Consider the following 72,089-nt stretch of genomic DNA (forward strand, 5'->3'; position numbering starts at 1 on the left):
CAGACTGTCCCGAGTTGCCAGACTGTCCCAGACTGTCCCGAGTTGCCAGACTGTCCCAGACTGTCCCGAGCTGCCAGACTGTCCCGAGCTGCCAGACTGCCCAGACTGTCCCGAGCTGCCAGACTGCCCAGACTGTCCCGAGCTGCCAGACTGCCCAGACTGTCCCGAGCTGCCAGACTGCCCAGACTGTCCCGAGCTGCCAGACTGCCCAGACAGCCTGGAACGGCCTGAGCCGGAGCCACCTCCAAAAAATAGGTGGGTTGGGGAGGGGGGGTGTAGCACAGTGCCGTCGTTGACGGCAGCCACCCTCCCTTCCCTCCCTTTAGAAAAGGGGACTTTTTGTTGGTGTTGCTTGGGGTTATTTTTTGTTAAGGTGCTTCTGGGGTAGCACCTTTAAGGGGGGGGTACTGTCACGTCCTGGCCAGTATATAAGGTTAATTGTTTTGTAGTTTGGTCAGGGCGTGGCAGGGGGTATTTGTTTTATGTGGTTCGGGGTGGTGTGTTTGTGTAAAGGGTGTTTGATTTAGTATTTCCGGGTTTTGGTTTATGTTTAGTTAATTCTATGGTTAGTCTAGTGTGTGTGTTTCTATGTTTGGTTGATTGGGGTTGGGACTCTCAGTTGAAGGCAGGTGTTGTCTATCTGCCTTTGATTGAGAGTCCCATATATTAGGGTGTGTTTGTATGTGTTATTTGTGGGTGATTGTTCTGTGTTGAGCTTTGCTTTGCCAGACTGTTTGTTAGTTGTTCGTTTTTCGTTTTTGTTATTTTGTATGTTCATTTTTGAAGATAATTAAAAATCAAGATGAGCATTCACGTACCTGCTGCGTTTTGGTCCTCATTCACCGACAACAACCGTGACAGTGTGTCCAAACTTTTGACTGGTACTGTATGTAAATCATACTGCAAACCCATAGTGCTGTCTTAAATACAAGAAGTGAAGTGTTACAATTTACTCCATGGTCTGGGTTAGTTGTAACAGTGCAGTCTGGGTTAGTTGTAACAGTTCTTGGGGTGAATTGTAACAGAATGAAAAAGTCCAAAAATCATGACATGCAGCTAATTATTGTACGCCTTTATTGAGATCATGAGAGCCACATTGCCATGTTCAACATTTTGTTTGGCAGAAATAATAATAAATATTAATAATAAAATGTGTATTATGTTCCCCTGCACTAAATTGTATTTTGAAACAAAACAACAACTAGGCTGACTAAACAACTGAATGCATGTAGTTAGTGTGTGTGTGTGTGTGTCTGAATGTTGGACATGTTCACTTAATCAGAGTAACAGTTGTGACAGTGGTATGGCTGTCCTGGGGTACAGGCTTTTTGGGCCCATCATTTGCATTCCCAGCACTGCAGCCAGACATCCTTGGACTTGGAATTGTGAAAACCTGTCAAGGTATAGGGGGCAGTATTTTCGATTTCGGATGAAAAGCGTGCCCAGAGTAAACGGCCTAATACTCGGGCCCAGAGTCAAATATTTGCATATTATTTGTAGATTTGGATAGAACACTCTGAAGTTTCTAAAACTGTTTGAATGGTGTCTGTGAGTATAACAGAACTCATATGGCAGGCAAAAACCTGAGAAAAATCCAACCACGAAGTGTGGAAAGCTGAGAATTGTAGCTCTTCTTTTGAATCCCTATCGAAACTACAGTGTCTGTGGGGTCACATTGCACTTCCTAAGGCTTCCATTGGCTGTCAACAGCCTTCAGAGAGTTTTTCCATCATTCTCCTGTAACCCGGGCAGAGAATAGGAGCTCAGTCAATGAGTGGACTGCCTATGGACAAAGGACTTGGGGATGCGCGAGCCCGACAGCGCGCCCCTCCTTCTTTTTCTTCTTGAATGAATACGGTATTGTCCGGTTGGAATATTATTGACGTTTTATCTTAAAAATACCCTAAGGATTGATTGTAAACAACGTTTGACATCTTTCTACGAACGGTAATAGAACTATTTTACTTTTCGTCTCTGGTACTGCGCTCGCGCGTTATGCCTTTGGATAGTGCTCTGTACGCACGAACAACACGGAGGTATTTGGACATAAATATTAATTATTTCGAACAAAAACAACATTTCTTGTGGAAGTAGCAGTCCTGGGAGTGCATTCTGACGAAGATCAGCAAAGGTAAGAGAATATTTATAATACTAATTCTGAGTTTAGGTGACCCCAGAACTTGGCAGGTGTCTGTATAGCTTGCTTTGATGGCGAGCTATGTACTCAGAATATTGAAAAATGTGCTTTCGCTGAAAAGCTATTTTAAAATCTAACATAGCGGTTTCATAAAGGAGTACTGTATCTATAATTCTTAAAATAATTGTTATGTATTTTGTCAACGTTTATGATGAGTATTTTTGTAAATTGATGTGGTCATTCACCGGCCCTTTTGGTGGGAATACATTTACTGAACATCACGCGCCAATGTAAAATGCTGTTTTTGGATATAAATATGAACTTTATCGAACAAAACATACATGTATTGTGTAACATGATGTCCTAGGAGTGTCATCTGATGAAGATCGTCAAAGGTTAGTGCTTCATTTAGCATTGTTTTGGGTTTTTGTGACATATATCCTTGCTTGGAAAATGGCATTGTGGTCATTTTTGTCTATTTTTGTCTCCTAACATAATCTAATGTTTTGCTTTCGCTGTAAAACCTTTTTGAAATCGGACAACGAGGTTACCAGTGTGGCTCAGTTGGTAGAGCATGGTGTTTGCAACACCAGGGTTGTGGGTTTGATTCCCATGGGGGACCAGTATGGGAAGAAAAAAAAATGTATGAAATGTATGCATTCACTACTGTAAGTCACTCTGCATAAGAGTGTCTGCTAAATGACTAAAATGTAAATGTTACATTAAAGGGTAACCAGTCCATAAACTCTCACATAATAAACCAGTAGGTCCCAATCATAAGAATACAAAAACACAAGCATTAACCATTTCCCAATCTAAATGTACAACTATTACTTCCCATTGCAAAAAAAAAAAACTATTCACGTTTAGCACACAAAGTAACCGGTGACCTAAAGTTTAAAGTGGAACTGACACTAAGTGTCATATTCCTCCTGGGGGTGTAAATTAACATTTTATGTTGCTAAAACGCTGTCAGTTCCACTTTAAATGCAACAATGTTGGCTTTACTCTGGACCATGATCTCTCTTTTACGAACATATCAAAAATATTTCAAGGACAGTCTTTTTCCATCTTCGTAATTCGTAAAATCAGACACTTTTTGTCCAAAAATTATGCAGAAAAACTGACCCATGCTTTTGTCACTTCTAGATTAGATTACTGCAATGCTCTACTCTCCGGCTACCTGGACACAGCTCTAAATAAACTTTAGTTAGTGCTAAACACTACTAATAGAATCTTGACTAGAACCTCAAAAACGTATATTACTCAAGTGCAAGCCTTTCTACACTGGCTTCTTGTTAAGGGTAGGGCTGAATTTAAGATTTTACTGCTGACCTACAAAGCATTCCATGGTCTGTATTTATTTTATTTTATTTAACCTTTATTTAACTAGGCAAGTCAGTTAACCTGTTTAGGATAGGGGGCAGTATTTTCACGGCCGGATAAAAAACGTACCCGATTTAATCTGGTTATTACTCCTGCCCAGAAACTAGAATATTCATATAATTAGTAGATTTGGATAGAAAACACCCTAAAGTTTCTAAAACTGTTTGAATGGTGTCTGTGAGTATAACAGAACCTATATGGCAGGCCAAAACCTGAGAAGATTCTATATGGGAAGTGCCCTGTCTGACCATTTCTTGGCCTTCTGTAGCCTCTTTATCGAAAATAGAGGATCTCTGCTGTAACGTGACATTTTCTAAGGCTCCCATAGGCTCTCAGAAGGTGCCAGAACGTGGGATGATAACTCTGCAGTCCCTGGGCGAAAAACAGTAGGGTTTTTGGAAAGTGGTCGTTCTGAGAACAATGACACTGGTGCGCGCGTGCATGTGAAGACTCCATTTTCTATTTTCAGTGTTTGAACGAAAACAACATCTCCCGGTTGGAATATTATCGCTATTTTATGCGAAAAATCGCATAAAAATTGATTTTAAACAGCGTTTGACATGCTTCGAAGTATGGTAATGGAATATTTCGATTTTTTTTGTCACGATACGTGCCGGCGCGTCACCCTTCGGATAGTGTCTTGAACGCAAGAACAAAACGCAGCTATTTGGATATAACTATGGATTATTTGGAACCAAAACAACATTGGATGTTGAAGTAGAAGTCCTGGGAGTGCATTCTGACAAAGAACAGCAAAGGTAATCCAATTTTTCTTATAGTAAATGTGAGTTTGGTGAGTGCCAAACTTGGTGGGTGTCAAAATAGCTAGCCATGATGGCCGGGCTATCGACTCAGAATATTGCAAAATGTGCTTTAAAAAAATGACAATAACATGGCCTGCTCCTACTTGTCTCTCCAATTTGTTCCTGTCGTACATACCTACACATAAACTACGGTCACAAGACGTAATCCTCCTTATTGTCCCTAGAATTTATAAGCAAACAGCTGGAGGCATGGCTTTCTCCAATAGAGCTCAAATTTTATGAAATGGTTTTCCAATCCATGTGAGAGACGCAGACTCAACCTTTAAGTCTCTACTGAAGATACATCTCTTCAGTTGGTTCTATGATTGAGTGTATTCTGGCTCAGGTGTGCAAAGGTGAACGTCAAGGCACTTTGCCATCTCTGCCTGGCAGACTCCTCTCTCTCCACTGGGTTCTCTGCCTCTGACTCTATTACAGGGGCTGAGTCACTGGATTACTAGTGCTCTTAAAATGCCGTCTCTAGGAGGGGTGCGTCACTTGAATGGGTTGAGTCACTGACAAGTCATCATCCTGTCCGGTTTTGCGCACCCTCGGGCTCTGTCTCAGGATAGTAAATTGGTGGTCTGTTGATATCCCTCTAGTCAAATCAAACCAAATTAGATTTGGCACATGCGTCGAATACAACAGTTGTAGACCTTACAGTGAAATGTTTACTTACAAGCCCTTAACACTTATTTTTCTTAAAACTGCATTGTTTGTTAAGTCAAAAATAGATAAGTAAAAAAATGTAAATATAAGTAACAAATACTTAAACAGTAGCAGTAAAATAACAATAGCAAGGCTATAAACAGGGGGTACCCATTACAGAGTCAATGTACGGGGGGCACCGGTTAGTCGGCGTAATTGAGGTAATATGTAGGTAGAGTTAAAGTGACTATGCATAGATAATAAACAGTGAATAGCAGCAGCGTCAAAAAGAGGGTATTCTGCAAATAGTCTGGGTAGCCATTTGATTAGATGTTCAGGAGTCTTATGGCTTGGGGGTAGAAGCTGTTAAGAAGTCTTTTGGACCTAGACTTGGAGCTCTGGTACCACTTGCTGTGCGGTAGCAGAGAGAACAGTCTATGACTAGGGTGGCTGGAGTCTTTGACAGGTTTTAGGGCCTTCCTCTGACACTGCCTGGTATAGAGGTCCTGGATGGCAGGAAGCTTGGACTGGGCCATACGCACTACCCTCTGTAGTGCATTGCGGTCGTAGGCCAAGCAGTTGCCATACCAGGCAGTGATGCAACCAGTCAGGATGCTCTCGATGGTGCAGCTGTAGAACTTTTTGAAGATCTGAGGACCAAGTCAAAATCATTTCAGTCTCCTGAGGGGGAAAAGGCTTTGTCGTGCCCTCTTCACGGCTGTCTTGGTGTGTTTGGACCATGTTAGTTTGTTGGTGATATGGACACCAAGGAACTTGAAGCTCTCAACCAGCTCCACTACAGTCCCGTCAATGAGAATGGGGGCGTGCTAGCTCTTCCTTTTCCTGTAGTCCACAATCATGTCCTTTGTCTTGATCACTTTGAGGGAGAGGTTGTTGTCCTGACACCAGACGGCCAGGTCTCTGACCTCCTCCCTATTGGCTGTCTCGTAGTTTTGTGGGGTCTGTGATTTGGCAAAGTGGGTGGGGCTATATCCTGCCTGGTTGGCCCTGTCCGGGGGAATCATTGGACGGAACCACAGTGTCCCCAACCCCCCCTGTCTCAGCCTCCAGTATCTATAATGCAATAGTCTATGTGCCAGGGGGCTAGGGTCAGTCTGTTAAAACTGGTGTAATTATCTTGTCTTATCTGGTGTCCTGTGTGAATTTAAGTACAGTGCATTTGGAAAGTATTCAGATCCCTTGACTTTCTACACAATTTGTTACTTTACAGCCTTATTTTAAAATGGATTAAATCGTTTTTTCCCTCATCAATCTACACACAATACCCCATAATGACAAAGCAAAAACAGGTTTTAGATTTTTTTTGCAAATTTAATAAAAATTAAAAACTGAAATATCACATTTACAGAAGTACTCAAACCCTTTACTCAGTACTTTGTTGAAGCACCTTTGGCAGTGATTACAGCCTGAGTCTTCTTGGGTATGACTCTACAAGGTTGGCACACCTATATGTGGGGAGTTCCTGTTCTTCTCTACAGATCCTCTCAAGCTCTTGCAGGTTGGATGGGGAGCATTGCTGCACAGCTATTTTCAGGTCTGAGGTCCTGAGCACTCTGGAGCAGGTTTTCATCAAGGATCTCGCTGTACTTTGCACCATTCATCTTTGCCACAATCCTGACTATTCTCCCAGTCCCTGCCGCTGAAAAACATCCCCACAGCATGATGCTGCCTCCACCATGCTTCACTGTAGGGATGGTGCCAGGTTTCCTCCAGACGTGACACTTGGCATTCAGGCCAAAGAGTTGAATGTTGGTTTCATCAGACCAGTGAATCTTGTTTCTCATGGTCTTTGAGTCCATTAGGTGCCTTTTGGCAAACTCCAAGTGGGCTGTCATGTGCCTTTTTTCTGAGGAGTCACTTCCTTCTGGCCCCTCTACCATAAAGGCCTGATTGGTGGAGGGCTGCAGAGATGGTTGTCCTTCTGGAAAGGTTCTCCCATCTCCACAGAGGATCTCTGGAGCTCTGTCAGAGTGACCATCAGGTTCAGAATGATGGAGGCCACTGTGTGCTTGGGGACCTTCAATGCTGCAGACATTTTTTGGTACCCTTACCCAGATCCGTTCCTCGACACAATGCTGTCTCAGAGGTCTACGGACAATTCCTTCAACCTTATGGCTTGGTTTTTGCTTTCACGTGCACCTTCAACTGTGGGACCTTATATAGACAGGTCATAGGCGGAAATCCCAGGGGGGACATGACCCCCCATCCTGGGAAAAATATGATTTGTCCCCCCCAATATATCACTGTAAACATAACTATGTAATTTCAATAATATTAATAATACGTAATGAAAGCACTTGTGCTGATCATAGACACTTAATAGCATGTTTTTAAGTTTCAAAAGATTGCGACCCCCGCCTTTTGCCTGGTTTGATCCACTGCCTCCCACCCCCCTAGCTCTCATCAGTGGCACGTGATGCAGGTACTGTGCATGTGTGGGAATCTGACGGAGTCTGTTGTTGGTGGCTGACCTCCAGTAAGTAGTTCAAACAAAGGATATGTTAGATATTTCTTTACTTCACCACTCAATACAAGAAAACACATAACCGTCACCAGTCTTCATTTTCGCTGCATTAAATTACAAGTCATTCTCTATGTTAGCTGATGTTTGCTAGCTAGCTAAAGTAACATTAACCAGTGTTTGCAGCTATTTGAATTTGAATCAATGAGAGAAGCTAGCAATGCATTGTAGTGTTCCTTAGCTGGCAAGGAACAGAGGGTTCGTGTTTACCGTCTGAAAGGCACTCAAAGCACGTAACTAATGTGAGGTTAATCCAGTCAATCGCAACGTAGCGATTTTGTTTTATGTTGGCAGGGTTCACACACACAATAGCTGAATTTGCAGAGCTAGCGAGCAAACATTAGCTAGCAAGCTAGCTAGTACCTATTCCATTTATGTGGTGTCGTCAAAGATGGAATCTTTGCTATCGTCAGTTTATTCCAAGATCAGCATGCAGCTGTAGTGCTTCGAAGTCCCTGTGATAAGGTTAGCGATAAACTGAACAGAACTACACTCTCTTCTACCATTGTCTTAAATATAGTGCTCAAAAAAATAAAGGGAACACTTACACAACACATCCTAGATCTGAATGAAAGAAATAATCTTATTAAATACTTTTTTCTTTACATAGTTGAATGTGCTGACAACAAAATCACACAAAATAATCAATGGAAATCCAATTTATCAACCCATGGAGGTCTGGATTTGGAGTCACACTCAAAATTAAAGTGGAAAACCACACTACAGGCTGATCCAACTTTGATGTAATGTCCTTAAAACAAGCCAAAATGAGGCTCAGTAGTGTGTGTGGCCTCCACGTGCCTGTATGACCTCCCTACAACACCTGGGCATGCTCCTGATGAGGTGGCGGATGGTCTCCTGAGGGATCTCCTCCCAGACCTGGACTAAAGCATCTGCCAACTCCTGGACAGTCTGTGGTGCAACGTGGCGTTGGTGGATGGAGCGAGACATTATGTCCCAGATGTGCTCAATTGGATTCAGGTCTGGGGAACAGGCGGGCCAGTCCATAGCATCAATGCCTTCCTCTTGCAGGAACTGCTGACACACTCCAGCCACATGAGGTCTAGCATTGTCTTGCATTAGGAGGAACCCAGGGCCAACCGCACCAGCATATGGTCTCACAAGGGGTCTGAGGATCTCATCTCGGTACCTAATGGCAGTCAGGCTACCTCTGGCGAGCACATGGAGGGCTGTGCGGCCCCCCAAAGAAATGCCACCCCACACCATGACTGACCCACCGCCAAACCGGTCATGCTGGAGGATGTTGCAGGCAACAGAACGTTCTCCACGGCGTCTCCAGACTCTGTCACGTCTGTCACATGTGCTCAGTGTGAATCTGCTTTCATCTGTGAAGAGCACAGGGCGCCAGTGGCGAATTTGCCAATCTTGGTGTTCTCTGGCAAATGACAAACGTCCTGCACGGTGTTGGGCTGTAAGCACAACCCCCACCTGTGGACGTCGGCCCTCATAACACCCTCATGGAGTCTGTTTCTGACCGTTTGAGCAGACACATGCACATTTGTGGCCTGCTGGAGGTCATTTTGCAGGGCTCTGGCAGTGCTCCTCCTGCTCCTCCTTGCACAAAGGCGGAGGTAGCGGTCCTGCTGCTGGGTTGTTGCCCTCCTACGACCTCCTCCACGTCTCCTGATGTACTGGCCTGTCTCCTGGTAGCGCCTCCATGCTCTGGACACTACGCTGACAGACACAGCAAACCTTCTTGCCACAGCTCGTATTGATGTGCCATCCTGGATGAGCTGCACTACCTGAGCCACTTGTGTGGGTTGTAGACTCCGTCTCATGCTACCACTAGAGTGAAAGCACCGCCAGCATTCAAAAGTGACCAAAACATCAGCCAGGAAGCATAGGAACTGAGAAGTGGTCTGTGGTCCCCACCTGCAGAACCACTCCTTTATTGGGGGTGTCTTGCTAATTGCCTATAATTTCCACCTGTTGTCTATTCCATTTGCACAACAGCATGTGAAATTTATTGTCAATCAGTGTTGCTTCCTAAGTGGACAGTTTGATTTCACAGAAGTGTGATTGACTTGGAGTTACATTGTGTTGTTTAAGTGTCCCCTTTATTTTTTTGAGCAGTGTATATTTAATGGTCTCGTTGCAAAAGCTAAATTACCGGTAGGGGACTTTGAAGCACCTGTGTGCCGATCTTGGAGTAAACTGACGACAGCAAAGATTATAGCAAACACCACAGAAACGGAATTGGTGCTCGCTAGCTCTGCAAATTCAGCTATTGTTGGAAGCCAGCCAATATGAAACATAAACTATATTAAAATTACAGAACGTTGCAGCATAAGTTGTGTAAATGGTGAACTCACAGCTGTCAACCCTTGCCACTGCAGCTCCGGCTGAGCCGGAGCTGCACCCCATAGGGGTGGGAGGACCAAGAGACCACAGTTGTTGGGGTGTAGGGTTTGAGCATATCCTGAAGGTATGGAGGGGCAGTTCATCTTGCGGCTCTGTAAGCAAGTAAACATGTTTCTAACCCCCATATCACACACTCACAAACTGTAAATATATGTGTGAACATTGAACTATCAATTGGGGAGAGAGAGACTCAAATATCACATTCATTTGTACATATCCACTGCATGCATAAAAATTGAGCCAAAGTTGCTTCCTGTTTAGTCACGTCTTTGGTCACATTGCAGTCAAATGAAAACACTGGTGAATGGTTGACAAAGAGTGCCTTCCACAATGCAGGTGACAGCTGGTGAGCAAATGCAGAATATTGAAGTGGACTGCAGTCGATGTAAGAATGCTGTTCATTGACTATAGCTCAGCATTCAACACCATAGTACCCTCCAAGCTCGTCATTAAGCTTGAGGCCCTGGGTCTCAACCCCGCTCTGTGCAACTGGGTCCTGGACTTCCTGATGGGCTGCCACCAGGTGGTGAAGGTAGGAAACAACACCTCTACTTCGCTGATCCTCAACACTGGGGCCCCACAAGGGTGCTTCCTACATACAGACTTGAAGTCATTGGCCACTTTAATAAATGGATCACTAGTCACTTTAATACTGTCACTTTAATAATGTTTACATATCTTGCATCACTCATCCCATATCTATATACTGTATTTTATACCATCTATTGCATCTTCACTATGCCGCTCTGTCATTGCTCATCCAAATATGTATGTGTATATATTTTTATTCCATTCCTTTACTTAGATTTATGTGTATTAGGTATTTGTTGTGAAATTGTTAAGTTACATATTAGATATTGCTGCACTATTGGAACTAGAAGCACAATCACTTCGCTACACTCGCAATAACATCTGCTAACCATGTGTATGTGACCAATACGATTTGATTTGGAACTTCATGACCTTCGATCACATGGTTGTTGTAAAGTTCATGCAGTCAAATTTCAGTGATTAAATAGAGCCCCTAGATTCAATCAGATTAAGCATTAACCGGCGATAGCAGACACCCGGGGAGCTGATGTTTTGGCGGTGTTTGAGGTGTAGGCGTAACTGCATTGGAGGTGTGAAATTGGTGAGCAGCTGCTCTTGATCATTGTCATGAAGTCACACTCGCCCCACTCCAGTTAGAAGTTCAGAATGAGAAAGTGTAGGCTATATAGAAATAGTTATGCTCAAATTGAAACTCATTCAACTAAATAATGAGGATTTCTATCAGCCTAATCGAGCTGTGGATTACATCTCACATTCCAGTGTTTGAACTTGTAAACAAGGCTGCATGGGATTTCTCTTAGGGCTCTATTCAATGCATATCACGGAAATTCAGCATTACAGCGTGATTGAAATTTAAAGGCAATGTTACAGAGTTAGCAGAGACTAAATTCACGGTAAACGCTGCATATGTCAGTTCAATCTGAAGTTACCTTTACATTGCTAGAGGGCAATCTGTAAATCTCCAGCGATACAGACTGATTAGAGCCCTTAGGCTGGGATTCATTCAAACCCTCCATAGCAATGTTTAGGCAGTGTCTTTATTTATAATATTAATCCTGTTCCCACACACTACCTAATTCTGAAAAGTGAAAGCATGTGAGGTCACTCTGGTAGAAGCTGTAGGTTTTTATACAGTAACCAAGACCAGTCTGTGAGTTAATTTGACTTTTGGAAAAATAGGTATACTGCTTAAATACTGCAATGCGGGTTGAATTGAATAGAGCCCTAAATATGCAGGCAAAACTCCCTTTACATCAGTGGTGATCAATCCATAACCTGAAGTGTGTGCAGGCTTTTGTAAGGGTTGGGGTTATGGCTTGGGTTAGGGTTGAACCGGGTTGAACTGGGTTGTGGACATGAAGCTAATGCATTACAAACATGTGCACATGCACAAGCATACCCATGCTAATCATACACCACAGAGACAACAACCACACTGGCACATGCGCACACACACACAGACACAGGCACACACTGTTTGTGCAACCTGGTCGACCCTGTCTGAAAAACAAATAAGATAAAGTGACTGACATACATTACGTTTGTGTATGGACTGATCTTATGTTTTTGATCATTCATTATCTATTAGATGAATACCCAAATTTCAGTCCAAATGTCAGTCCAGTTTACAGTAAGTCACTTACACAGTCATATGCACTGTGGGGGAAGAGATGATGATGCTATTGCTGTTTCTCTGTGGTTTCTGTATAGGAAGGGGGCTTTTGCTGTTTAGTGGTTTGGAAATATGTGCAGTTTCATGATGTTAATATCCTGCTTTAGTTCTACAGACAGCTAAAAGAAGGGGGAAGCGTGCAAGCGTCTTTCCAGTCTGTAGGTGATAAAATAAAACCATAAGTATGACCTCATCCTCCTTTTGAAAAGTGTGTCCCCTCTCTCATCAAAATGAGACAGCAGGAACATTGTGTCAATTTGCTCTATCTAAGGTGGGCCGTCTACATCACTCTGCATTACTAAACATAAAACATTAAATGTTCACTCGTATCAAATATTGAAGTGGGAGCTGACAGAAGGCTGCCTACAGTGGAGATAGAAAAAGATCAGGGTTATCTGCAGCTACATCTGCCCACAGCAATCTTGAACACCTTTTCTATCTGGATGGAAAGCCTAACCACATGAGATCTGTGAGATATGACACACATTACACAACAGTCTGTAATGTAGCTCTGATGGAAAGTCTTAAAAGACCTTTTTGTTAAGAACAATGACATTTAATTATTATGAGAAATGTTTACCATCAGCTTCTAATGCCAAATTCCAACACACTTATGGGTGTTAATTAAGTGCCTTTATATCATCATAAAGTGCCTAGGGGGTAGAGCATTTATTTATTTTTGTATATATATTTTTTTACCTTTATTTAACCAGGTAGGCTAGTTGAGAACAAGTTCTCATTTACAACTGCGACCTGGCCAAGATAAAGCACAGCAGTCCAACACATACAACAACACAGAGTTACACATGGAATAAACAAACATACAGTCAATAATACAGTAGAAAATGAAAAATCTATATACAGTGAGTGCAAGTGAGGTAAGATAAGGGAGGTAAGGCCATGGTGGTGAAGTAATTACAATATAGCAATTAAACACTGGAATAGTAGATGTGCAGAAGATTAATGTGCAAGTAGAGATATTAGGGTGCAAAGGAACAAGATAAATAAATAAATACAGTATGTGGGATGAGGTAGTTGGATGGGCTGTTTACAGATGGGCTATGTACAGGTGCAGTGATCTGTGAGCTGCTCTGACAGCTGGTGCTTAAAGCTAGTGAGGGAGATATGGGTCTCCAGCTTCAGTGGTTTTTGCATAAGGGAGTCCCCAACTAGCCTACATTTATAAAGGCAGTGTGTGGCTGGTGGCTAGACTTACCTCACCCTACACAGTGCATGTTGACTCAGTAGAGATGTCTCATCCAACACAGTAACCACTTCTCTAAAGCTAGCTCTGGCGCTGAACTTTGCTCCACAGAGGTGAGGACACACTGACAATTTCTGAAGTACAAATTGTTTCCAATGTCTTAGTTGGTCAAACCAAGGTCCCGATGCTTGCTTACTACAGTTGGGTGTATTGAAGTAGTAAACAGGATACCGAATTGCAATTCGAATTTGAATTAAAGGAAATACTGTAGAATTGAATTCAGTGAAATTCAATGAAATTCAAATGCCTCTTCTATTCTATATTAGGTGTAGTCTGTACAAATGAAGAGTTTGTTTTTCTTCACACTTGTGTTTATTCACCAGAAGTGATTGCTTATGGGTACTTTCATGTGTGTGTAAAATATTACTGTTCTCAGATTTTTTATTCATAGATTTTGCGTGTATATTCAAATTATTATTTTAGCAAAACGCTATATATCCATTGTTTAGCTGGAATGGAATGTTTGGGGAAGAGTGGGGTAAGTTGAGCCAATTTTTTTTTACATTCATCACTCAGTCAAGGGAAATATAGTAATCTTTCTAACAAAGATATTTACATTTTTTTCAGGATGTTGTGTATCCCTGGAAATAATCTGAATATATGTAAACATTACAGTTTTGAAAACATAGCTTTCCCCAAAAAAGTGGTCTATTGGTACAACTTACCCTGGGACAGAGGTGGAAAAAGTACCCAATTGTCATACTTGAGTAAAAGTAAAGATACCTTAAAAGAAAATGACTCAAGTAAAAGAGTAAAAGTCTTAAGTACATTTACAAATATTTGGTTTTAAATGTACTTTAGTATCAAAAGTAAATGTAATCGCTAAAATGTACTTAAGTATCAAAAGTAAAAGAATAAAAAAATTAAAATTCCTTATATTAAGATAACCAGATGGCACGATTTTCTTGATTTTTTTAATTTATGGATAGCCAGGGGCACATTTCAACACTCAGACATCATTTACAAACAAAGCATTTGTGTTCAGTGAGTCTGCCAGATCAGAGACATTAAGGATAACCGGGGATGTTCTCTTGATAAGTGCATGAATTAGACTATTTTCCTGTCCTGCTAAGCATTCAAAATGTAACCACCTGTAACCACCTGCCTCCAATTGAGAGTCCAACCCCCCATCAACCTAAATATAGAAATACAACAAACCAGAAAGAACATAGAAATACAAAACATAGAACATAGACCAAAACCCGGAAATAATAAATCAAACACCCTACTACATACACCACCACCCCGAAACACATAAACAAAATACCCTCTGCCATGTCCTGACCAAACTACAATAGCAAATACTCCCTAAACTGGTCAGGACGTGACAAGTAAAAATACTTTAAAGTACTACTTAAGTACTTTACACCACTGTCCCGGGGTATGGGGTAAGTTGAGCTGCAGGACAGGGTATGTTAAGCAACCTACACATTTCTATATTGAATACATATTACCACTACCTTTTTAAAACCATATCTATCTTTATTTCCCAAATACAGCACAATCACTTTTTTTATATTTTAAGCATTTTAAGCATTTTTTAACACAGGCTTAACACCTAAAACTATGTACTTTTTAAAAACATTTTCAACATAGGCCAGGTCCTGTTATTACCTCATACCCCAGTGAGAATGCCCTGCATTACACCTGGGAAGAAAACACTTAAATTTGCTCAACTTGCCATTGGCTGACCATTGGCTCAACTTACCCCAAGGCAAAAATGTTGACAGTATTAGCCCACACAGCTACAAGGATGCACTTTCATGCTGGATTTAGGACATAATATTGAAGCTTATAGAGACACAAAATGATGTATAGAACAATATTAAAATTACATACTTTGGTTTAGATACCAGAATCTTGTAACCTATAACAAAATAAATGATTTTTTTGGGACCTAACTTGCTTACCACTTTTCCCATGTGGTTTCTTCCTTGATGAAATGATGGCCTCTTCTAAATTTGGGGTCATTATTAATTATTATTAATTTGGTGTATGGTTTCCTAGAAAAAAAGGTGGCTCAATTACCCCTTTCTCCCCTGCTCTATATTTGACTGTGATATGTGATTGTCTCACACAGCTTTCTTAAGATGAATGCACTTACTGTATTTCATTCTGGATAACAGCATCTGCTAAATTACTAAAACATCAAATCAAAGTTTATTTGTCAAATGCGCCGAATACAACCTTACAGTGAAATGCTTAATTACAGGCCCTAAGCAACAGTGCAATTTTTAAGTAAAATATAGGTATTCGGTGAACTATAGATAAGTAAGGAAATAAAAAACAACAGTAAAAAGACAGTGAATAATAACAGTAGCGAGGCTATATACAGGCACCGGTTAGTCGGGCTAATTGAGGTAATATGTACATGTAGGTATGGTTAAAGTGACTATGCATATATGATAAACAGAGAGTAGCAGTAGCGTAAAAGAGCGGTTGGTGGGTGGCGGGACACAATGCAGATAGTCCGGGTAGCCAATGTGCGGTGGCACTGGTTAGTTGGGCTAATTGAGGTAATATGTACATGAATGTATAGTTAAAGTGACTATGCATATGTGGTAAACAGAGAGTAGCAGCAGTGTAAAGAGGGCGTGGGGGGACACAATGCAAATAGTCCGGGTAGCCATTTGATTACCTGTTCAGGAGTGTTATGGCTTGGGGGTAAAAGCTGTTGAGAAGCCTTTTGGTCCTAGACTTGGTGCTCCGGTACAACTTGCCATGCGGAAGTAGAGAGAACAGTCTATGACTGGGGTGGTTGGGGTCTTTGACAATTCAGGGCCTTGTACATTTGCCCACTGACAAAGAAATGGTCAGTCTATAATTTTAATGGTAGGTTTATTTGAACAGTGAGAGACAGAATAACAACAAAAAAATCCTGAAAAACGCATGTCAAAAATGTTATAAATTTATTTGCATTTTAATGAGGGAAATAAGTATTTGACCCCTCTGCAAAACATGACTTAGTACTTGGTGGCAAAACCCTTGTTGGCAATCACAGAGGTCAGACGTTTCTTGTAGTTGGCCACCAGGTTTGCACACATCTCAGGAGGGATTTTGTCCCACTCCTCTTTGCAGATCTTCTCCAAGTCATTAAGGTTTCGAGGCTGACGTTTGGCAACTCGAACCTTCAGCTCCCTCCACAGATTTTCTATGGGATTAAGGTCTGAAGACTGGCTAGGCCACTCCAGGACCTTAATGTGTTTCTTCTTGAGCCACTCCTTTGTTGCCTTGGCCATGTGTTTTGGGTCATTGTCATGCTGGAATACCCATCCACGACCCATTTTCAATGCCCTGGCTGAGGGGAGGTCCTCACCCAAGATTTGACGGTACATGGCCCCGTCCATCGCCCTTTGATGCGGTGAAGTTGTCCTGTCCCCTTAGCAGAAAAACACCCCCAAAGCATAATGTTTCCACCTCCATGTTTGACGGTGGGAATGGTGTTCTTCTGGATTTTTTTTTTGTTATTCTGTCTCTCACTGTTCAAATAAACCTACCATTAAAATTATAGACTGATAATTTCTTTGTCAGTGGGCAAACGTACAAAATCAGCAGGGGATCAAATACTTTTTTCCCTCACTGTAAGTATTCAACCCCCTGAGTCAATACATGTTAGAATCACCTCATGAGTTGAATTGGAGTCAGTTCCAGAATTGAGCCCAACCCTGTTGCTTACATCACCAAGTTATGGGTTTGAATGATGTTAATAATTTACTTCAAAATTGCACATTATCAGCTGGCCATAACTCTCTTACCCAACTTCTCCAATAAGCTTGGTGTTGGTTGACCTCATACATAACCTCCAAAGACATCAGGCATGTTCTAAATTGACTGAACTGAAATGCATTTGACCCTGAAACTACTAAGCAAGCCTTATCCCTTCTCCCAGAGATAGACAAGCTGATGTAATGCTATTTTATCATGTTCAAGCCCATCTCATTTGAATTTCTCTAAACTGTCATGTCACTTCCTGTAAACTATTTACTTCACTTCCCATAGTGTGCTCCAAACTCCTTTTCACCCACGATGACATCCAGACAGGGACATTCCATTTTAGCCTGGAACTGTGGTCACTCTGCTGCTACGAACCCAAACAGGGCCTGAAACTAGCATTGCCCCATCTTTATGGTTAAACTGATCTTTAAATTGTGACAGAACCACTTTTACAAGAAAAACATACTTTTTTAAAGAAAGTAAAAGGGAGAGTGAAAACAAAAGAAAAAAGGTGGAAAAAACGAAAGTGAGAAGGGGGGTGGAATCTCCCCTAAGTAGCTCCAAATCATTAACTATGGTGTGTATACAGTGCCTTCAGAAAGTATTCACACCCCTTGACATTTTCCACATTGTGTTGTGTTCCAAATTGGGATTAAAATGGATTTAATTGTCTTCTTCTTTTTACGATATACACAAAATACTCTGTAATGTCAAAGTGGAAGAAAAATTCTAACATTTTTTAAAGATTAATGAAAAATAAAACACTAATAAACCTTGATTAGATAAGTATTCAACCCCCTGAGTCAGTATATATTTGAATCACCTTTGGCAGCGATTACAGCTGTGAGTCTTTGGATAAGAGCCTTGCACACCTAGACTGTACAATATTTGCCCATTATTTTTTTAAACTCTTCCAGCTCTGTCAAGTTGGTTGTTAATCACAGCCATTTTCATGTCTTGCCATAGATTTTCAAGACGATTTAAGTCAAAACTGTAACTAGGCCTCTCAGGAATATTCAATGTTGTCTCGGTGAGACACTCCAGTGTATATTTGGGCTTGAAATTTAGGTTATTGTCCTGCTGAAAGGTGAAATTGTCTCACAGTGTCTGTTGGAAAGCAGACAGAAACAGGTTTTCCTCTAGGATTTTACATGTGCTTAGCTCTATCCCGTTTATTTTTTATCCCCCAAAGAAACTCCCTTGCCAATGACAAGCATATCCAGGCTTTTTGCAGCCACCACCATGCTTAAAAATATGAAGAGTGGTAGTCCGTGATGTGTTGTGTTGGATTTGCCCCAAACATAATGCTTTGTATTCAGGACAAAAAGTTAATTTTTAGCAAACTTTTTTGGAGTATTACTTTAGTGCCATATTGCAAACAGGATGCGTGTTTAGAATTTTTTCCCCCCTTCTTTTCACTCTGTCATTTAGGTTAGTATTGTGGAGTAACTACAATGTTGTAGATCGAACCTCATCATCCTTGAGATGTTTCTAAAACTTGTAGTAAATTAAATTGATTGGACAATATTTGGAAAGGCACTCACCTGTCTATATAAGGTCCCACAGTCGACAGTGCATGTCAGAGCAAAAACCAAGCCATGAGGTCCAAGGAATTGGCTGTAGAGCTCCGAAACAGGATTATTTTGAAGACCAGACCTGGGGTAGGGTACCAAAACATTTCTGCAGCATTGAAGGTCCCCGAAAACACAGTGGCCTCCATCATTCTTAAATGGAAGAAGTTTGGAACCACCGAGACTCTTTCTAGAGCTTGCCGCCCGGCCAAACTGAGCAATCGGGGGAGAAGGGCCTTGGTCAGGGAGGTGACCAAGAACCCGATGGTCACTATGACAGAGCTCCAGAGTTCCTATGTGGAGATGGGAGAACCTTCCAGAAGGACACCCATCTCTGCAGCACTCCACCAATCAGGCCTTTATGGTAGAGCAGACAGATAGAAGCCACTCCTCAGTAAAAGGCACATGACAGCCCGCTTGGATTTTGCCAAAAGACACCTAAAAGAACTCCCAGACTATGAGAAACAGGATTCTCTGGTCTGATGAAACCAAAATGTAACTCTTTGGCCTGAATGCCAAGTGTCACGTCTGGAGGAAACCTGGCACTATCCCTACGGTGAAGCATGGTGGTGACAGCATCATACTGTGGGGATGTTTTTCAATGGCAGGGACAGGGAGACTAGTCAGGATCGAGGGAAAGATGAACGGAGTAAAGTACAGAGAGATCCTTGATGAAAACCTGCTCCAGAGCACTCAGGACCTCAGACTGGGGCAAAGGTTCACCTTCCAACAGGACAACGACCCTAAGCACACAGCCAAGACAACGCAGGAGTGGCTTGGGGACAAGTCACTTAATGACCTTGAGTGGCCCAGCCAGAGCCTGAGATTTGAACCCGATCAAACATCTCTGGAGAGACCTGAAAATAGCTGTGCAGCGTTACTGCCCATCCAACCTGACAGAGAAACTCCCCAAATTGTCACGTCCTGACCAGTATAGGGGTTATTTGTATTTGTAGGTTGGTCAGGACGTGGTAGAGGGTATTTGTTTTATGTGGTTCGGGGGTTATGTGTATTGTAGAGGGGTGTTTTATTTATGTATTACGGGGTTTTGGTGTATGTTCTGGGTTTTGTATTCTAGGTTGGTTTTCTAGTTTGTTTATTTATGTGTGGTCTGTGTGGCTCCCGATCAGGAACAGCTGTACGTCGTTGTTCCTGATTGGGAGTCATATATTAGTTGCGTGTTTTCACCTGGGGATTTGTGGGTAGTTGTATTTCGCACTGCTAGTGATTATTGTAGCCTGTGAAACTGTCACCTGTCGTTTATTGTTTTGTTTCGTGTTATCGTTATTAATTAAATATAATGATGAACATGCAACCCGCTGCGCCTTGGTCATCTCTACAATACGACAGCCGTTACACAAATACACGTTTGCCAAGCTTGTAGCGTCATACCCAAGAAGACTCAGGGCTGTAATTGCTGCCAAAGGTGCTTCAACAAAATACTGAGTAAAGGGTCTGAATATTTATGTAAATATAATATTTTGTTTTTTTTATACATTTGCAAAAATGTCTAAAAACAGGTTTTTGCTTTGTCATTTTGGGTATTTTGTGTAGCTTGATGATAGAAAAAAAAAAACGTTTTAATCCATTACTGAATACAGCAGTAACGTAAGAAAATGTGGGAAAAGTGAAGGGGTCTGAAGACTTTCTGAATGCACTGTGTTGGGTATATAGATGGGGTAATCATAAAAAAACTCATGTTAACCACAATTATTTCTTAAATAGTGAGTCCATGCTACTTATTGTGTGACTTGTTAAGCAAATGTTTACTCTTGAACTTATTTAGGGTTGCCATAACAAAGGAGTTGAATAGTTATTGACTCAAGACATTTCAGCTTAAATGTTTTGTTAATTTGAGAAAAAAACATTCCACTTTGACATTGTGGGGTATTGGCACAAAATCTGAATTTATTAAATTTTTAAGTCAGCTGTAACACAACCAAATTTGGAAAAAGTCAAGGGGTGTGAATAGTTTCTGAAGGAACTTTAATTAGTCCCAATGAAAGAATATGCAATAAAAAAATGGTAAGCGCACCTCTTCATAAAGTCTCTTTATCGCAATTACAACTGATCAAGCTTACACACATGATGTGAGCTAGATGTATTAAATTATTTAACCTTTATTTAACTAGGCAAGTCAGTTAATTAAGAACAAATTCATATTCACAATGACGGCCTACACCGGCTAACGCTGGGCCAATTGTGCACTGCCCTATGGGACTCCCAATCACAGCCAGTTGTGATACAGTGTCACGTCCTGACCAGTATAGAGGATATTTTGTTATTGTAGTTTGGTCAGGACGTGGCAGAGGGTAGTTTATTTATGTATTACGGGGTTTTTTTGGTCACTGGTCTATGTTTGTTTTTCTATGTGTATGTTCTAGGGTAGTTTTTCTATGTGTAGGTTGGGTGCTGGACTCTCAATTGGAGGCAGGTGTTTCTAGTTGCCTCTGATTGGGAGTCCTATAAATAGGTGTGTGTTTTGTTTGTCACTTGTGGGTAGTTGTTTGAGAGCACTGCTTTTGTTGAGCCTGCTTCTCTGTTCCTGTCGTTAGTTTGTTTATTGTTTTTCCGTGGTGTTTGCATTTTTTATAATAAATATGTTGAGCACGCAACCCGCTGCGCCTTGGTCCCATTCTCTCTTCCATGACAGCTGTGACATACAGCCTGGAATCGAATCAGGGTCTGTGGTGATGCCTCTACCACTGCGCCACTCGAGAGCCCTAGAGACAAAACTCAGTTTGTCAATGACCACATAACTCAACAAATGTACAGTTGGTGGAAAAAATGTGTGACATGTTTTTTGATGGGGAACAGAAAGGTGAGAATTATAAAGCTTCTTACACTGGAAATATTAGAGGAGGTTCATCTGCAGAGATACTACATGTGTTAATGATGTGTGATGAGAGCACTTCGGCAAAGACTCCCTTCGCAATGGAACGGTCTGAAACCCCTTAACACTTACCCTCCACGGTCACATAAAGATGCACGCACACAACAAACACAATATATTTTTAACCCATCTCTGAAACAATTGTTTGATGTATGACATTAAACATACAGCAAATGATGATTGAAAATACATCCCAGTCATAGATAGTTCTGAAATTATATTTCTATCCATTATTTCAGTCCCTAATTCTATTTAGTTACTACTAAACAGATTACATTAACATAACATTGTAATAGGCCTACTGAGCTGAAAAATCATTTTCCACAGAGAATTCGAAATAATAAATAATAATATGATTTAAAGGCATATACATATTTTCCAGAAACTCAGATTAGGGATTTTGTTAATTCCTCTGATCTATAGAAATTGTATTTATGTCACCATTCCTCTGACTAAACAATTTATTTAACTAGAATTTTAAAACAGTGACTCAAAGCCAATTGAATTAATATAAATCTTGAAAAGCCAGATGTATTATAATCCACACTAAAATGTAATAATTAAGTGAGGTTGCAGAGTGAAGAGTGGGTGGAAAAGTGTGGGGGGCATTTTCTTGCGGTTGCTAGTTAGTTTCAGTTTCCATTATAAAGGGAAATTTCTTCTGATCACTGGAAAGATAAAGGCTGTGTATAAAAGGGGCCCCTTCTCTCAACTCCTCACAGTACCTCTCTCTCGTCTCTTCTCATATATCTCTTTACACACTCAAATCTTATCTCCAGTCCTCCATCTCTTCACACCAGACAGACTCATCTCTACCAACAGTTGGACCAGCAGAGAACACCACAGCTTGAACACATGACCATGATCACCAGAATACTCCTGCTCCTTGCTGTCACCATCTGTGTCACAGCCGCCCAGCGTGAGTCTACCTCTTTTTACCATAATTGTTATTACTATGGTATGGAACGTTTATTACATGTGAATATTTTTTGAGCATGGTAATTGTTTTTGTATTGTGATTTAGTAATTCCAAGTAGCTCGACTGTACTCAATTCATTATCCACTGATTCTCTGTATAGGTTCTGTGAGCCAGCGATGTTTGTGTCGGAAGGTGCGGAACAGCTTTGGCGCTCCAAACACTGTTGAGGACATCCAGATCATTCCGCCAACTCCCTCCTGTGACAGGCTGGAGTTCATGTGAGTATATATAATCTCATCAGTTATGATGAGGATGATGTTAATATGATGACATCAATTAAAATTAAAACCATTGCGAAGTAAATTTAACCATTCTATATCTTGATAGTGTTAGCCTTAAGAATGGAGTGCAGTACTGCCTGGACCCCAGTATAAAGAAAGTGCAGAGACTTCTCACTCGCCTGATGTGAGTCATGTAAACCAATTTCTTTTCTGTTTACAACTTGGGAGTGTCATAATTTACTGTACAAAATATTAAATCATTCTTCAAAGAACTAACACTGTTGCATACATTTTTTTAAATTATTTAGTACAACAGTATGTTGAGGACATATGAGTGAAAGGTGCATGGGCTTGTCTCACCATCGTGTCCAATTGCTTAATTCACAGGAAGAAGTCCTCTCCCCCAACTGTCCCCACTCCAATTGAGGCCATCCCTAATGAGAGAAGCACTGACCCTGCTGATATCTGATTCCCTGTCTCAGACTCCCTCTATGACTCCATTTAGCAGGGTTTCCCAAACTCGGTACTGGGGCCCCCACTTGCTGCATGTTTAGATTTTTGCCCTAGCACTACACAGCTGATTCCAATAACCAACTCACAGTCAAGCTTTGATTATTTGAGTAATCTGTGTAGTGCTAGGGCCCCAAAAAAAATTGCACGGGGGGGGGGGGGGTTGTAGGTCCGAGTTTGGGAAACCCTGCCACATTGGACCAGCTTTGACTCACAACAAATATGTTGTTATCCTATAAGTTCTGACATCCCATCACTCTGAATGTTTAAGACCAAGTCAATGTCAAAGCAGTTTAATGCAGAAGCTGCTTGTTGTAATTCCCTTTATACTTCTATTTTGTACTTTTTTTATATTTCAATTTCATATGTCTGTGTTGGGATGTTATGCTTTATTGTGTTTTGCACAGTTGTTGTCTCAAATGATTTAAAATACTTTAATAAATCTATTTTTTCATGATTTCGTACGAGTTTCACTAGATAATTTTGTTATGAAGCAAAATGTATCAAATGAGAAGGAACATTGTTAATTGTTCTGAACCAGGAATCTTGTGAATAGTGCTATTTTGTGGCTGCAAAAGAGCAGAGCACTTCCACGTAAATAGAAATGACTGAGACGGGTCTAGCTTACAGAAGGAAAGCTTGCACTCTCATGCCACATTGCAGGTACACTGTTCACAAAAATGATAGCCTATACTACGGATGTCCTTTCCAGCTTCTAATAAATCTATGTGTTCTCTGGGTCTTGCATAAACGTTCCTCTGCCTGAGGACTATCACATGCCATGGTCCTAGACGCTCCTACTGATGCTCACCGATCGACCATTGCGAGGCTGTGGTTATTTTAGGGTTGATATTAACCATGTTTAGACTATGTTTCCATTCCATGGTGTAGGAGTGTGTCTCTGGTCCCCAGATACAGACCACACACAAATACTGTAATAGTCTCCTCACTTTTTGGTGCAAATCGGTTGCAATCTTAGAGATTAGTTGTCTTGTCTACTCCAAACTAATGAACATGCGTTGCGAAGAAATTCATCCAAAGTAGCTGAAATCTATGAATCTATTGCTACTGTATATACTATGTCGGGTCCAATCCATGTTTTGACAGGTTGTAATGTCATCTGGATTCCTTGTAGTTAACTGAGAAGAGGGTGTACATCTATTTATGATGCCTGAAAATTCCCCAGTCATGTGCATTGGGGAAACTATTGCGTGACTGACTGTGTGTGCTGCCTTTAACAACATTATGCACTAGTAGTAGAGAGGCTAAAGCAACTCAATATCCAGAAGGTGTCCTTCATGTTTGTACACATAGTGTATATTTCAACTGTGATGTTTCATGTACATTCTGAACCTTGCTAATCTACAGATTGTAAATTAATGATAAATATTTTTACTAAGAGTGTTACTATATTGTTGATTGGTTGACAATGGCTTTCCAAATCTCCCAACAGTGCTATTTGTAGGGTTAGTTTCAGGTAAATGTTGTGATTTTACAGACACTCCTGAACCTGTGACCAGAAACAAGCTACATAGAGGCAATACCAGAATAAGTGCTCAAATGATTGAATCTCTTCGCAGAAAAATCTGCAGAGCTGAGATGACTGTACTGAATGCCCAATATACGTAACATTCTGTTGGTGGAATGAATTTTGTATAATTTAAATTTAAAAAAAGTTTTGAATCAAGTGTTGTTTTGTGTATCAGTTCATAAACCATGTGCCATGGAATCGGAACATCAAAAATCTCTTCTCAGCTATTTTGCAACCTGTATGGTGCCGCTGTCAACATTTTGGTCCTCAAATTAAACTGGTATATTGTCTATTTATGCCAAAGTTAGTCTTTAATTAAGGGCAGACAAACAAGCTCCATACCTTCTCCCCATTCCACCTGCCTTCTCCATTTTTGCAGTAATGCTGCAGTCAGTTGACTGTAATTTTGCATAGAGCATACATTTCCATATATTTTAGTTAACTGCAGGTGTGGCATAACGCCACCATTCCTACTCATAATATAATTAACAAAAATACATTTTTTACAGATTTTTTTCTGTAAATATTTTTTTTTTATCAGTATATTTAAGTTTAACCATTGTTCCTATTTTGTTGCCTTACAACCTGGAATTAAAATAGATTTTTGGGGGGTTTGTATCATTTGATTTACACAACATGCCTACCACTTTGAAGATGCAAAATATTTTTTATGGTGAAACAAACAACAAATAAGACAAGAAAAACGGAAAACTTGAGCGTGCATAACAATTCCCCCCCAAAAGTCAATACTTTGTAGAGCCACCGTTGCAGCAATTACAGCTGCAAGTCTCTTGAGGTATGTCTCTATACGCTTGGCACATCTAGCCACTTGGATTTTTGCCCATTCTTCAAGGCAAAACTGCTCCAGCTCCTTCAAGTTGGATGGGTTTGCTGGTGTACAGCAATCTTTAAGTCACACCACCGATTCTCAATTCAATTGAGGTCGGGGCTTTGACTAGGCCATTCCAAGACATTTAAATGTTTCCCCTTAAACCACTCGAGTGTTGCTTTAGCAGTATGCTTAGGGTCATTGCCCTGCTGGGAGGTGAACCTTCGTCCTAGTCTCAAATCTCTGGAAGACTGAAACAGGTTTCCCTCAAGAATTTCCCCGTATTTAGCGCCATCCATCATTCCTTCAATTCTGACCAGTTTCCCAGTCCCTGCTGAGGAAAAACATCCCCGCAGCAGGATGCTGCCACCACCATGCTTCACTGTGGGGATGGTGTTCTCGGGGTGATGAGAGGTGTTGGGTTTGCGCTAGACATAGCATTTTCCTTGATGGCCAAAAAGCTTCATTTTAGTCTCATCTGACCAGAGTACCTTCTTCCATATGTTTGGGAAGTCTCCCACGTGCCTTTTGGCGAACACCAAACGTGCTTGCTTATTTTTTCTTTAAGCAATGGCTTTTTTCTGGCCACTCTTCAGTAAAGCCCAGCTCTGTGGAGTGTACGGCTTAAAGTGGTCCTATGGACAGATACTCCAATCTCCACTGTGGAGCTTCGCAGCTCCATCAGGGTTATCTTTGGTCGTCTCTTTGTTGCCTCTCTGATTAATGCCCTCCTTGCATGGTCTGTTCTTGGCAGGTTTGTTGTGGTGCCATATTCTTTCCATTTAAAAAAAATGGATTTAATGGTGCTTCGTGGGATGTTCAAAGTTTCAGATATTTTTTTATAACCCAACCTTGATCTGTACTTCTCCACAACTTTGTCGCTGACCTGTTTGGAGAGCTCCTTGATCTTCATAGTGCCGCTTGCTTGGTGGTGCCACTTGCTTAGTGGTGCCACTTGCTTAGTGGTCCCCCTTGCTTAGTGGTGCCACTTGCTTAGTGGTGCCACTTGCTTAGTGGTGCCACTTGCTTATAACCGATAACCGATATTTACAATTTTAGCGGCCTTTTAAGCATTCCAGTACAGTTAAATAGTTAACACACACACACATGGATACAGTGGTCTAAGGCACGGCATCTCAGTGCAAGAGGCGTTACTACAGTCCCTGGTTCGATCCAGGCTGTATCACATCTGACAGTGTTTGGGAGTCCCATAGGGCGGCGCACAATTGGCCCAGCGTCGTCCGGGTTTGGACGGGGGAGGCCATCATTGTAAATAAGAATTTGTTCTTAACTGACTTGCCTAGTTAAATAAAGGTTACACACACACACACACACACACACACACACACACACACACACACACACACACACACTAAAACCAAAAAGTAATTTTGTTGGCATTTATGTATGTCCCCATTACCAGTAAAACATCATTAAAACCTAATTATTTAACTTACTTGTTGTGCTGCTTTGTTGTTAATTTGTTCAGTCATTTCATTCTCAACCAGGATTTCTATGGATCTGGATTGGGTCTTTGCTATGGAACGCCGTTTGGGTCTTTGCGTGTCAAAAAAGAAAACAATGACCAGTAGATAACACTAATAAGCTTGTTGACCAATCAGGACGTGAATATGACTGCACGTCACATAACAATTTAACGCGTTCGTAATTTCTTTATGTCGTTATTACACATTGATTACACAATCACTTGTATTTCTGTCACGTCCTGACCAGTAAAGAGGTTATTTTGTTATTATTGTCACGATACCAGGATCAGTAGAGAGGCAGAGTCAGGTGCAGGAGACAGAGGTCCGGAGTGATAGTGGTTTTTAATAGGAAATCCGGGAACAACACAAGAAGCCGAAAGGCACAGGGCGCACATAAACTCGACTAGGGAAAACACGTTCCCAAAACAAAAGACGCACGGGGCGCAGCCCGGTAAATATATATAACAAAGAGAGCAGCACTCACTAACAACTGTCCAGAGTTGACATAAAACAATCCCGCACGTAATCCTGAATTGAAAAGACACACTAAATAACCTAACTAATGACAGACAAGAAACAGGTGTGGATCAGACAGACAAAACCAAAAGACACAGAAACATAGATCGGTGGCAACTAGTAGGCCGGCGACGACGACCGCCGAGCGCCGCCCGACCGAGGAGGGGCGCCACCTTCTGTGGATACTGTGACAATTATTGTATGGTCAGGGCGTGGCAGGGGGGTGTTTGTTTTGTGTATTTTGGGATTTTGCGTTTGATCTATGTTATCTATTTCTATGTTTTCCTTTCCAGTTCTTCTATTTCTATGTTGTGTATGTTTGGGTTGATCTCTAATTGGAGGCAGCTGATCCTCGTCGCCTCTGATTAGAGATCATATTTAAGTAGGGGTTTTTCTTCATGGGTTTTGTGGGTAGTTGTTCCTTGTATAGTCTGAGCACCTTACGGGACTGTTTCGTTGTTTGTTTTGTTGTTTTTTCCTTCTAAATAAAAAGAAGATGATCACCTTAACCGCTGCATATTGGTCCGATGATTTCTCCTCCTCAGACGACGAACTTTATAAAGTTGTCTCGCGCACCTACAGTGCTGGTCATAAAAAAAATCTAGCTTGCTCATGAATGCAAACAATGTTCTTCCCCAAAAACATAGCAAAATGACAATCTCTTTCAGTAGCTATAGTTAGCTAGCTATCCAAATAGCTAGGTGTCATCTAAAATAACTGTAATTTATAAGACAGTTTTTATTTGATTAATGGTGATCGGAACCATCTATGTAAAGCTAGCCAAAATAAGAATTAGCCACAATAGTGGACTTTGCGGTTAGCCTTCAAAATAAAAGTATGGCATCATTCTACTATTTCTATTAATTTCCATCACTGTCAATTACATACTTTTATTTTGAAGACAAACCGCAAATTCCTCTATTCCTTATTGTGGCTAGTTCACAACATATAACGAAGTCCAGTCGAGCCTCACTAGCCAGATGAAGCTAGCTGGCTACTTATAAAGTTAGCTTTGGGCAACAGGGTTAAGTAGCTGTCTAGCTATTTATTTTCACTTTTGTTCAATTTCAGTAGGCGAACAACAAGTGGCAACCTAGCTAATACTTACTCACAAGGATTCCTAAATAATTGCTAAGAGTAATGAAAATGACTTCAGTTTCTACTGGTCATTGTTTTCAGGCTGGTTGTTATGGTGCTAGCTAGGTACCAAGCTAAATCTAGCTACCCTAGAAGTTGCGGTCGAACAAATTATGCTTTATTACCAACGTGGTATTGTAAACACATCGTTCGTGGCCGGTGTTTGCTTGTTTACAGACTTTTTGTACAGCTTTGACAGTGCTACTGTATATTTTTTGACACGCAAAGAGTATGTATGTCTTGAAGCTTATAGCAGTGACGCTATTACTGTGTAACTCCGGTAGGGCAACATCTGAAAAATAGCGCACTTGGTAGTGTGTACCGGTGCTCGACCAGTCGGCGAAAGCCAACATCACCCATGATAGAGAACAGTTGATTGGCAAGGGCAATGAATTCCATTATCTTGAATTTAATGGATTTCGCCTTTTGAGTTGTCTCGCTGAAATGTTATTACTCTTTCAATTGACTGCTCAACTTGTTGACTGCTCGATCCACACAGCAGACATTGTGGGCAAGGTTATGAATGCTGTGTTGCACGTGTAGCGCAAAATATTACATGGCGTCATTACGGCATATACCTACGTTATATAGGTATGCACATCAGCTTTTTGCACATCGGCGTTAAAATATTCGATATGTTCACCGATATATTGTGCATCCCTAATTTTTACCCATTGTGTAAGAGATTCTCCAAAATGAAAAAAGTCCAGGCATTTATATATAAATTCTAGTTATACTTAATCAAAGTCCTTTTCTAAAGGCTAGGTACAAGGTCGTTAAGGTTCTCATTAGTAGCTTTGAGAATTTCCTTGTATATTGTGCTCTTCCATCAGGGGGCTCTGGCTTTGAAGGACCAACCCTGCCTGGCAGGCTGAGAATCTTGAGGGGGCAGTGTTGCTCTGGTAGGTCTCTGACCGAATTTATCTTTCTGTTTTGGCTGCATATAGGCAGCTTACAGCAGGCCCATAAAACAGATAGGGACTTCTCTTCGTGTATGGGTCGTTCAGGTGGGTGTATAGGGTTGTGGACCGTTCCATCATGATAGGACAATAAAATAAATTAGATGTATAATTTATTGTAAAATGTAGTTCCATAATGATAGGACAATAAATAAATAAATAAATTAGATGTATAATTTATTTTAAAATATATATATCCCTCATCTACACAAAATTGAAAGCTCTCTCTCACAACCCCTGCTCACAGACACACATTAGTTCCGGGATATGCAACCATTTCCTTTCTCACTCACTTAACACCACACTTTTCCAAACACCAAAAACACACACCACATCTTCCATCACAATACATCCACATATACCCACATACTGTGCCTTCTATGTCTTCTGTTTGCTGTATTTTTATTTCTACCATGTTGATTGAGTACTTTTGTGTTCCAATTAGCTATATTTGAAGGTGTGTTATCCCCTGTGCGGCCTCCGTCCCGTATTAGCATAACAAAATGTAATATTTTTTTTTCTCACTTTTTTTTTCAAATTATATCGTTTTATAGATACACCTCTCCTGAATCGAACCACGTTGTCCGATTTCAAAAAGGCTTTACAGCAAAAGCAAAACATTAGATTATGTTAGAGGAGTATATCGTAAAAGTAGCCACATAGCCATTTTCCGACCAACCACATGCATCACAAATAACCAAAAAACAGCTAAATGCAGCACTAAACTTTTACAAACTTCATCAGATGACACTCCTAGGACATCATGTTACACAATACATGCATTCTTTTGTTCGATAAAGTTCATATTTATATATAAAAACAGCATTTTACATCGCGCGTAACGTTGACTAACTATTTTCCCTCAAATGCATCCGGTGAAACAGTGCTACAATTTACTAAATTACTATTCGAAAACATTTTTAAAATGTAATATTGTCATTCTAAGATTTATAGATGAATATCTCTTGAAAGCACCTGTAATGCCAGATTTAAAAATAACTTTACTGGGTAATCACACTTTGCGATAAAAGGGGATGCGATACTCAGAACAATAGGCTAGCAATACAGGTCAGCGCCATCTTGGAACAATCGCATATCACATCTAGTCTTGTATACTATTGTCAATAATCCCTTACCTTTGATTATCTTCATCCTTAGGCACTTCCAGGAATCCCAGGTCCACAACAAATGTATTTTCGTTCGAAAAAGTTAATCCTTTACGTCCCAATAGCTTGTTCTTGTTAGCGCGTTCTGAAGGCTTCACCAAAAGTTCCGACGTGCGCGGGGCTACTCTTTCAACAAAATGCATTTTTTTCTTATTTAGGTTCGTTCAAACATGTCAAACGTTGTATAACATAAATCTGTAGGGCCTTTTTCAACGAGAGCTCCAATAAGATTCGAGAGGGACGATTGCATTGTGTTTCAAAACGTTTTGAAAGGGGAGGGTAACCAGGGGCGCCGGCGTCATAATGGTGATGGCCCTCTCCATGTGACCACGTTCCACAGCGTGTCATTCTGTCAGTTTTCACAGTAGGAGACTCAAATCACTTTGTAAAGACTGGGGACATCTAGTGGAAGCAATAGGAAGTGCTCAATGAACCATAGCTCACGGTGTGATTAATAGGCAACGTGATGAAGTTGAGTTCGCAATTCAGAATTCCAATTCCACTTCCTGTTTAGATCTGTCTCGGGGTTTTGACTGCCATATGAGTTCTGTTATACTCACAGACACCATTCAAACAGTTTTAGAAACTTTAGGGTGTTTTCTATCCACAAGTATTAATTATATGCATATCCTAGCTTCTGAGTTTGAGTAGTAGGCCGTTTAAAATGGGCACGAATTTTTTTCAAAATGCGCTGTGGCGGCCCCTATCCTAGGCGACCGTCAAGAGGTTAATTCGCTAGGTATCCTTTCTTCTAATGCCGTCTTATCCGTTTATAAAATAGTATAAATGGAAAATTCAATACTAATTATTTTACAACATTCCCTATCTTGAAAGGTACAGTGTAGTTGTACTTTATTTAACAATTATTTTATTTCATTGCTTTTCTATCTATTTTTTATTATTATTACAATCCCTACCGTGGCTAGTATTGGGTGTTCCATTGTTCGACTCCTCTGAGTAATTTGTAAGTATTAACCCAGTTTAAAACCAAACTAAAAAGACCCCACACAATAAATCAAACACAGTACTAACCTATATTCATAACTGGTGAGCTATGTGTGCATGCTGGTGTGTGTGTCGTAAACTGTAGTTCAAAAACACACATGGCCAGACCTTACTTATCTGGGAGCTCCCTTTACGGCTGAATCTGGATACCTTTACACTTATAAAACTGCAGAATTTCACTAACTGCTCTCCCAAGACAGCAGTCTCTGGAAACTTTTCAAAAAGAGATAACAACACCCCATCCTCCCCTGGAAGAGAAAGTGTACATTTTTCGTTAGCATTAACTATGCTACATCTTAATCATCAACCCAAAAGTTTTAAAAACAAACCTAACATGATAATGATAAGTCCACTGTCCTCCCTCCAATCATTCATCTTTTGTTTTAATCCACCCCGACGTTTATGAACGCTTATTTAGACATGGCAACATTTATCTCGCCGCCTAGTCTAAAGATTTACTCCTGTATATGACTGGTCTCTCTTTTCCCCATGTTTTTCCGTTTCCACTAGGCCCTTCATGTTCATGAACAAACATTTTAAAAGGTAATTTTAGGTTTGGTAAGCCCAATGCTGTCGCTTCTTTAAAACTCTAACAATTACTCACAATATTAACTCCAATCGAATTCCTCATGACCCCTCCTCCCCTTCGTCCATTCTATAAATCTATTTCAGAATAAGACAACATAGATAAGAATTTTATTTCATAATAAACTAAATAAAATGTCTCACAAGATTAAAACACCCCAAGGTTTTCTGAGTTTGCAAGGAGTATTTGGACTAGTACTTTCAAAGTATTACCCATTAGAATCCATTCCCCTGTCATTTTGCAAAGATTCCCCAACCCCAAAATTGTTTCCACTTACTCCCATGTAAAATTATCTGGGTATTGTTACTGGTCCATGTTTAGACAGGTAGTAATCGTATCGCTTTCAATGCTGCCCCTGTTTCCTTGTTAAATGTAACACTTTCCCTGTCGTAACTTAAGCCTATTTCTCATCGTAAGGAATCAGTGATATTTGATCCCAGGGATCTATTCAAAAGTTGTGTGAGACATGGCCTCCTACGTCTCCCTTCACATAGAGGTTCATAGAGATGAAAGTTTCTATCGATTGAACCAAGGCCATACGCCACTATGTGAGAGTTGCCTGCCCCGCTGCTTTCAAGAGTGTTGGCTGCTGGTTCTTTTGTAAAAAATGCATTCCCTCTGAATGCAGCAGGTGCAGTGGGCTCCATTACTACTCATTCTTCCAATGACCAACGGCCCCACATCTAAAACAGGGATCTATCGCCCTACTTTATTGTTTTTTTCGCTACATTTCCATTCCTGTATAAAGGCACAAGGTGAGACCCAGATGCAGACAGGGGAGGCAGATGGTTTGAGTCTTTGATATTTATTAATAATCCAAAAGGGGTAGGCAAGAGAATGGTCATGGACAGGCAAAAGGTCAAAACCAGTTCAGAGTCCAGGAGGTACAGTGTGGCAGGCAGGCTCGAGGTCAGGGCAGGCAGAATGGTCAAGCAGGCGGGTACAGAGTCCAGAAAACAGGCAAGGGTCAAAACCGTGAGGACTAGCAAAAAAATATATAAAAGGCAGGAGCACGGGAATAACACGCTGGTTGACTTGGAACATACAAGATGAACTGGCACAGACAGACAGAAAACACAGGTTTAAATGTCCAGGGGATAATGGGTAAGATGGAGGGGGTGGAGACAAGCACAAGGACAGGTGAAACAGATCAGGGTGTGACAGTATTCTCCCCCCCCCGGGTGCCACCTGGCGTCCTACCCGGGTCGCATACATGTTTGACCGGGGTGCCAGCGGTGGAAGTCGGTGATGAGGGCTGGGTCCAGAATGTCTCTAGCGGGGACCCAGCACCTCTCCTCCGGGCCATTACCCTCCCAGTCAACCAGGTACTGGAAACCCCTGCCCCGCGGTCAAACACTCAGCAGGCATCTCACCATGTACGCCGGATGGCCACCGATGACACGGGCCGGAGGGGTGGGCCTGGAAACAAAAGACAAAGGGCTGTGAGACACGAGCTTAATCCTAGACACATGGAACATAGGGTGAATACGGAGCGTACGGGGTAACAAAAGACAAACAGCAATGGAACTAAGGACTCTAGAGATAGGGAAAGGGCCAATGAAATGGGTGGAACGTTTGCATGACTCTACCTGAAGGCCCAGGTCCCATGTGGATAGCCATACCCTCTGCCAATGCGATAGCAAAGAGCTGGAGTCCGGCGGCAATCCGCTTGTCCACGATACCTGGAGTTGGTCTTGAGAAGTGCTGCCCGGGCTCTTCTCCAGGTACGCCGACAGCGGCGGACGAACATCTGGGCCGAGGGTATATTGACTTCCTGCTCTTGTTCTGGGAAGAGCGGAGGCTGATACCCCATAGAGCACGCGAAAGGGGAGAGTCCCGTGGCTGAACAGGGAAGAGTGTTCCGGGCATACTCCACCCAAACCAGTTGTCGGCTCCAGGTAGTGGGGTTGTTTGTGACGAGATATCTTAAGGTTGTTTCCAGGTCTTGGTTTGCCCGCTCCGACTGGCCGTTGGATTGGGGATGGAATCCTGGCCGACGACCCAGTAAGGGTGCAGAAAGCCTTCTAGAACTGAGACGAGAACTGGGGACCCCGGTCGGAGACAATGTCCACCGGGAGTCCGTGGATCCTGAAGACGTGCTGCACCATGAGCTGGGCCGTCTCTTTGGCAGAGGGTAGTTTGGGGAGAGGGATGAAATGGGTGGCCTTGGAAAACCGATCCACTACCATCAGAATGACGGTGTTGCAATCAGACGGAGGGAGCCCAGTGACAAAGTCCAGGGAGATATGGGACCAGGGACGATGAGGGACAGGAAGTGGCTGAAGGAGGCCGGAAGGGACTTGCCACAGAGTCTTATTCTGAGCACAACCAGTGCATGCGGCGATGAAGGCAGATGTGTCAGGAACCATTGTGGGCCACTAGAAACGTTGTCGGAGGAAGGCCAGGGTATGACGGGAACCCAGATGACAGGTGAGCCTGGAGGAATGAGCCCATTCCAGGATGGAACGAACAACCGGTTAGCCGGGCCCCCTCCAGTGGCAGGCTGGGAACGTTGTGCCTTGCGGACCAGGATCTTAATACCCCAGCGCACAGCAGCCGCATGGCATGAGGTAGGGAGGATGGTCTCGGAGTCAGAGGATGTGGCAGCAGGACTGTACAGGCGTGAGAGGGTGTCAGGTTTAACATTCTTGGACCTTGGGCGATAGGAAATGGTGAACCTATCGCGAACCTGGTGAATAACAGAGCCCACCGGGCCTGCCTGGAGTTAAGGCGATTGGCTGTGCAGAGATATTACAAATTCTTGTGGTCGGTCCAAACCAAAAACGGATGTTCTGCTCCCTCCTGCCAGTGTCTCCACTCCTCCAGTGCCATCTTGACCGCCAGGAGTTACCCACGCCGTAGTTTCTTTCTGCAGAGTTGAGACGATGGGACAGGAAGTCACAGGGATGGAGCTTTTGGTCCTGGACGGATCGCTGGGACAGGATAGCCCCCACTCCAACGTCAGAAGCATCGACCTCAACCACAAACTGACGGGACGGATCTAGATGGACAAGGATGGGGGCCGTAGTAAACCCACGCTTCAGGTACACAAAGGCTCTGTCAACCACTGGGGACCATGTGAACGGTACCTTGGGAGAGGTGAGTGCCAAGAGGGGGGCCACCAGGGTGCTGTAGCCTCGAATGAAACGTCGGTACAAATTGGCAAACCCTAGGAAACATTGTAGCTGCACCCTAGACGTAGGTTGGGGCCAATCCACTACTGCTTTCACCTTTTCCGGGTCCATCTGAACATTTCCTTCAGTGATGACATATCCCAGAAAGGAGAGGGAAGAACGGTGGAACTCGCTTTCTTCGCTTTCACAAATAACTGGTTCTCCAGGAAGTGCTGAAGGACTTGTCGAACATGGAGGACGTGTTCTTGGGCAGAACGGGAAAAAAACTGGATTTTGTTGAGGTAGACAAACACGAAACGCTTTAACATGTCCCGGGGCACAATGTTTACCAGGGCCTGGAAGACCGTAGGTAGGCATTCCAAAGGTCCAGCTTGGAGAAGATGATAGCCCCCTGGAGAGGTTTGAAAGCCGAGGAGAGGAGTGGTAGGGCGTAACGATTCTTGATCATTATGTCATTAAGGCCCCAGTAGTCAATGCACGGACGCAGGGTCTTGTCCTTCTTTTCCACAAAAAAAACCCCTGCGCCGGCAGGGGATGCAGAAGGACAGATGCCTCCAGCAGCCAGAGAGTCCTCAATATATTCCTCCATGGCCTTGGTCTCCGGGCTGGATAGGGAATATAGCCGACCATGAGGCGGTGTGGAGCCTGGGAGAAGGTCAATGGCACAATCGTAGAGACGATGCAGGGGAAGAGAAGTAGCCTGTGCCTTGCTGAAGACCTCGGGGAGGTCATGGTACTCTGCAGATATGGAAGAGAAATCCGAGGCTTGACTTAAGCCCTGAGGAGGCCGGAAGGCTGCACTGCTTTGAGGCAATGGGAATGGCAGAACGGACTCCAACCCAGGATTGAACTCATGGTCCAGTCAATAGCGGGGTTGTGTTTTTGGAGCAAAGAAAATCTCAACACAACAGGAACATGGGGGGACTCAATGGGGGGAAGCTGTATAGCCTCACTGTGAGTTCCAGAAACCCGCAGATTAACAGGAACAGTGCTGTGGCTAACTACCAATGGAGCGGCCATCCAGTGCTCTAGCGTCCATGGGAACAGAGAGGAGTTGAGTGGGGATACCTAATTCAGAAACTAGGGTAGTGTCAATAAAACTCTGATCCGCCCCAGTGTCAATGAGCACCCGGAGAGACTTAGACTGGTCTCCCCACAGCAGTATCATGAAAAAAGGAGTGGGAATTAAAGGATTCCCAGTCTGGCTCACCAGATTGCTTGTACCTACTAAAGAAATAGGTCTGTTAACCGAGCAGGTGGCTATATAATGTCCAGCAGCCCCACAGTACAGACAACTGTTGGAACTTAGTCTATGTGAACGTTCCCTAGGCGATAATCTAGCTCTGCCCAGTTGCATAGATTCCAGTGTATCTGACTCACCCGTCGCTGATGATTCTCAAGGGAATTCGGGTGGCTTCGGGTCTTCTCAGAAATACAGCCTTTGGGGACTTCCGGATTCCTTTGGAGATGAACGAGCAGCAGTGGATGAACGAGTGTACCCAAGACCAGACCTCTTCTCACTCCTGCGTTCCCGTAGACGCCCATCAATCCTAAGAGTAAGGGCGATAAGGGAATCGAGGCCCAACCGTAACTCCCGAGCTGCTAGCTCATCTTTTATTTCCTCTGAGAGTCCGTGAAGGAAGGTATCGAGTAGAGACTCCGGATTCCAGGTACTCTCGGCGGCTAACGTGTGAAAATCTACTGCGTAGTCTGCCACACTATGGGAGTCTTGACGTAAGTCAAGTAGTTTTCGGGCCGCCTCTCTCCCGGATACCGGAGAATCAAACACCTTCCTCAACTCTGCCATGAAATCTTCCAGTTAATGACAAATGATCAATGGAAACAGGATGCACCTGAGCTCAATTTCACAGGGATGGAAGGCCTTGCGGTCATGGATGGAGCAATTCTCGTACCAGACCATGATACAACTGTTCAGGACAATCTCGATGGTGCAAAGGTAGTATTTGGAGAGTACCTGGGGTGGCATGATGAATTTCTTCAGCCGTCTTTGGAAGTACAGGCGCAGTTGCGCCCTCTTGACAAGAGTGGTGGTTTTGTTGGTCCATGACAAGTCCTTGGTGATGTGGACACAGAGGAACCTAAAATTGCTGACTCTATATACTGCAGCCCTGTTGATATGGATTGGGGCATGTTCCGTCCTCTGCTTACATATTTCTGAAGTGGCAAGTGGAGGCATAACCAATCATGTAATACATATTAATTCATGTATCCACTCATATTCAACAGGACACAGAGATTTTTGTACTATAAGCATAATCACATTATTTTATAGGTGAATGATTTCCACATATGGTTGACTCATTTCAATCAACACATTTAATGGCTCAATAGCTTTATAGAAGTGTTACTTTGTGTAAAACAAACACCACTACTAAAGTTTATGAAAATAATACTGGATATATAAATTGTCACCCATAACAAAGCAGGGCTATTTTCTTGTGTGATATATTTGTTTTTAGATCATCTGACTTACTGCCAGGTTCTCAATTTGATTTTCAGGGTTCTATGTGCATAATTACATAATGCGGTTTAACCCTCCTGTTGGGTTTGTTTCATGTTATTAATTATGTGTTCCCAGTCCAAAATGACCGCCCCATTATATCTGATTATAAATCCATAATAATACATATATTATCACCTAATGTTGCGTTAGATATTTTTATCAACTTAACTTCTTGTGAACATTCCAAGTTGTGAACTTCAATTTGCTATTTATGGCCTGTAGGCCTCATTGACCTGAGCTCATACAACTCGTTTTTGAGTAAAAAAAAATCACAATGTATGGATTATTTTGTCTATAACAAATACTCAGATGAAACATATTGTGCTATTTATCACAGACTACTACTTCACTGTCAGTTTCTTGGCCTCTCTCCTCCTCACCAGTGTCATGATCAAAGATATGATCAAGAGCCTCACATATAGTATATCGATTGATCATTGTGCTGCCACAGAATGAATTGTGAGCAAGGCCTCAAAAAAGCTTTATATACCAGAGCTGTGAGAAAGTTCTATATATTATTGAAACAATGTTGCGATTGTTTGTGAGAATGCCAACAGGTGTGGTTCCCATGGGGGAAATATTCTATTAGGGAAAGGTTCCCGTGGGGGTTGCCATGGAAGGCAAGAAGGGGAGTGAGGTGTGTGTGTGTGTGTGTGTGTGTGTGTGTGTGTGTGTGTGTGTGTGTGTGTGTGTGTGTGTGTGTGTGTGTGTGTGTGTGTGTGTGTGTGTGTGTGTGTGTGTGTGTCTGTGTGTGTGTGTGTGTGTTCAAACACACATGCATGTGGGGTCTGGGAGAGGAAGTGGGTCCATCTGATGAATGGGCATGTGCCTGAACTCAATTTTATACACTAATTGTAGTCTCACCCATTCATTTCTAATGACTGGCCATTTTTGACCGGGAACACCACAGGTGTACAAAAGTTAAATACAACACCCCAAACGGTATGAAAATCATCCAAATGAATTTTGTGTGTTCAGATGCCCTGTGTGGACAAAGTCATGGAACCTTATGACAATCAGATTAAATGAACTACATTTTTTCAGAGAGAAATTCGACCGGAAGACAACAGGATGATTAAAGAACTGTCTGCTCTACATTTGAGTGCTATTTGTGCTGTGCATGTTGCCAGGCAACACAGTTAAATGAGACGAGCCCACGTGTTTCTAAAACAGCCAATCAGAAAACCTGTAACAAAGGGGGAATGAGGACATTTTTAGGTTTGTAGCAACAATACACATTGTACCTCCGTGCTGTATTTGTTTATTACACTTGAAAAACAACGAATAATGGATACAATGAGAGAGTGGATTGGCCTGGAGAGTCAAAGAAATCTTCCAATGAAAAGGTATTTGATCTTAATCATATCTTGCTATTTGTCAAGGCCTAACAGTTGGCTGGTTAACCGACCTTTACGTAACGTCAACGTAGCTAATTTAGATAGCACAAAGTGTACCTCTTTACGTTTATTCTGCCGATATCGTATCAGGACAGCAAAGTAACGTTAGTTATTTTAGTAATCATTGTATGTTAAATAACGCTAACATCGTTTCCGTTAGTTTAAGCTTTTTTAGTTAGCCGACGTTTACTGCTGCTCAGGCTAGAGCCAGTTTGGTCCACGCAATATCCGTTTTCACTGGGCTAGCTAACGCGTTAGCTACTAGTTAGCTATGTTTGTGTGGTTGTCGTCAAAGAAACATTACACTAACGTTACATGGGTAACTTTAGGGAGTTGACTTGGTGGCAGGTTAGGTAGCTAGCTAAGTGGTTGTTTAGTTAGCCAACTCAAAAATACCTTGGCCTGAACGCTTGCCAGCAAGCGGGGCAAAGGAGGAAGGATATATATATATATATATATATATACACAAAAGACATTTGGGCTAGGGGGTACAATATCACATTACACAAGGACTTTAATTAAAACCTCTACGGGATCGGTGTCCCCTCCGCAGGACTGTTGAGCTAATGTGATTAGCATGAGGTTGTAAGTAACAAAAAATATCCCAGGACATAAGACATATCTGATATGGGCAGAAAGCTTAAATTCTTGTTAATCTAACTGCACTGTCCAATTTACAGTGGGTAGCTATTACAGTGAAAGAATACCATGCTATTGTTTGAGCAGAGTGCACAATTATGAACTTGAAAATGTATTAATAAACCAATTAGGCACATTTGGGCGGTCTTGATATATTTTGAACAGATATGCAATGGTTCATTGGATTAGTCTAAAACTTTGCACATACACTGCTGCCATCTAGTGGGCAAAATTCAATTGTGCTTGGGCTGGAATGAAGCATTATGGCATTTCTCTTGCATTTCAAAGGTAATGGTACACAAAAATGCATGTTTTTTTTCTTTAAATCTGGTAAAAGATAATACAATGTGTTATATTCTCCTACGTTCATTTCACATTTCCACAAACTTCAAAGTGTTTCCTTTCAAATGGTATCAATAATATGCATATCCTTGCTTCAGGTCCTGAGCCACAGGCAGTTAGATTTGAGAATGTCATTTTAGGTGACAATTGGGGGGGAAAAGGAGTCGGATCCTGTTAACTTCTATGGGCTATGTGGGACGCTAGTGAAATATCAGGGCGGCAAATTCAAAAACAACAAAATGTCATAATTCAACTTTCTCAAACATACAACTATTTTACACCATTTTAAAAATACACTTCTCCTTGATGTAACCACATTGTCCAATTTCAAAAAGGCTTTACAGCGAAAGCAAAACATTACACTATGTTAAGAGAGTACATAGACAAAAATAATCACACAGCCATTTTCCAAGCAAGGACATGTGTCAATAAAACCCAAAACACAGCTAAATGAAGCACTAACCTTTGACGATCTTCATCAGATGACACTCCTAGGACATTATGTTACACAATACATGTATGTTTTGTTCGATAAAGTTCATATTTATATCCAAAAACAGCATTTTACATTGGCACATGATGTTCAGAAAATGTATTCCCACCAAAATGCCCGGTGAATGTGCACATCAATTTACAAAAATACTCATCATAAACGTTGACAAAATATACAACAATTATTTTAAGAATTATAGATAGACTACCCCTGGATGCAACCGCTGTGTCAGATTTTAAAATAGCTTTACGGAGAAAGCACATTTTTCAATATTATGAATACATAGCTCAGCCATCACGGTGAGCTATTCAGACACCCGCCAAGTTCGGGGCAACCTAAACTCAGAATTAGTATTAAAAATATTCTCTTACCTTTGCTGATCTTCATCAGAATGCACTCCCAGGACTGCTACTTCCACAAGAAATGTTGGTTTTGTTCGAAATTATCCATATTTATGTACAAATACCTCAGTTTTGTTCGTGCGTACAGATCACTTATCCAAAGGCATAACGCGTGAGCGCGGAACGAGAGACGAAAAGTCAAAATGTTCCATTACCGTACTTAGAAGCATGTCAAACGCTGTTTAAAATCAATCTTTATTGTATTTTTAATGTAGAATTGCGATAATATTCCAACCAGACAATAGCATATTCATTCAAGAAGAAAAAGAAGGAACGGCGTGCTCGCGCATATCCAATCCCTTTGTTGCCAGGCAGACCACTCAGTAACTGAGCTCCTATATTCTGCCCAGTGACAGGAGAATGCTCAAACCACTTTCTGAAGGCTTTAGATAGCCAATGGAAGCCTTAGGAAGTGCAACGTCACCCCACAGACACTGTAGATTCGATAGAGAATCAAAAGAAGAACTTCAATTCTCAGACTTTCCACTTCCTGGTTGGCTTTTTCTCAGGTTTTTGCCTGCCATATGAGTTCTGTTATACTCACAGACACCATTCAAACAGTTTTAGAAACTTCAGAGTGTTTTCTATCCAAATCTACTAATAATATGCATATTCTAGTTTCTGGGCCAGAATAGTAACCTGTTTAAATTGGGTATGTTTTCATCCGGCCGTGAAAATACTGCCCCCTAGCCCAGACAGGTTAACCTGTTTAGGATAGGGGGCCGTATTTTCACGGCCGGATAAAAAATTTACCTAATTTCATCTGGTTATTACTCCTGCCCAGAAACTAGAATATGCATATAATTGTTTGATTTAGATAGAAAACACCCAAAAGTTTCTAAAACTGTTTGAATGGTGTCTGTGAGTAGAACAGAACTCATATGGCAGGCCAAAACCTGAGAAGATTGCATACAGGAAGTGCCCTCTCTGACCATTTCTTGGCCTTCTATAGCCTCTTTATCGAAAACAGAGGATCTCTGCTGTAACGTGACATTTTCTAAGGCTCCCATAGGCTCTCAGAAGGAGCCAGAACGGGGAATGATGACTCTGCAGTCCCTGGGAGAAAAACAGTAGGGCTTTTGGGAAGTGGTCGTTCTGACACAGGACAACTGAGCTTTGGCGGAATCCGTAATTTGCTTTCTAATGATCATGATCTTTTCCTCAAAGAAGTTCATCAATTTATCATTACTGAAGTGAAAGCCATCCTCTCTTCGGGAATGCTGCTTTTTAGTTAGCTTTGTGACAGTATCAAAAATACATTTTGGATTGTTATTATTTTCCTCAATTAAGTTGGAAAAATAGGATGATCGAGCAGCAGTGAGGGCTCTTTGATACTGCACAATACTGTCTTTCCAAGCTAGTCTGATGACTTCCAGTTTGGTGTAGCGCCATTTCCATTCCAATTTTCTGGAAGCTTGCTTCAGAGCTCGGGTATTTTCTGTATACCAGGTAGCTAGTATCTTATGACAAATGTTTAGGGGTGCGACTGCATTTAGGGTATTGCGCAAGGTTAAATTGAGTTCCTCAGGTGGTTAACTGATTTTTGTACTCTGACGTCCTTGTGTAGGTGGAGGGAGTCTGGAAGGGCATCTAGGAATCTTTGGGTTGTCCGAGAATTTATAGCACGGTTTTTGATGATCCTTGGTTGGAGTCTGAGCAGATTATTTGTTGCGATTGCAAACGTAATAAAATGGTGGCCCGATAGTTCAGGATTATGAGGAAACAAATTTATGAGGGACAAAACTAGGACCAGAGTATGATTATGGCAGTGAGTAGGTCCGGAGACATGTTGGACAAAACCCACTGAGTCGATGATGGCTCCGAAAGCCTTTTGGAGTGGGTCTGTGGACTTTTCCATGTGAATATTAAAGTCACCAAAAATGTGAATAATATCTGCCATGACTACAAGGTCCGATATGTATTCAGGGAACTCAGTGATGAACGCTGTATATGGCCCAGGAGGCCTGTAAACAGTAGCTATAAAAAGTGATTGAGTAGGCTGCATAGATTTCATGACTAGAATTTAAATTTGTTATCGTAAATGTTAGCAACACCTCCGCCTTTGTGGGATGCGCTGGGGGATATGGTCACTAGCGTAACCAGGAGGTGAGGCCTCATTTTTAACAGTAAATTCATCAGGTTTAAGCCATGTTTCAGTTAGGCCAATCACATCAAGATTATGATCAGGGATTAGTTAATTGACTAACTCCCTTGGAAGTGAGGGATCTAACAATAAGTAGACGTTTTTTGAAATGTGAGATGTCACAATCTCTTCAATAATGGCAGGAATGGAGAAGGTCTTTATTCCAGTGAGATTGCTAAGGCGAACACCGCCATGGTTAGTTTTGCCCAACCTAGATCGAGGCACAGACACGGTCTCAATGGGGATAGCTGAGCTGACTACACTGTCTGTGCTAGTGGCAGGCTCCACTAAGCTGGCAGGCTGGCTCAGTGTGCAGGCCAGGCAGAAGGCTATCTCATTGTGGAGCTAGGGGAGTTAGAGCCCTGTCTATGTTCGTAGATAAGATGAGAGCACCCCTCCAGCTAGGATGGCGTCCGTCACTCCTCAACAGGCCAGGGTTGGTCCTGTTTGTGGCTGAGTCCCAGAAAAAGGGCCAATGATCTACAAATTCTACGTTTTGGGAGGGGCAGAAAACAGTTTTCAACCAGCGATTGAGTTGAGAGACTGCTGTAGAGCTCATCACTCCCCCTGTTTCAACTTATTTCTATCATAAGTAAAGAATCCAAGCAGCACATCTCTCCATAATAGTGTAAAATCTTCATAAATGTGTTCAATTATACATCTACTGATGTCTTGCCACAGATTCCTTACATGAATACAATGCCAAAAAAGATGCCATTTTTTTTACTTCTTCATATAGTGGTTGGCAGGATAATATTTATGAATAATTTTAAAAGAAACTTCCCAAGAAGTCTAGGAGTCTGAATACTTTCCAAATTCACTGTCTGTCACAACTGTACATTGGGTGGTAAAACTAATCAAATATCAATAATACAGCTTTGCTCCTTTTTCCCATTCTCCAAACGGGTTAACTACTCCTGGAATTCTTTGCCTAAGATATTTATTATCAATGTCCAACGGGACTATGGGTAGCCTCTAATGGGGAGAGGGGTAACCCAATCTCAAACCTGCACGTCCCTCTTTGTGGGTATTTCACTGGTACATTGGTTGTTAGCCCAAGATGTAGTCTTAAGGAGTCCATAGTACGAGTTACAAAACCTAATGGACAAACAAGGAAATTGTTCCAAATCATTTTCCCACCATTCATTTTAGAAACACTTAACCTCTATGGGCGAGGTGGGACGCTAGCGTCCCCCCCGTGGTGCACTCCATCAACAGCAGGTGCATTTCAAGAGCGGCAAATTTGAATCCAAATAAATGTCAAAATTCAAATTTTTCAAACATACAACTATTTTACACCCTTTGAAAGATAAACATCTCCTTAATCTAACCACGTTTTACGATTTCAAAAAGGTTTTACGGCGAAAGCATAAATTTAGAGTATGTTAGGACAGTACATTTACAAGAGTTGTGTGTAATGTTTTGTCAATTCAAAGACAGGGTCACCAAAACCATAAAACCAGCTAAAATGATGCACTAACCTTTTACAATCTCCATCAGATGACACTCCTAGGACATTATGTTAGACAATGCATGCATTTTTAGTTCTATCAAGTTCATATTTATATCCAAAAACAGCGTTTTACTATGGCATTGATGTTGAGGAAATCGTTTCCCTCCAATAACCGGCAGTCAAGTCAACACCACAAATTAAATAATTAAAATTAGAAAACATTGGTAAAATATTATATTGTCATTTAAAGAATTGTAGATTTACATCTCTTGAACGCAATCAACTTGCCAGATTTAAAAATAACCTTACTGGGAAATCACACTTTGCAATAATCTGAGCACTGCGCCCAGAAAAATACGCGTTGCGATACAGACTAGACGTCATGTTGGGGAGATCTAAAATCGAAAATACTATGTAAATAATCCATTACCTTTGATTCTCTTCATCAGATGTCACTTCCAGGTATCACAGGTCCATAACGAATGTAGTTTTGTTCAAAAAAGCTCATCATTTATGTCCAAAAATCTCCGTCTTGTTAGCACATGATCTAAGCCAGCCGGACTTCTCGTCATGAACGAGGGGAAAAAAATATATTTACGTTCGTTCAAACATGTCAAACGTTGTATAGCATAAATCATTAGGGCCTTTTTAACCAGAACATGAATAATATTCAAGGTGGACGAATGCATACTCTTTTATAACGTATTGGAACGAGGGTACCCAACATGAACTCGCGCGCCAGGTGTCTAATGGGCCATCATCGTTCCATGGCTCTTGTTCGGTCAGATCTCCCTCCAGAAGACTCAAAACACTTTGTAAAGGCTGGTGACATCTAGTGGAAGCAATAGGAATTGCCAAAATATTCCTCAGCCCCTGTGTTTTTCAATGGGATAGGTTTAAAGGTAATACAACACATCAGGTATCCACTTCCTGTCAGAAAATGTCTCAGGGTTTTGCCTGCCAAATGAGTTCTGTTATACTCACAGACACCATTCAAACAGTTTTAGAAACTTTAGAGTGTTTTCTATCCATATATAATAAGTATATGCATATTCTAGTTACTGGGTAGGATTAGTAACCAGATTAAATCGGGTAATTTTTTTTTATCCAGCAGTGCAAATACTGCCCCCTAGCCCTAACAGGTTATAATAAGTGCTGTGTTTTTTGTAGGCTTACCCTGGCGTGACGTTTTGATAACCGTGTAAATCTCTCTTGGACAAGGTGACTTTTATCAATATATTGGCCCCAAAAAATTAAATGCTAATGTGGCTATCATAAATAACTACAAATGCAATGATGATCTAGACGAGACTGCGGAATAAAGTCAAATGTAAGAATCTCTGAATTAACTATCTAATGTTGGCTAAATGTAAAGTCGTGGCCAAAAGTTTTGAGAATGACACATTCATTTCCACAATGTTTGCTGCTTCAGTGTCTTTTCGATATTTTTGTCAGATGTTACTATGGAATACTGAAGTATAATTACAAACATTTCATACAAATACATGAAGTTGATGCAAAGAGTCAATATTTGCAGTGTTGACCCTTCTTTTTCAAGACCTCTGTAATCCACCCTGGCATGCTGTCAATTAACTTCTGGGCCACATCCTGACTGATGGCAGCCCATTCTTGCATAATCAATGCTTGGAGTTTGTCAGAATTTGTGGGTTTTTGTTTGTCCACCTGTCTCTTGAGGATTGACCACAAGTTCTCAATGGGATTAAGGTCTGGGAGTTTCCTGGCCATGGACCCAAAATATCAATGTTTTGTTCCCCGAGCCACTTAGTTATCACTTTTGCCTTATGGCAAGGTGCTCTATCATGCTGGAAAAGGCATTGTCACCAAACTGTTCCTGGATGGTTGGGAGAAGTTGCTCTCGGAGGATGTGTTGGTACCATTCTTTATTCATGGCTGTGTTTTCGGCAAAATTGTGAGTGAGCCCACTCCCTTGGCTGAGAAGCAACCCCACACATGAATGATCTCAGGATGCTTTACTGTTGGCATGACACAGGACTGATGGTAGCGCTCACCTTGTCTTCTCCGGACAAGCTTTTTTCCGGATGCCCCAAACAATCGGAAAGGGGATTCATCAGAGAAAATGACTTTACCCCAGTCCTCAGCAGTCCAATCCCTGTACCTTTTTGCAGAATATCAGTCTGACCCTGATGTTTTTCCTGGAGAGAAGTGGCTTCTTTGCTGCCCTTCTTGACACCAGGCCATCCTCCAAAAGTCTTCGCCTCACTGTGCGTGCAGATGCACTCACACCTGCCTGCTGCCATTCTTGAGCAAGCTCTGTACTGGTGGTTCCCCGATCCCGCAGCTGAATCAACTTTAGGAGACGGTCCTGGCGCTTGCTGGACTTTCTTGGGCGCCCTGAAGCCTTCTTCACAACAATTGAACCACTCTCCTTGAAGTTCCTGATGATCCGATAAATGGTTGATTTAGGTGCAATCTTACTGGCAGCAATATCCTTGCCTGTGAAGCCCTTTTTTGTGCAAAGCAATGATGACGACACGTGTTTACTTGCAGGTAACCATGGTTGACAGAGGAAGAACAATGATTCCAAGCACCACCCTCCTTTTGAAGCTTCCAGTCTGTTATTCGAACTCAATCAGCATGACAGAGTGATCTCCAGCCTTGTCCTCGTCAACACTCACATCTGTGTTAACGAGAGAATCACTGACATGATGTCAGCTGGTCCTTTTGTGGCAGGGCTGAAATGCAGTGGAAATGTTTTTGGGGGATTCAGTTCATTAGCATGGCAAAGAGGGACTTTACAATTAATTGCAATTCATCTGATCACTCTTCATAACATTCTGGAGTATATGCAAATTGCCATCAAACAAACTGAGGCAGCAGACGTGGTGAAAATTAATATTTGTGTCATTCTCAAAACTTTTGGCCACGACTGTAGTAATCAATAATTTAGCTACATTTCTTTCAATTGACATTTCTGTGAACTGTCTTGTGCAAGTTTTAAATTGACGCAAAGGTGTCAACTAGAGATGACCTGCAGGGATTTGTAGAATTGCACGAAATCTGAGAGTAAGTGGAGCTGAATAAATTGATAAAAGTCACCTTGTCCGAGATAGACATAGTTATAAAACGTCATGCCAGGGTAAGCCTACACGAAACACAGACCTTATTTTAAGTGTTTCTAAAATTCCCTATGGAAAAAATTAATGGTGGGGAAACGATTGGAACCATTTACCTGTTTGACCGCTAGGTTTTATGGGTATTATGAAACCTCCACTGTGGGGCTCTATTACCATTACTCCTGAAGGTCCAAGGACCTTATGTTATTTTCAGAGGTAGAATGGCTCTGACAGCCAAATACTCCATCGAAACGTGAATTGATTCTCAATTGCGATACGGTTCTGGGAACATAAAGCCCTTTACTTTCATGTCACATCAAAATAATTTCACAATTGCAAAATGCACACTTACTGTCCACTGTTTTAACCAGATTTATCACAGTTGCAGACAAAGTATTTTTCAGTGACAACACGTTTCTGGCAGCCTCCTTTCATTACACACAGGCAATGTTCCCGCAAATTTTTTGGCACGGAGCAAATTTCAGCCAACTTGAATGTTGTGAAAATTCTGTGTAACTTCCGGCGTGTGTTTACTGGGAACGCTGAGGCTGTACCCGCTTTAAGTAAGTTAACAGGGGTCAAGTAGGCTACCGAAGCTTTTTGTTCATAATGTAGGCCTACCATAGTGGCCTTTCATCAAAAACAATGGAGAAAATTAATCCCATAACATTTTAACATGGAATTTGCTGTTCTATCATTCAGCCTACATTAGCAGCCAATGTGTGGTGTTCAATGTAGGCCTACATTCCATTAGACTTTTGAAAAAAACATACAGGGCTTGACATTAACCTGTTAATATACTTGTCCTTCAGAGAAGGAGGTGACTGAAAATGTTTGATGCAAGAAACCACTTTACAAAATAAAAATTATTATTTTCATACCATTATTACAGAGAGTCAGGCAAATGATGCTACCTTCTGCCTGTTGGCTACTTAGCTTATTCATGCCTGTCTCAAAATACACCACTGCCCCTTTAAGACAAAAAAAGGTTATTTACCCGATTTGCTTTTCAAAAGCGTCTAGAAATGCCAATGTTTTGTGCTCTTGTAGGAAGCAACACTCCCCCAATGCTGACTACGAATTATTTATAACTAAGCTATTACCTCACTAACAAAGGATATGTACAAATGTGCACACGTTGCTACATGTAGCTTTCGCTTTGATCTCAAAACAGGCATGACCGATCATGCTGTAAAAAGTCCAGTTCAAAGTGAATGGCACAGATCCATATATGGCAATGGTCTATTTGTATATAGGCCTACTGCAGCTCTGGTTGTTATGGCGCACCGGTCTGTGAAGATTACGGACCTGAGTGGTGTCTGTCAATGCAATAGAATCCTACTCTGATGCGTTCTGCCCACAACAAAATCTCTTGCATAGTTTTTGTTTTGGTATGTTGCATTGATAGTGGCTAATTGATTGATTCGATCACAATTGCAACAGTGAAGGGAAACGTTGAGAGTTTTAATTAATGGGGAAAACTCTAGAAAGTTCAAAGTTCAATCTCGAGCTTCTCTGCAATATTTTTTCTGCACGGTAGTCACAGTGGAGCTGCGAGCCCGCATGCCGCTTAGAGGGAACATTGCACACAGGTGTTCGGAGCGTGCTAGATAGCTAATTAATACAGGTGGTCCCTCTGTCTTCCGTCGGTCTTCTGGAAACAAGTGCTGTAACATGGATATATGGACGTGTGGGAACTAACCCTAACCCTATAAAGTAGGGATGCACCGATATGACATTTTTGTCGATACCGATATCTAATGTTTTCCTTGCCAAAAAAAATGATACCGATAACCAATATTTACAATTTTTGCAGGGTTTTTTAAGCATTCTAGTGAAGTTAAATAGTTGAAACAAAGTAACATATGTTCAGTTAGGAACAGATTTTTTAATAACTTGTAAATGAGAAATGACAAATCCTGAATGTATTTTATCGCACAACAGATATATATTCATAACACAAATATTTTAGCTGCCCCGCATTACAAAGATGATTTAAGTTGTTGGTGGCTCTACTTACTAGCCAATCTTGACTCTATGGAGAAACTTAAAAATGCATTGAACGAAATATTGGTTTAAACTAAAATTAAGTTAATCATTTTAGCTTCAACTGCTTGAAAAAATAGCAGTTTGACAGCTTAGAAACAGTTATAAATGGAACAACTTAAACTTTTCAAATGTGCTCAACTGACGGAAACTAGTCAAATGCGAGCAAATTTACAACACCGCTCATCTTTCATTTAGAAAAAAACACAAAAAACAAGAACAAAACTGCTTTGTTTTAAATTAAATGAAAATCTTCACCTATACCAGCCATGAATAAACAACAGAAAAGCCATTGGGCTTAGTCATTTTTACCCCAGTGACTCTAGATGGCTGGGTTACAATATGACTGCCCATTTACAATTTTAACATTTGGGGGAGGTGTTTCTTCACAAAGAGGACCTGCTAGGCTTTGTCACAAGAGTCTGTTTCTTTTTTCGTCTACAATATGTGAAGCTGCACTGAAAAGCCGCTCACTGTCCACACTAGTAAAGGGAGCACCAAGATATTTGCGCGCAGCTTTAGCTAGGATGGGGAAACGGTGCTTTTCAGTGCAGCTTCACACATTGTAGGGGTTAGTGCGTGTAATACAACATATTGCATTATTCTTGCATTCCAAAGTATCATTAGGCATTGGTCTACATTGGCAAATGTTGGCCGATGTAGTAACAGAAAATGAAAATACAACGCGTATCTCTGAGACACACACAAACACTGACAAGTTATTTTGTTGGCATTTACGTACAGTTGAAGTCAAAGTTTACATACACCTTTGTCAAATACATTTAAACTCAGTTTTTCAGTAAAAATTCCCTTTCTTAGGTCAGTTAGGATCACCACTTTATTTTAAGAATGTGAAATGTCAGAATAATAGTGGAGAGTGATTTATTTCTGCTTTTATTTATTTCATCACATTCCCAGTGGGTCAGAAGTTTACATACACTCAATTAGTATTTGGTAGCATTGGCTTTAAATTGTTTAACCTGTTGGGTCTAGGGGGCAGCATTTGCACGTCTGGATAAAAAAAATGTACCCGATTTAATCTGGTTACTAATCCTACCCAGTAACTAGAATATGCATATACTTATTATATATGGATAGAAAACACTCTAAAGTTTCCAAAACTGTTTGAATGGTGTCTGTGAGTATAACAGAACTCATTTGGCAGGCAAAACCCTGAGACATTTTCTGACAGGAAGTGGATACCTGATGTGTTGTATTGACTTTAAACCTATCCCATTGAAAAACACAGGGGTTTAGGAATATTTTGGCACTTCCTATTGCTTCCACTAGATGTCACCAGCCTTTACAAAGTGTTTTGAGTCTTCTGGAGGGAGATCTGACCGAACAAGAGCCATGGAACGTTGATGTCCCATTAGACACCTGGCGCGCTAGTTCATGTTGGGTACCCTCGTTCCAATACGTTATAAAAGAGTATGCATTCGTCCACCTTGAATATTATTCATGTTCTGGTTAAAAAAGGCCCTAATGATTTATGCTATACAACGTTTGACATGTTTGAACGAACGGAAATATATTTTTTCCCCTCGTTCATGACGAGAAGTCCGGCTGGCTTACATCATGTGCTAACGAGACGGAGATTTTTGGACATAAATGATGAGCTTTTTTGAACAAAACTACATTCGTTATGGACCTGTGATACCTGGAAGTGACATCTGATGAAGAGAATCAAAGGTAATGGATTATTTACATAGTATTTTCGATTTTAGATCTCCCCAACATGACGTCTAGTCTGTATCGCAACGCGTATTTTTCTGGGCGCAGTGCTCAGATTATTGCAAAGTGTGATTTCCCAGTAAGGTTATTTTTAAATCTGGCAAGTTGATTGCGTTCAAAAGATGTAAATCTATAATTCTTTAAATGACAATATAATATTTTACCAATGTTTTCTAATTTTAATTATTTAATTTGTGACGCTGACTTGACTGCCGGTTATTGGAGGGAAACGATTTCCTCAACATCAATGCCATAGTAAAACGCTGTTTTTGGATATAAATATGAACTTGATAGAACTAAAAATGCATGCATTGTCTAACATAATGTCCTAGGAGTGTCATCTGATGGAGATTGTAAAAGGTTAGTGCATCATTTTAGCTGGTTTTATGGTTTTGGTGACCCTGTCTTTGACTTGACAAAACATTACACACAACTCTTGTAAATGTACTGTCCTAACATACTCTAAATTTATGCTTTCGCCGTAAAACCTTTTTGAAATCGTAAAACGTGGTTAGATTAAGGAGATGTTTATCTTTCAAATGGTGTAACATAGTTGTATTTTTGAAAAATTTGAATTTTGACATTTATTTGGATTCAAATTTGCCGCTCTTGAAATGCACCTGCTGTTGATGGAGTGCACCACGGGTGGCACGCTAGCGTCCCACCTAGCCCCAAGAGGTTAACTTGGGTCAAACGTTACGGGTAGCGTTCCACAAGCTTTCCACAATAAGTTGGGTGAATTTTGGTCCGTTCTTCCTGACAGAGCTGGTGTAACTGAGTCAGGTTTGTAGGCCTCCTTGCTCGCACGTGCTTTTTCAGTTCTGCCCACAAATTACCTATAGGATTGAGGTCAGGGCTTTGTGATGGCCACTCCAATACCTTGACATTTTGCCACAACTTTGGAAGTATGCTTGGGGTCAATGTCCATATGGATGACCCATTTGTGACTCAGCTTTAACTTCCTGACTGATGTCTTGATATGTTGCTTCAATATATCCACATAATTTTCCTTCCTCATGATGCCATCTATTTTGTGAAGTGCACCAGTCCCTCCTGCAGCAAAGCACCCCCACAACATGATGCTGCCACCCCTGTCCTTCACAGCTGAAATGGTGTTCTTCAGCTTGCAAGCTTCCCCCTTTTTCCTCCAAACATAATGATGGTCATTATGGCCAAACAGTTCTATTTTTGTTTCATCAGACCAGAGGACATTTCTCCAAAAAGTACGATCTATGTCCCCATGTGCATTTGCAAACCGTAGTCTCTTTTTTTTAATGGCGGTTTTGGAGCAGTGGCTTCTTCCTTCCTGAGCGGCCTTTCAGGTTATGTCGATAGAGGACTCGTTTTACTGTTGATATAGATACTTTTGTACCTGTTTCCACCAGGATCTTTACAAGGTCTTTTGCTGTTGTTCTGGGATTGATTTGCACTTTTCGCACCAAAGTACGTTCATCTCTAGGAGACAGAACACGTCTCCTTCCTGAGCGGTATGACGGCTGCGTGATCCCATGGTGTTTATACTTGCGTACTATTGTTTGTACAGCTGAACATGGTACCTTCAGGCATTTGGAAATTGCTCCGAAGGATGAACCATACTTGTGAAGGTCTACAATCTTTTTTCTGAGGTCTTGGCTGATTTCTTTTGATTTTTCCATGATGTCAAGCAAAGAGGCACTGAGTTTGAAGGTAGGCCTTGAAATACATCCACAGACAAGTTTTAATGACTCCAACCTAAGTGTATGTAAACTTCCGACTTCAACTGTACGTCCCCATTACCAGTAAAACATAATCAAAACCTATTTATTTCACTTACTTGCTGTGCTGTTTCATTCATTTGTTCAGTCATTTCATTCTCAACCAGGATTTCATCATACATGTCAAGCAGTGAAGTTTCAGCTCTGTCTGTCCGTGGCCTCTTCTGTCGTGGGTCCTCTTCCTCAGTGCTCACTGTCCGTTTCCATCTTGTCCAGCTGTGTCTGTAACATTTCACGTAAACCCTGTTTCTTGTCTGCATTGAAGAAGCGATCCTTGTACTTAGCATCGAGCATGGTGGCGACACAGTAAAGAGGCGCAGAGACAATGCCACCGAATCGCTTGTTCACAGCCTCTAGTAGAGTACTTTTGCAATCTGTGTCGGCAGTTTTGTTGATCAGGCGTTTCAATGCCATAAGGGGGTACCACGTCTGCTGCAGACGCGGTTGATGAGCTTATTTCTCGAGTCAGTTGTTCGAATGGAGCTAGGAGTGTGTTCATGTTTTCAATGATAGTCCACTGGTTTGTACTGATTATTGCAGGTAACTCCTAGTCGGCTGCGTACCCGCCAAGCACTCGTTTTTGTTCCAGCAGGTTCTCCATCATGTAAAAAGTACTGTTCCATCGGGTGGAAACGTCTTGCTTAAGCCTTTTCGTTTTCACTCCAAGCTGCTCCTGTATTGCTTGCAGGCGGCTGTATGCTAGCTGTGAGTGTTTAAAATGACCCACTATCTTCCTACCTGTTGCCACTATGTCAGATATGATGCGTTGGGCCAAAACACATTCGTTCACAGCCAGCTGCAGCGTGTGTGCCATGCATGGCAAACTGGCGACTCCGCATTCTTCCGAAGCCTTTGTCACGTTACGTGCATTATCATGTAGCACAGCGTGTACTTTGTTCTTGGGGATTTTCAAAGTTTCAAACATGTTCTCAAATGCCATTGAAGGTGTGTGTCATTTCAACGTTCTGTTTATTTGTAAATTGTTTCTCACTGATATGAAAGATAAGGTCCTTTATACTTCCAAAACCCGTACCGCAAGCGATGCGTGTTACTGTTCAGACGGAGTGCCTGGGATCTGAAACTCCCCCATACAGATGACATCTTCGTCACCATGACTCTTCTGAAATGTAATGGAACTGAGTCATGATCAAGGGCTAAATGGTTGTATGACATCAAAATGTGGTCCCCAACCGGCTGGTGCTGTGCTGAACACCAGATTTGGTTTCGAAAGGGCAGGGTTCCAAAGATGTTTGGGTCTTGTGCTGACACCCTAGAAGAAACCTCTAGATAGTTTTCTCTGCTCCTAACAGTCTAAGAGAGAACAGTGTATACGCTGCATTCGAATGATGAGCACTACAGTGATCAGAACTCGAAGGGAAAGGATTGCAACAGTGAGTACAGACTGAGAATGCAGGAGCATAGTACACACAGAAGTATGGAATATTCATCCCAACATTCCCAGAAGGAATGTAGAATGATGGAACATAGAGAATATCGTTCCAGAGATAGTAGTAACCAAAATCAACAGACTCAAAAAGGTAAGATTGGAGCTTGGGTAGCATTGCTTTTTCACTAGCCTGTCATGGCTCTATGGATTTCATTAGCTGGGAAACTCTAGATAGGAGACTAGGCTGAGTCTTCTGGGAATATTGATAACTAGCTGGGAAACCTTATTTGACTCTGGGTACCCTGCTATGGATTATATAGGGAATAGGGGTTGTTTGGTGACAGGTCTTGACTTTGTGCTGGTGGGTGCAGGACAGGTGTGGTCTGCCTGTCTATTATTTGGCCTGGGGAAAACACTCCCTGGCTTGATGCCTCTGAGTTATATGCTTATGTATAATGAAAATACGTGGCATGCAGTGATCATATAATTTTGGACTGACGAGCAGAGGTGGAAAAATTACAGAATTATCATACTTGAGTTAAAGTAAAGATACCTTAATTGAAAATTAGAAAAAGTAAAACTCACCCAGTAAAATACTACTTGAGTAAGTCTAAAAGTATTTGGGTTTAAATATACTTAAGTATCAAATGTAATTGCTAAAATATACTAAAAGTATAAATAATTTCAAACTCCTTATATAAAGCAAGACATGTTTTTTTATTTTATTTTTACGAATAGCCAGGGGCATGCTCCAACACTCAGACATCATTTACAAACAAAGCATGTGTTTAGTGAGTCCGTCAGATCAGAGGCAGTAGGGATGACCAGGGATGTACTCTTGCTAAGTGTGTGAATCAGACCATTTTCATGTCCTGCTAAGCATTCAAAAGGGCACGAGTACTTTTGGGTGTCAGGGAAAATGTATAAAGTACATTATTTTCTTTAGGAATGTAGTGAAATAAAAGTAAAAGTTGTCAACAATATAAATAGTAAAGTACAGACACCCTAAAAAACTACTTAAGTAAAAATACTTGAAAGTACTACTTAAGTACTCTTTACCACTGCTGACAAGAATGTTATTCCTGCATAGAGAGGGGTCTTAGGTCATTAGTCTGGGCACCAGTCAAATGGACTTTGTGAAGCCTGGTGGGCCACCAGATAATCTGTTTAGTGGCCCCCTTAGGTTAATCACTCATCTCTCGCACTGACTGCGGTCAACAGTTTCCAAATATCCTTAGTTTGATGCAAAAACAAATGTTGATGGGGGAAACAGGCCAAACTGGTCTTTGGTTTGTGTGTTTACGTGGCCCACCATCATTTCACCTGCCTCAATGTCACAATCTTGCTCTGGGTCTCGTCATTTGGGTGGTTGTCTGTGTATGTGTGTCTTTACCATGCAAAACGCATGCCTCTCGCTCCCTCATGGGCTGAAGACAAGAGTGCTACTGAACAACACATTTCTAAGCTGCATCTTTCTACCTCTTTGTCTCTGCAGAAGCTGAGAATGCCAAGCGGGGACTTCAAGGAGGACAGGCTTACGACATCAGCTCAATCCACCCCTTGTGGCACCCCTTCCAGCACCCCGTCTGTCACCCCCTACCTACCTGGGGCGGCAGGTAGCCTAGTGGTTAGAGCGTTGGGCTAGTAACCGAAAGGTTGCAAGATCGAATCCCCAAGCTGACAAGGTACAAATCTCTCGTTCTACCCCTGAACAAGGCAGTTAACCCACTGTTCCTAGGCCGTCATTGAAAATAAGAATTTGTTCTTAACTGACTTGCCTAGTAAAATAAAGGTAAAATATATATTTATTTTTTTAAACCCAGCATCAGCCCCCACCCCTCACCAATACTCAACCGCAAGTATGCATCAAATGGCTGTTTTTGGCTATTTTGGAATAGATCCTGGAGTAGAATAGACGTCCACTCCCATCTGAATGAGCACTAGATTCAAATATGACTCATATTTTCAGATGGCACATTAGGTACAATTGTTCCATGTCTCTAATAGCTTTGTTGTGTGTGGGCATGCAGGAGCTGGTTCAACAGCCAGAGTCTTGCACCATTTCTCGCTGCCCCAGAGCTCAGTAGTCCTAACCTCAGCCCTGAAATGGGAGGCAATGAGGGAGGAGGTGGAGCGGGAGGGGAGAGGTGGAGCTTATTTGGAACTTCTCGCCCAGTAGTACAGAAGTCCACTACTGACCCCGGTTCAGAAACCAACACAGGTAAGAAATCAGTCTCTCAGGAGTTTCAATTATTAGGACTGTTGGCCGAGCTTTCTTTGTTAAAAAAAAAAAAAAAAAAGTGAGAAGGGATCTAAGAATAGACTTTGTGTTCCCAAGAGAGAATGTGTGAATAATAGTCTTCTATAGTCATGGTCAAGTCAGCATTTCGGATTCTAAAAAATAGTTTTTGCTTTGATGATGCTATACCTTTTTGTCAGGTGCGTTAACATTCTTGTCTCCTCTGCTCTTCCTCAGGCTTCACACTAAAGTCATACTTTGGCGTGCAGAAGTCTAACACCATGGAGGGCATCAAGACCCAGGTCAACCTCATGGTGGATGACCCTGCCAAGTTCAACCCTCCCAAGATCGAGATCAGCAGCATCGAGGGCAACAGACCCCTCCAGACCCGCCCACACAAACTCAAACCCCGGGACATGAACGTCCTGACACCATCTGGATTCTGATACCCTTGCCTCCCTGTTGGCCAGTAGCAGGTCTCCTACCCTCTTCTGTCTCCTAAGCCTCCTCAGCTTCTGTGGAAAACCGAGATGGAGAAGATGGAGGACGAGCTACAGAACTATATCCCCATATTCCCTGAACCCTGATGTTTTATATGACCCTATGCCTGCTTCCCCCCACTTCTCCTCAATTAAAGCACCAAATGGAGCATTTCCATTCACCTCGCTTCAAGAGGGTCACTTTTTTGGAGGGGTGCTTTGTCATGCCCTGTTGTCGCCTGCTTCTCAGTGATGTCATGAGATAGAAATTGTGTTTTTGATGTCTCATGAGTGCCCTGTTTGGTGCAAAACCCCCAAGCTCATTATATTTAACTCACTTTCACTTAAAGCACTGTACAGTACCCAGCCAATGTCATTTCACTCAACTATACTCAATCACCTCTGACGCTTTATTTTAATTTCAATTTTAACAAATGTAACAGTGAGTGTGGTTTTACTGACGTTGTGCCTAAGCTTGCTTCTGGCATCTTGCTCACATCAGTTCACATTTTGTTTTATTTGAAAGATGAGTGGCTACTGCTAACCTGGATTATTTGTTTTTCTTCATAACATCCAGATTTTGTTTGTTATTAGTATTTAAGTGTCATGATATTTGTCATACCAGTCTGTAATGCTTTAAGAATATATTGATATGAAGTACAATGCATTGAAATTGTCATTTTAAAAGCTTTTTTTTATATGGACTATTATTTTAGAATGAATACTGTTTTGTTTTTGCAAGATGTTCCAAGATGAATTCCAATAACTATAGCTTGGTCCACTGATTTTGGCTGTAAATAATTTCAACACTAACAAAAGTATTCCAATGTTTCTGGTTAATTATTTATCTTAATTGCTAACTTTAAAGGGCCGGCTCCCCCATATGAAAGTCACTTAAATTTGACTGGTACTGTATGTGTTTATGATCCAGCTTTCGTCTAAGAATTAAATGGTGTTTTGGGATGGGGTTACTAGCTAGTGTATTTTACGTCGCACAGTAGTATAACATCCCACATTAGATTATTTTTTTTTGTCACATACACCAGATAGGTGCAGGTAAATGTGTTGTTTTACAGGGTCAGCCATAGTACGTTACCCCAGGAGCAAGTTAGGGTTAAGTGCTTTGCTCAAGGGCACATTGGCAGATTTTACACCTTGTCAGTTCGGCTATTCGAACTATCGACCTTTCGGTTAATGGCCCAACCGCTAGGATACCTGCCTTCATTAGAAAACACTGTTGGGTTAAAAATAAAAGTTGTGAAAATGTTGCTGATTTGACCATTACATCTTATGGACACTAGATGGCACAAGAAGCTCTGAGGGTGAAATAAACAGGACTCTAAAGATATTATTGTTGGTGAGTCTCATGAATTTATTACGTTCAGTGTTTTTAACCGTGTTCGAGAGGATCAAAACTCTTATGTATCATGGGTAAATTGTGATCGACTGACAGATCTACAAATAATGAGTAGTGATTTGTAGATCAGGCAGTCACAATTTTCCCATGATTCATCAAGGTTTTGATGGTCTCAAACACAGCCGTTGAATTCGTTACAATAGTTTAAAAGGATTCTGTATTGCCAGCACATCCTAAAGGCAAAATCAACAATACCACAACCAACGTTCCCTCTAATTTTTTCCGTCACTGTGCAAATTTCAGGTCTGCTGAGCGCAAACTTGAATGTTGTAAAAATTCTGTGCGAGTTTACTGTGAACACAGGCTGTACATGCTTTAAGTTAGTTTTAACAGTGACCATGTAGGCTACTGTGGCTATTTGATCATAATGTAGGCCAGCCAAACTCAACTGGTGGTCCGAGTCCAGACCCAGAGAAGGGTCAATCCGGACTGACATCTTACTTTTTTATTTAAATCAATTTTTTAGACCACTTTCAAAAAAAATACCAGGTGCAGCAGACACAATTGTCTTTCTCTCTCGACGCAACGCCCACCTCTACTAGTGCCCCTTCTAATCCAATCACGTGGATGTATGCAAATACGAGAGGCAGCGTCTTACACAATCACATCAATCCAAATATCCTATGTGGAACCTTGCAAAATGTTGTCTTTTTTATTAAAAAAAATTTAAAATAATAATTTAATAACAACATCAATACAGGAAGTATATGTGGGAACACAAGTGTGTGTATATATAAATAATATACAAATGACAATTGGGCTAGGGGGTACAATATCACATTACACAACTTATTATTCTAACAGCTTTTTTGTTAGAGTATTTAATTGTCTTAAAAAACAGTTCAATTTCTTTTTGTAAGGTAAAAAAATGTGGTGTTTTGTTGTTGAAATTTGACCAAAAGAATAATGAAATGAATTACATAAAAATGTTTCAGCTTATTTCTATCGTAGGTAAAGAATCCAAGCAGTACATCTCTCCACAATAGTGTAAGATCTTCATAAATGTGTTCAATTATAAATCTACTGATGTCTTGGCACAGTTTTCTTGCATGAATACAATTCCCAAAAATATGCAACACTGTTTCTGGGTGGTTATTACAAAAGGAACAATTTGAGTTTATGTTTTCCTTAAACCTGTTGAGGACAGACGTTCCGCAAGCGGGACCCCTAGCCAACAGCCAATGGGATAGCAGGGCGCGAAATACAAAACATCAAAAATCGAATAATTCAAATTTCTCAAACATATGACTATTTTACAACATTTTAAAGATACACTTCTCCTTAATGCAACCACTTTGTCAGATTTCAAAAAGGCTTTATAGCGAAAGCAAAACATTAGATTGTTAGCACACCACCTAAACAAGAAAAGCCACACAGCCATTTTCCTAGCAAGGAGAGGCGTCACAAAAAACAGAAATACAGCTAAAATGAAGCACTAACCTTTGATGATCTTCATCAGATGACACTCCTAGGACATCATGTTACACAATACATGTATGTTTTGTTCGATCAAGTTCATATTTATATCCAAAAACAGCATTTTACATTGGCGCGTGATGTTCAGAAAATGTTTGCCTCCCAAAACTTCCGGTGAATGTGCACATTAATTTACAGAAATACTCATCATAAACATTGACAAAATATATAACAACAATTATTTAAAGAATTATAGATATACTACTCAATGCAACCGCTGTGTCAGATTTTAAAATAGCTTTTCGGCGAAAGCACATTGTTCAATATTCTGAGTACAGAACTCAGCCATCAATGCAAGCTATACAGCTACCTGCCAAGTCATGGCATCAATACAACTCTAAATTAGTGTTATAAATCTTTCCTTACCTTTGCTGATCTTCGGCAGAATGCACTCGCAGGACTCCCACTTCCACAAGAAATGTTCATTTGTTCGATAAAGTCAATAATTTATGTCCAAATACCTCCGTTTTGTTGGCGCGTCCAGAACACTATTCCAAAGGCACGATGCGAGAGTGTAAATAAATAGACGAAAAGCTCAAAAGTTCCATTACCGTTTGTAGAAACATGTCAAACGATGTTTACAATCAATCCTTAGGGTGTTTTTAACATAAAAAGTCGATAATATTCCAACCGGACAATAACGTATTCATTACAGAAGAAAAAAAAAAAAATGCTTGCCATGCGTGAACGCGCGTGAAGTAACTACATGGCCTCAGACAGTCCACTTCTTGAACCGGCTGTTATTCCCTCAAAATTCACCATAGAAGCCTCAAACAACTTTATAAAGACTGTTGACATCTAGTGGAAGCCTTAGGAAGTGCACAATGACCCCACAGACACTGTAGTTTTAATAGGCAATGGTTTGAAAGACTGAAAAGTGTCAGATCTCCCACTTCCTGGTTGGATTTTTCTCAGGTTTTTGCCTGCCATATGAGTTCTGTTATACTCACAGACATCATTCAAACAGTTTTAGAAACATCAGAGAGTTTTCTATCCAAATCTACTAATAATATGCAAATATTTGACTCTGGGCCCGAGTATTAGGCAGATTACTCTGGGCACGCTTTTCATCCAAAAGTGAAAATACTGCCCCCTATACCTTAACAGTTAAACTTCTTCATATAGTGGTTGGCAGGATAATATTTATGAATAATTTTAAAGGAAACTTCCTTAATTTTGTTAAAAAGTAGATATGTGTGTGGCAACATCCAAACTTTTTTCCAACAGATATTATCTATAAATCCACTCCAATAAGGCATAACATAAGCTATAGATACAACATCCTGCTGAAACAAGGTTCGTATTGCTCTGCTGTTGAATGGACCAAAAGAGAAACAAATCTTTCCTACTGAGGAGTCAACAGGGTCAACGGAAGGTAGGTTCTGAGGGTCAGGTCTTGACACGTTTCTGAATAATAAAGCAACACCTGAGGGAATGGCATCTAAAACAATTGTGAAATCTTTAGGTGTTACAGGGACCTTGTAAAGTGATAAGAATTCCTTATAACTAAGTAAACGAACCTCTGCATTTACCAGTTGGCTTACCAATAGGATATTATTTCGGAACCAATATTCAAAAAACAAAGAATTATTTTTATACAATATATCCCGATTGTACTAAAATACTTATTTGATTTTAGAATATTGGTTCCGAAATAACCTGTTGGGGTAGGGGGCAGTGTTTGCACGGCCGGATAAAAAACGTACCCGATTTAATCTGGTTATTACTACTGCCCAGAAACTAGAATATGCATATAATTATTGGCTTTGGATAGAAAACACCCTAAAGTTTCTAAAACTGTTTGAATGGTGTCTGTGAGTATAACAGAACTCATATGGCAGGCAAAAACCTGAGAAGATTCCTTACAGGAAGTGGCCTGTCTGACAATTTCTTGGGCTTCTTGACTCACTTTATTGAAAACTTAGGATCTCTGCTGTAACGTGACACTTCCTACGGCTCCCATAGGCTCTCAGAAGGCGGGAAAAAGCTGAATGATGTCTTTGCAGCCCCTGGCTGAAAAACATTAGCGCCTTTGGTAAGTGGTCTATCAGAGGACAATGAGACTGAGGCGTGTGCACGAGGTGACCCCATGTTTTTATTTTCTCTCTCTTTGAACTAAAACAGGGTTTCCCGGTCGGAATATTATCGCTTTTTTTACGAGAAAAATGGCATAAAAATTGATTTTAAACAGCGGTTGACATGCTTCGAAGTACGGTATTGGAATATTTAGAATTTTTTTGTCACGAAACGCGCCGGGCGCGTCACCCTTCTTTACCCTTCGGATAGTGTCTTGAACGCACAAACAAAACAGAGGATATTTGAACATAACTATGGATTATTTTGAACCAAACCAACATTTGTTATTGAAGTAGAAGTCTTGGGAGTGCATTCTGACGAAGAACAGCAAAGGTAATAACATTTTTCTTATAGTAAATCTGACTTTGGTGAGGGCTAAACTTGGTGGGTGTCTAAATAGCTAGCCCGTGATGGCTGGGCTATCTACTCAGAATATTGCAAAATGTGCTTTCACCGAAAAGCTATTTTAAAATCGGACATAGCGATTGCATAAAGGAGTTCTGTATCTATAATTCTTAAAATAATTGTTATGTTTTTTGTGAACTTTTATCGTGATTAATTTAGTAAATTCACCGGAAGTTTGCGTTGGGTATGCTAGTTCTGAATGTCACATGCTAATGTAAAAAGCTGGTTTTTGATATAAATATGAACTTGATTGAACAAAACATGCATGTATTGTATAACATAATGTCCTAGGATTGTCATCTGATGAAGATCATCAAAGGTTAGTGCTGCATTTAGCTGTGGTTTGGGTTTATGTGACATTATATGCTAGCTTGAAAAATGGGTGTGTGATTATTTCTGGCTGGGTACTCTGCTGACATAATCTAATGTTTTGCTTTCGTTGTAAAGCCTTTTTGAAATCGGACAGTGTGGTTAGATTAACGAGAGTCTTGTCTTTAAAATGGTGTAAAATAGTCATATGTTTGAGAAATTGAAGTAATAGCATTTCTAAGGTATTTGAATAACGCGCCACGGGATTCCACTGGCTGTTGAGTAGGTGGGACGATTTCGTCCCACCTACCCTAGAGAGGATAATATCCTATTGGTGAGGTGTCACTACAGACCCTGGTTTGATTTCAGGCTGTATTACAACCGGCCATGGTTGGGAGTCCCATAGGGCGGCGCACAATTGTCCCAGCATTGTCCGGGTTAGGGTTTGGCCGGGGTAGGCCGTCATTGTAAATAAAAATGTGTTATTAACTGACTATTTCAATAAGCATTTTTCTACGGCTGGCCATGCTTTCCACCTGGCTACCCCTACCCCGGCCAACAGCTCTGCACCCCTCGCAGCATTCTGTGGATATATTGAAGCATCATCTCAAGACATCATTCAGGAAGTTAAAGCTTGGTCGCAAATGGGTCTTCCAAATGGACAATGACCGCAAGCATACTTCAAAGTTGTGACAAAATGGCTTAAGGACAACAAAGTCAAGGTATTGGAGTGGCCATCACAAAGCCCTGACCTCAATCCTATCGAACATTTGTGGGCAGAACTGAAAAAGCATGTGCGAGCAAGGAGGCCTACAAACCTGACTCAGTTACCAGCTCTGTCAGGAGGAATGGGCCAAAATTCACCCAACTTATTGTGGGAAGCTTGTGGAAGGCTACCCGAAACGTTTGACTCAAGTTAAACAATTTAAAGGCAATTTTACCAAATACTAATTGAGTGTATGTAAACTTCTGATCCACTGGGAATGTGATAAAAGCTGAAATAAATTATTCTCTCTACTTTTATTCTGACATTTCACATTCTTAAATCAAGTGGTGATCCTAACTGACCTAAAACAGGGAATTGTATTAGGATTAAATGTCAGGAATTGTGAAAAACTGAGTTTAATGACTTCAACTGTATGTCTCCCTCACTAACTATAAGCATCAGCTGTCAGAGCAGCTTACCGATCACTGCACCTGTACACAGCCCATCTGTAAATAGCCCACCCAACTACCTCATCCCCATATTGTTATTTATTTTTGCTCTTTTGCACCCCAGTATCTCTACTTGCACCTCATCATCTGCACATCTATCACTCCAGTGTTAATGCTAAATTGTCATTATTTCGCCACTATGGCCTATTTATTTCCTTACCTCCCTAATCTTACTACATTGGCACACACTGTATATAGATTTGTATTTTATGTTATTGACTGTACGCTTGTTTATCCCATGTCTTACTCTGTGTTGTTGTTATTGTCGCACTGCTTGGCTTTATCTTGGCCAGGTCGCAGTTGTAAATGAGAACTTGTTCTCAACTGGCCTACCTGGTTAAATAAAGGTGAAATAAAAGGGAGGAAAGGGAGAGGTGAGCGATGTTGAGAGGCGACCCTCAGTCTGCTGCTCTCTCCCTCCGCTGAGGCAGACCATCAATGCAGGCACCATCACCCCAGTAAAATAAAAATAAAAAGCAAATTATTTAACCCTTGTGTGGTGTTCGGGTCTGTGGGACCCATTTTCAATGTTTACACTGGGCACCCCCTACACATCTATATTACATATGTGGTGTAACAGGGCACAACGTTATTTCCATAAAAAATATATATATTTTCCTTCACTCTACCCCAGCCAGGTGCAAATTCGGGGAAGGACACAACAAATAAATAGCTTTGCATGTGTGGTTCCTTACCACAATCAATCAGTATGGCAAAAATAATCTCTGCTCAGAGGGCCTTAGACATAATTTTTGAAGAGATTTTCTGAATGTGAGGATCATGTCTCTGTCAATTCGAAGTCTGACAGTGAGTTGGAAGAAGAGGATGAAATTGACCATCAGGACCAGCTCATCAGCAGCCTGCGGGAGGAGAAATATAGATGTAAAAAAATTATGAAATTGAATGCTCTTCTTGCCGAAGGTATGAGCGACCGCCGCATGCCTGCTAACGTGTTAAGGATGCAACCAGGGCTGACGAGGGGGGGGTTTACTCATGTGCAGGACATAAAGTCTTCTTTTGAGCTGTTCTTCCCAGACACCATCCAGAAAATCATTCTGGACTGCACTAATTTGGAGGGCAGGAGCGTTTTATGGAGAGAGATGGAAGGAGACGGACCAAACTCATTTACATGCATACTTTGGGGTTCTTATCCTTGCTGGTGTTTTCAGATTCAATGGGGAATGCACAGAATCCCTGTGGGATGCAGAAACTGGCAGATAACTTTTCCGTGCAACACTGTCTCTGGAAAACTTCCACTTTATTTCCAGGATATTCCGATTGATAACCGAGACACCAGACTAGCTCGGCGGCAGAGAGACAAGCTAGCTGTAATCAGGTCAGTGAGGGACAAGTGGGTGGACCGCCTTCCCCTGTTTTACAACCCTGGGCCCAACGTTACTGTTGATGAGCAGCTTATTCCATTTATGGGTCGCTGCCCATTCAGGCAGTACATACCGTCTAAACCCACAAAATATGGAATCAAGATCTGGGCTGCCTGTGATACTGCTTCATCATATGCGTGGAACTTGCACGTGTATACGGGGAAGCCAGATGGAAGAGCCCCTGAGAAGAACCAAGGGATGCAGGTGGTCCTGGACGTGACACAGGGACTCCGTGGCCACAACATCACATGCAATAACTTTTTTACTTCGCACAAGCTGGGACAGGAGTTCCTCAAGAGGAAGCTGACAATGGTAGGAACAGTACGAAAAAACAAGCCAGAACTCCCACCTCAGCTGTTGAATACATGGAACAGGCCTATCAATTCCTCTAAGTTTGTGTTCACGGCCGACACGTCCCTAGTGTCCTACGTGCCAAAGAGAGGCAAAAACGCGGTACTCATGCGCTGCATAGGGATGGGAGAATCTGTGGCCAGGAGCATCAAAAACCATAAATCATAATGGATGATTATGGACAATTTAGACAAGTTGGTGACTGGCTACAGCTGCAAAAGAAGAACCCTACTCTGGCCACTTGTGATATTCTTCAACATCTTGGACATCTTGGAGTACTGTACAACACGTTTGTCATCTGGATGGCATTGAATCCAGATTGGCTCAGAGGGAAGCTGCAGAGGAGACGGCTCTTTCTCGAGGAGCTCGGCAAGGCATAGGTAATACCTCAAATCCAGAGGAGGCAACATATCCCAAGGATCCCAGCTTCTGTAGCCATCGTGAGGAGGATTCAGGAGGAGGATGCTGGTGCCCCATCCGCACGACCCACAGAACCAATAACTCCAATACCGGAAGTAAGTGTGAGTGATAGTGTTGCAAATGTGTGTGTCTGACTCTCCTACCTTGGCCTGCTATAACTATATATGAGTGAGTGAGTGAGTGAGTGAGTGAGTGAGTGAGTGAGTGAGTGAGTGAGTGAGTGAGTGAGTGAGTGAGTGAGTGAGTGAGTGAGTGAGTGAGTGAGTGAGTGAGTGAGTGAGATGTTAGTAAAATTCCTGAACTAAGTGTTTTCATCATTTTAGATTGCAGCCGGTAACAACAAGAAGAAACTCTGTGATGTATGTGGACCAAAAAAAGGACAGGAAGATACAGTACACATGCATCAAGAACAAGGAATACATTTGCAACACACACTCATTTTTATCAATTCCAAAAAATACTAATTAAAATCTGTTCTTCCAATTTGTTCAGTTCAAAGCAGTAAACGTCAATAGTGATGAAAACCTTGTTTCATTTATATTTGTTCAAGATAAACATGATATATTCCACCCATGTCTTGATTATAATTGTAATTTAAAAAACGAATAGCGCTTTTATTGATAAATGTGATCTAGCAGACGTTAATGTCACGCCCTGATCTGTTTCACCTGTCCTTGTATTTGTCTCCACCCCACTCCAGGTGTCACCTATCTTCCCCATTATCCCCTGTTGTCACGATCGTCGTAATGATTGGACCAAGGCGCAGCGTGAGTAGCGTTCCACATCTTTATTATAACGTAAAACTTTAGCGAAATACAAAAAAACAATAAATGAATCAAACGAAACGTGAAGCTACTGCAGTGCTTACAGGCACTAACACATAAACAAGATCCCACAAACACAGGTGGGAAAAATAACTACTTAAATATTATCCCCAATTAGAGACAACGATTACCAGCTGCCTCTAATTGGGAATCATACAAAACACCAACATAGAAAAAGAAACTAGAACACAACATAGAAATAAATAACATAGAACACCCCCAGTCACGCCCTGACCTACTATACCATAGAGAACCAAGGGCTCTCTATGGTCAGGGCGTGACACCTGTGTATTTATACCTGTGTTTTCTGTCTGTCTGTTGCCAGTTCGTCTTGTTTGTTCAAGCCTACCAGCAGTTTGTCTCAGCTCCTGTTTGTCCCTAGTCTCTCTTTTCTCGTCCTCCTGGTTTTTGACCTCTGCCTGTCCCTCTGCCTGTCCTGTACCCGCTCGCCTGACCTCTGCCTGTCTCTGACCCTGAGCCTGCCTGCCGTCCTGTACCTTGGCCTCTACTCTGGATCATCGACCCCTGTCTGCTTTGACTTGTCGTTTGCCTGCCCCTGTGGTTACAATAAACATTGTTACTTCACACAGTCTGCACTTGGGTCTTACCTTGATTCCTGATAGAAAATGGCAAATATTACTAATGTATGCTGTCTATATTGCTTGTAATTGATATAAGTCAACATCTAAGTAATAACCCTCCTGTTGTGTTCTGGTTGAATTGGACCGATTTACAAGTTTTCTCTCTGAAAAATGTAGTTCATTTAATCTGATTGTCATAAGGTTCCATGACTTTGTCTACACATGGCATCTGAACACACAAAATACATGTTGATGATTTTCATAAAATTCTGGGTGTTTTATTTAACTTTTGTACACCTGTGGTGTTCCCGGTCAAAAATGACCGGTCATTAGAAATGAATGGGTGAGATTACAATTAGTGTATACAATTGAGTTCAGGCATATGACCATTCATCAGATGGACCCACTTCCGCTCCCAGACCCCCACTTGCATGTGTGTTTGAGCACACACACACACACCTCACTCTCATTCTTGGCTGTCATGGCAACCCCCACGGGAACCTTTCCCTAATAGAATCTTTCCCCGACAGCTCTGGTAAATAAAGCATTTTTTGAGGCCTTGCTCGTAACTCATTCTATGGCAGCACAATGACCAAACGATATACTGTATGTGAGGCTCTTGATCATATCTTTGATCATGACACTGGTGAGGAGGAGAGAGGCCAGGAAACTGACAGTGAAGATGCATTAGAGGAGGAAGTGTCAGAAGTTGAAGACAACACAGAATATGATCCAGAAAAAGAGACAACCGATGTGGAACAATCCAGTGATGAGGAAGAGGGCCCTGCTGAGGTTGTTGTTACATTCCGGTCAAAGAATGGGAATTTGTCCTGGTCTTCATCCCCACCTGAGAGGAGAGGTCGGCTGTCGGCTGAAAATGTTATCAGGATGGCCCCAGGGCCAACGACAAACGCCATATTCCATGTTGATGACATAAAATCCTGCTTCGAACTGTTCCTGACAGAGTCAATCGAAGCTATAGAGATAAACATGACCAACTTGGAGGGGAGACGTGTTTACAAAGACAACTGGAAGGAGATAGACCGGACAGACGTCCAAGCATAATCTCTTGATTTTGGCTGGTGTGTACAGATCCAGAAACAAATCTACCAGCAGTTTATAAGACGCAGAGTCTGGTCGGGCAATTTTTCATGCCACTATGTCACTCCAGACATTTCACGTGTTGTCACGAGTGATTCGCTTCGACATGCGTGATACAAGACCAGGCCGCCGTCAACAAGACAAGCCGGCAGCGATCAGAGAAGTTTGGCACAAGCGGGTGGAGCGCCTGCCACTCATCTATAACCCAAGTCCAGACATCACAGTGCATGAGCGTCTGGTCGCTTTTAGGGGACGCTGCCCATTCAAACAGTACATGCCAAGCAAACCGTCTGAATATGGAATAAAGATATGGGCAGCATGTGATGCCAGGACAAGTTATGCCTGGAACATGCAGGTTTACACCGGGAAACCTGCTGACGGTCTTCCCGAAAGGAACCAGGGGAAGCGGGTGGTCCTGGAAATGACTGCAAGTCTCCAGGGGCACAACATAACGTGACAATTTCTTCACCTCATATGGTCTTGGTCAGGAGCTGCTCCAAAACAAATGACCATGGTGGGGACGGTCAGAAGGAACAAGCCTGAGTTGCCTCCTACCTTACTAACTACCAAGGACAGGGATCATTATTCCTCTAAATGTTCCTTCACCGATACACACACTCTTGTGCCCTACTGCCCGAAGAAAAATGAAGAATGTGCTCATGATGACAACTCTGCACAGGGATGCCGCTGTGAGTACCAGAGAGGACAAGAAGCCCAACTCTGTCCTGGATTACAACAGGAACAAAGGGGAGTTGACAACCTTGATAAGATATGTTACTTTTTATCTTTCAAGTCTCATGTCATTTTTTTTCTATTAGCAGTTTTATCTGCACCATAAAAATAAGACATGTTGTTGTTTGGTGAAATGCTCATTGAATTTGTGAACAATATCATTTCTATACATTTGAATATGTAAATATGTTTTAGATGTGATAAATTAAAACAACACTTTGATGCAAGTTTTCACGTTACTATGCAAGACATGAAGTATCATTGGAATTATTATTGGCACTGGAATCCTCATCTCTCCCAAGTGGACATTCTCTCTTTCTCCCCTGACCCATCTGTCTATCTCCTCATTTGAATTCCATGCTGTCACAGTTACCAGCCCTTTCAAGCTTAACATCCTTATCATTTATCGCCCTCCAGGTTCCCTTGGAGAGTTCATCAATGAGCTTGACGCCTTGATAAGTTCCTTTCCTGAGGATGGCTCACCTCTCACAGTTCTGGGTGACTTTAACCTCCCCACGTCTACCTTTGACTCATTCCTCTCTGCCTCCTTCTTTCCACTCCTCTCCTCTTTTGACCTCACCCTCTCACCTTCCCCCCCTACTCACAAGGCAGGCAATACGCTTGACCTCATCTTTACTAGATGCTGTTCTTCCACTAATCTCATTGCAACTCCCCTCCAAATCTCCGACCACTACCTTGTATCCTTTTCCCTCTTGCTCTCATCCAACACTTCTCACTCTGCCCCCTACTCGGATGGTATTGCGCCATCCCAACCTTCGCTCTCTCTCTCCCGCTACTCTCTCCTCTTCCATCCTATCATCTCTTCCCTCTGCTCAAACCTTCTCCAACCTATCTCCTGATTCTGCCTCCTCAACCCTCCTCTCCTCCCTTTCTGCATCCTTTGATTTTCTCTGTCCCCTATCCTCCAGGCCGGCTCGGTCCTCCCCTCCTGCTCCTTGGCTCGACGACTCACTACGAGCTCACAGAACAGGGCTCCGGGCAGCCGAGCGGAAATGGAGGAAAACTCGCCTCCCTGCGGACCTGGCATCCTTTCACTCACTCCTCTCTACATTCTCCTCTTCTGTCTCTGCTGCTAAAGCCACTTTCTACCACTCTAAATTCCAAGCATCTGCCTCTAACCCTAGGAAGCTCTTTGCTACCTTCTCCTCCCTCCTGAATCCTCCTCCCCCTCCCCCCGCTCCTCCCTCTCTGCGGATGACTTCGTCAACCATTTTGAAAAGAAGGTTGACGATATCCGATCCTCGTTTGCTAAGTCAAACGACACCGCTGGTCCTGCTCACACTGCCCTACCCTGTGCTTTGACCTCTTTCTCCCCTCTCTCTCCAGATGAAATCTCGCGTCTTGTGACGGCCGGCCGCCCAACAACCTGCCCACTTGACCCTAACCCCTCCTCTCTTCTCCAGACCATTTCCGGAGACCTTCTCCCCTTCCTCACCTCGCTCATCAACTCATCCTTGACCGCTGGCTACGTCCCTTCCGTCTTCAAGAGAGCGAGTGTTGCACCCCTTCTGAAAAAACCTACACTCGATCCCTCCGATGTCAACAACTACAGACCAGTATCCCTTCTTTCTTTTCTCTCCAAAACTCTTGAACGTGCCGTCCTTGGCCAGCTCTCCTGCTATCTCTCTCAGAATGACCTTCTTGATCCTAATCAGTCAGGTTTCAAGACTGGGCATTCAACTGAGACTGCTCTTCTCTGTGTCACGGAGGCTCTCCGCACTGCTAAAGCTAACTCTCTCTCCTCTGCTCTCATACTTCTAGACCTATCTGCTGCCTTTGATACTGTGAACCATCAGATCCTCCTCTCCACCCTCTCCGAGTTGGGCATCTCCGGCGCGGCCCACGCTTGGATTGCGTCCTACCTGACAGGTCGCTCCTACCAGGTGGCGTGGCGAGAATCTGTCTCCGCACCATGCACTCTCACCACTGGTGTCCCCCAGGGCTCTGTTCTAGGCCCTCTCCTATTCTCGCTATACACCAAGTCTCTTGGCTCTGTCATATCCTCACATGGTCTCTCCTATCATTGCTA

At 41.8% G+C, this 72,089-nt stretch overlaps 2 protein-coding genes across 3 annotated transcripts; both read left to right on the forward strand.

Annotated features, from left to right (window-relative positions):
• The first annotated feature begins 7,414 nt into the window (after positions 1-7,414).
• LOC106601388 (C-X-C motif chemokine 11-1) lies at positions 7,415-23,731 on the forward strand. 2 transcript variants are annotated; one of them, XM_045718246.1, is made up of 6 exons: positions 7,415-7,471; positions 10,235-10,430; positions 22,365-22,483; positions 22,644-22,761; positions 22,871-22,948; positions 23,152-23,731. In XM_045718246.1, the coding sequence occupies exons 3-6, from the start codon at positions 22,420-22,422 to the stop codon at positions 23,231-23,233; spliced, it is 342 nt and encodes a 113-aa protein (XP_045574202.1). In that variant the 5' UTR covers positions 7,415-7,471; positions 10,235-10,430; positions 22,365-22,419; the 3' UTR covers positions 23,234-23,731. The 2 variants fall into 2 exon arrangements, with proteins under 2 accessions (XP_045574202.1, XP_045574201.1); XM_045718245.1 differs by lacking the exons at positions 7,415-7,471; positions 10,235-10,430 and having other exon boundaries at positions 22,175-22,483.
• A 15,516-nt stretch (positions 23,732-39,247) lies between these two features.
• On the forward strand, positions 39,248-59,098 carry LOC123743109 (putative monooxygenase p33MONOX). Its single transcript, XM_045718247.1, has 4 exons — positions 39,248-39,494; positions 56,528-56,717; positions 57,063-57,253; positions 57,509-59,098. Exons 3-4 carry the CDS (start codon positions 57,139-57,141, stop codon positions 57,715-57,717), a joined length of 324 nt encoding a protein of 107 aa, XP_045574203.1. The 5' UTR covers positions 39,248-39,494; positions 56,528-56,717; positions 57,063-57,138; the 3' UTR covers positions 57,718-59,098.
• Positions 59,099-72,089: the final 12,991 nt, after the last annotated feature.

This window comes from Salmo salar, chromosome ssa05, assembly GCF_905237065.1.
Source record: "Salmo salar chromosome ssa05, Ssal_v3.1, whole genome shotgun sequence".
In the NCBI taxonomy this organism is placed as follows: domain Eukaryota; kingdom Metazoa; phylum Chordata; class Actinopteri; order Salmoniformes; family Salmonidae; genus Salmo; species Salmo salar.

Coding starts and splice junctions, on each gene's coding strand:
- LOC106601388 (XM_045718246.1), top strand. CDS start 22,420: ATGACCATGATCACCAGAATACTCCTGCTCCTTGCTGTCACCATCTGT. Junction 22,484..22,643: donor CTGTGTCACAGCCGCCCAGC/GTGAGTCTACCT, acceptor TTCTCTGTATAG/GTTCTGTGAGCCAGCGATGT. Junction 22,762..22,870: donor TGTGACAGGCTGGAGTTCAT/GTGAGTATATAT, acceptor ATATCTTGATAG/TGTTAGCCTTAAGAATGGAG.
- LOC123743109 (XM_045718247.1), top strand. CDS start 57,139: ATGGGAGGCAATGAGGGAGGAGGTGGAGCGGGAGGGGAGAGGTGGAGC. Junction 57,254..57,508: donor CGGTTCAGAAACCAACACAG/GTAAGAAATCAG, acceptor GCTCTTCCTCAG/GCTTCACACTAAAGTCATAC.